Source organism: Dasypus novemcinctus, chromosome 9, assembly GCF_030445035.2.
Source record: "Dasypus novemcinctus isolate mDasNov1 chromosome 9, mDasNov1.1.hap2, whole genome shotgun sequence".
In the NCBI taxonomy this organism is placed as follows: Eukaryota; Metazoa; Chordata; class Mammalia; order Cingulata; family Dasypodidae; genus Dasypus; species Dasypus novemcinctus.
In genome coordinates, this window is record NC_080681.1 from 44,738,988 (window position 1) to 44,811,076 (window position 72,089).

The following is a 72,089-nucleotide window of genomic DNA, read 5'->3' on the forward strand; positions in this document are numbered from 1 at the left end:
GCAGGAATATTATTATTACAGAGCTTAGAAAATTGGAGGTCAGCAAAATTAAAGAACTTACTCAAAGGCACGCTGGTCTCAGGTTAGGACAGAATTTGGAACCAGGTTTAACTTGAATAGGTTTGTGTTCTTTTCACCACATTGTATAATACACTACTTAAAATTTTACTTCCTTATTCATGTCTGAATAAATATATTAATTTAAGCTTATATTTCGTAGACCCTCCTTACCTATATCTGATACCTGGATAATAGCTAATGAATTTGTTTGGAAATGGAATCTTTGGCAGTGAGGTAGCAGTTTTAGTCAAAATATACATTTCCAAACAGTTCTGTCAAAATAGTCCCTATATCATCTCTTTGCAAAGCAGAAAAATATATAGACATGATGCAAAGAATTGGAAGTTAAAACTGGACTTTTTTAAACGCCTCTTTTCATTATTTCCTCCAATCAACTTTGGAAACGTGGGGATTTTGCATGTTTTTTGGTTTGTGTGCTTTAAATTGATGTTGGTGTAAGGTTTATTATATTTAAACTTGGAAATAAAAAATATTGTTAAGCAGCTTGGTGAGTAGACACAAATTTAGGTTTGCAGTTCATTTTCTTCACTTGTACTAAACATGTTTTATAGTATTAATTTTTTGGCCTAATATTTTGGAATAAGGATGCACAAAGAGGCAGTATTGCCTAGTAGTAAAGATTACAGACTCTGAAATCAGAAGTCATGCATTGTATACTCCTAGCGCAACAGTTTGCAAACTTGTGATTTGGGCAAATTACTTTTCTATTCCTGCTTTCTTTTCTGAAAATTTGAATAATAATAGCACCGATGGATAAAGTTTTATGTAACTTAATTGATTTAATGAACTCAATGCACTTATCACAGTGCCTGTCCCATATTAAGTTCACAATAAATGTTAGCAGGATTTGTGACATCACACTGGGGATTCACTGAATAAATGTCTCCGTTAACTCTTATAATTCTATAATTGTTCAAAGTAACTTTGCTCTGAGCATTGAGTTCCAAAGCAATGGCCCTTGACTTTTCTGACTATTTCGAAGCATGGGGCAGATGTGTCAGTTCAATAATGTTGATGCTTGACTTATAAAGTAAATGTCACCAGCTTCCACCCTGAGCATTTACCGAAGGTGAGTGGTCCGAGAGAGAAAAAGGAGTCAGAAATTTTGTCTCCTATTCCCAGCCCATTACTGATTTGCTAGGGCAGAATAAATAAATTAGAAATAAATAAATAAACAAATCACTTGACCTTTCTATATTTCAGTTATGAGAGTGATAAGCATTTGCTTTTTAAAGGCTTTGGAATCATTGGCTGAAAGGTCCTACAGGAGTGACAAGAGTTATTAACTTTCCAGTATTTCAGGTTTACTTATGCATACTCTGAATGTTTGCTTTTCATCTTGGGAATTAAATACTTCTTTAACATTGATATGTGGTAACTGCAGGAATTAGTGAAATTCACCAGCTCCTCAGATAAAATCAGAGGACAAATAAGTCAGTCAGTTAATTATGTGAGAGAATAGATTAGGGGAAGGGAGGACAGCTTCAACGCAAGTCTGACTGTTGTTCCAAGTTCAGGGTTACAACTTTGGAAGGTAAAAGAGGGAGAGTGAAGGTTAAAGAGATAAAAAGGAAACGATTCTCTGTGTTTCCCAGCCAGGCTTTGCTTGTACTCTGCCTAGACTTCTTCTAGACTCTTGCATCCTTTTGCTCGCACAGTGTGTAACCACTTCAGTCAGATTCAAGCTGCTCTGTTTTGTATTTTTTAAGTAATGACTATTGCTTGATATGTCTCAAAAACCTGTTTTATTTCAAAAGCCATATTTTTGGCCTATTAATTTCCTCCTTTATTTATTATTTGTAAACTGATTTTTGAAAGTGCAAAACACATTCTTTACTATATGTACATATGTGTGTGTGTATTTACTTCTTTTTGTTATTATAAGGATATCAGGGAGTTAAATGCTTATTCTCTTATTAATCATTCATTATTACTATTATTCTCTTAATTATTTTTAAATGATGAACATTTGTAAAATTTTGATAAATTATGGGAGTACGTGAAGCGTTACCATTTTTGCTTCTGTTCATAAAACACACACAAAAGAGTTACGGTTTGTTGGCCAAATGAGGTTTGCTATACTCCTCATAAATCTTTTATTTAATGTGTTTTTGTAGGAAATCAATATTACATTGGTGTAAAATATAGATAAAATATAGTTCATAATGCATTTTATAAAATAGACTTTACTAGAAGTACTTTTATGATATATTATAATATGTCAAATTTTTATTTGAATGTGGGATTATATTTTCATGTAATGTGAATGTGTCTTTTCCTTGGAATGTACACCTTCCATCAAATTTGTTTATGCACACACACATATACACAAAAAATATATATGTGTATGTATATACACATATTTTTTTCAATTTTTTTCTTCAACATTGTGGCACCTGTATTTTTGTTATGTAATAATTCTCTAAGGAGACAGTATAAGCAAATCAATAAGCTATAGACACAACAAAGCATTATTCAGGTATTGTATGTCATTAGTATTATTCAAAAGAAATCTTATAGTACTATTTAAATAATTTTAGATAAATTATGTAAATATAATGATTAACAGTCTGCTATGCTCACTATTCAAGACATGAGATGTAGTATTTTCCTAATTACATAGACCAGTGTGGGAGGATATGACTGCACAAGAAGATTAAGCCATTTGTATTTATTCAATGTTGCTTTATAGCATTAACTAGGAAACTCAGTCCTTTACACTGAATGCTGAAAAATTTGATTACGAGAGCAGTAGACTCTGCCAATCTTGGCTTGAGACAAGGAAACCCAACTAATTGTCTATCAGCAGTGATTTAGCTGTATCATCCTTCTATAGTCTTGCTATTGATGGGAACATTTAAAATCTGATGAAAATTACTATATAGTAATCAGCACTTGGAAAACCAACTGGGTAGAAGCTTTCTTTTTTTCCTTCATTTTTAAGGAAGAGGGAAAAAAATCAAATTTTTCAAATCTGAAATACAGGATGGCTGAAAAATATATTTTGAAATCAGATTTTCCAAATACATTGTCAAGGACAGGGGTAAATATTGTTTCTGTTGATGCAGTTGCTTTGCTTTGTTTTGTTTTACAATTTCCATGACCACTATTGATCTTGTATTTTGTAACCTACTTTTAGTGTTGCAGATGGTGGTTAAGTGGTTAGGTTGCATTTAAGGCAGCAAAGACTATTTTTTGAGGGCTGCTCCACTTTCCTCTGTGTCTAGGTTCTGCTGCATAGTGATTAATGGAGACAGTGCTTTAAGAATATTAGATAAATATGCATATAAGAATGTTGAGTATGTTAATTCAGGTATTTTTAAAACACAATTTGTGCAGCAAAAAGCGTACTACTCACAAATATGCATCAAAAATAGTGTATTTTATCTGTTCAAGATGAAGAAAATGATTTTGCATAGTATATAGTATGCAGAACGTAGTATATAATAAATAGGGATGTGTGGATGAGCTCAGGACTAAGTCAATTACACCCTGGTTGCCAAGTTTGATCTCGTAGATACTTAATAATTTGGGACATTTACATTCACTCACTACTCACAGTATCCTTATGATTAGTATGGCATTTCTGGAAGTTGACAGTTCATTGCACAGAAGTAGTCACTTAAATGGTCCTCCATTTTTCCCTGAAGCAAAATTTGCAGTGAGCATATGTAGCAGTCTGTACCCCTGTGTGAATACCAATTGGTGTCATTAGGTGCCTGGAGTCTCGGGTTGCGTTTTCTTTTTTTTTTTTTTTTTCTTGGAGGTATATACTTTATTATTTTTTTTCTTTTGGGTTCCATTTTCAAGCCATGATTTTCAGCTGGAACAAAGTTACATGCACTAGTGGGGCGTCTTCCGTCTTCACTGCAGGTTTCATAGTTTGATCTTTCTAAGTGATTGGTTTTTCCCGGGTGCTTCCTTAGTATTCTCATTTAGGGGAAAGGGTGATACTTAAAGGTTTTTGTTGTTGTTGTTGATTTCCCCTGGACTGGACTTCTATGAATCTCTTACAGATGGGAATAGGAGATCAATAGAAATAGCAATGTGAAAATGTAGCTGGGAACAAAGAAGCACAGAGTAGATTCTAAGATTTTAATCAGCGATTCAAAGGACTAATCAGAATGAATTCTTCTCAGTAACTAAGAACCATAAGCCAATGTACTGAGCACACCTTATGTCATTGGGCAATATGTTTGTATATTCTTCATCCTCAACAGAATGATGACAGCGTAGGTTTAGAGTGAGAAAGTCTGGATTTGAGTCCTTGACTGACTTACTAGATTATAGCTATGACAACTTAGGCAAGTCATTTTCCTTATTTTAACTCCATTTTAAAAATCTCTTATTTCTATGCAGTAATAAATCCTGTATTACTAGAAGATAATGCATCAAGAATATTATCATAACTGATATGCTATTGCCTAGTTCCCGGGAAGCCTCAGTAGAGATTTGTTTGTTATTTTCTTGTATGTTTTAATTAGTTCTATGATTTCCTATGTACCATTATAGGATGCATATTGCTATAAAAAGAATAAGAAGTTAATTTTTGATCAAACAACTTTTTGGTATGTGAAAATACAATTGAAAGATTTAAAATTGGTGAAATTAAATACATTTTTGGCTAATGGAAATGTATCAGCCTAATTGTATATGTCTTTAAACAGATAAGATGAAATACTGTTCCTAAGACCATTACAGAGAATAGCTGTCTGTAACCCTGATGGATATTTTTAAAAGTATGCTTATGTGCCAGAGGACACTCTTCACTCAGCTTATAAGTTTTAAAAGGTCAAATTGCAATTTTCAGTTATTCTTAGAGCAAATAAAGTTGTCAATATATAGTGGAAAACTTTTTCAAGTTGCCATCTCATAGGTGACTGTCAAATTTTCTGTCAATCATTTGCCCAATTCAAAGAGAGCAGAAGAAACCTATTCCTTTTTAACATCTTAAGATTTTATTGTGTATCTTGGAAGACTGATGGAGGATTGTGTATCTGATAATAGTCTTGTTTGAAATTATATATTTAATGCTTCTTCCAAAGGTTTTAGAGCCTCATACAAATTCTGAATTTCTCTGAATCTGTAGTCAACTGTTTCTTTCCATGTCATTGTTCTGGTGAATCAGTATGCATTTTTAATGTGTTACAGAAAATTACTTGACTTTTTATGTTAAGTAAGCTTCCTCTTTTATTATTTCTCTTCATCCTTAAGTTAAGGAGTTAAAGAAAGTGTATGGTCATTTAAATGTTAAACTAAGATTAAATAAGTTTATTGGTTATAAACAGTGGAAATAGAAGAACCTTTGATTGATAGTAAGATAACTGTATTTTAAAATAGGTACATGAGAAAAAATTTTGACAAATAGAATGTTAATTGTGGAACTTAGTTGTAAGTTGTGGAACTTAGTTAATTATTATGACATGAATTGGATATCGCCAGGAGCTGGGATAATTGATGTCAGATGACTGTGGAAACTCCCTTGGATGAACACAGTCCCAGATGAAGTGACTATTGGATAATATAAAAGCAGTTATGATGCATATACTCATCTCCAGATGAAGGCTGATTAATTCCAAAAGTTGACATTAAGTCAGTGGGGGCAAATCTATAAAGATCCTTTTCCAAAAGTTTGAATATAAGCAGGCTATTTTCTATCCTTAAGGCATGAAGAATGGCATTTGTTTGGGTGGATATTTTGCTATTATTTCTTAAAGGGTCCATTGAATCCCACATCCTTCACCTTCCTCTTTCTGTAATTGTTTCATATCCCATGATACAAAGTGTAATTTATTCTTTTGTTTTTTTATTAAACTCTGTACATATGAAAATAGAAGCATATAGGCTTTAGATTCTTTTGTTTCATTACATGACAAATTAGCAGCACTTCCACTAGTCATTTTCAAAGACTCATTTACAAACACTCATTGTATCATTGTTTTCATCATATACTTACAGTTCAAATAGACAAATGGAACAAGGTTATATATCACACTCTCCAACAATTATTTTTATACTCAGAATTGAGGGACCCAGGTGGATCAAGAATTAATATTCTTCCTTTCTGATCTTTTGCTTCAGCATGTACAACATACCAGCTTTTGTATTGTTTCAAGTAGACCTGTTAGCCTGATCAGTCTGACCAGTTTGACAATGCTTCATGAACAATGTAAAAAGTAGCTCAAGTAGTAGTCAGAATTGAAGAAAATGTATATCCATTAGACCATCTTTCATATAAAAAAAGGGAAAATCAACAACCAAAAAGAATATTCTTCATGATCCCAGTTTATTCAAAGTCTCTGCTGTGATTATCCACAATGCATTTAGGTCTTCTAGTTTCTAATACTCAAATGCACTTATGCATTTGCCTTTGATTTATACTTTATTCCACTTTTGAAGATAACATAGCCATTCTTTATGCTGGGGAAGTCATGAACTCACCTAGCAGCCATCTCCCAGCCCTTGCCTACCCCCCATCCTCCTTTTCTGTTCTGTTCTGCAGCTTGGGGGAGACCACACTTTAAACTCAGAAACTAGGAACAAGTTGTAAACCCAGAGACTAGGAACAAGTTGCTTCAGCTCCTTATTAGGGTGGAAACTCTCAGTGGCAGATGCCCCTCTCCCTGGGCTGTATAAATGCACTGCCCCTGGAAAACACAGATTTGTCTTTCCCCTCTGACATGAAGTGGAGTGTGCGAAGCTGCCATCCATGGACCCTTACTTGAGCATTGGCTTTCCCCGGAGCCAGCCGTGGTGGGATCTCTTCTCTTCTTTTGGACCTTTTGTGCAGTCATTTGCTGAAAATTTCTGCTGTGCTTGAGCCTGTGTTCCCATGATGCTCCATGCTGCAACTTGCTCCACAGATTTTGGGGCATTAGCATGGTGCACGGAAAATAATTGAATGGGTTGCTTTTTTTTTTGGCTATTCTCTTTAGTGCTTGTGTGTTCCTTTTGTACAGGAGCATCTTGTGCAGCACAGGACTGTAGGCTTATGGGCCAAACTGAGGGGTCACCCCCACACTACCAGCCTGGTAGAGGTATCCACCCAGAGTTGGGAAGACACAGGGTGCGCTGTCTCCAAGCTCTGAGGGAAAGACAGTGATAAATGGGACTTTGAAAATCCTCCCATGAATGCCAGAGAGCTGATCCATGCCGAGATCAATGAAGTTGGGCTTTCCACCAGGTGTACACTCCCGTGACACAACGCCTCTTATGTCTGTTCTCATTCTGGATCCAGGCATACCCGCACTCAGGCCAACCAGACTGAACTTGAGGTTAGTGTGAGGCACAGTAATTGTTCAGGAGACTATTAAACTGAAGATGGGGACCCAAAGGTGAAAACAAAAGTACAGACTTTTGCAGAGAAGGGGATATGGGATATGAAAGATGGGAATGGACAGAAATCTCCTTCTCTGACTGTCCTGACTATGTGAGGGTCCCACTACCACCCTGATCAACCAGGCCAAATGAAAGTGTCTTGGCCAATTCTCATCCAATCTCATCCTCCAACAAATTCTTAGTCAGTTGCAGTTAAGGGAGAAAGAGGCAGAGGGTTAGGAGAGAGCAGCTGATATAGCCGTAGGTGCTCCACAGCCACCTTCTTTGTCTGACTGGATCCTTCAGTAGTCACACAAGCATATCCCATTCTGGGAGGGACATGCCTAGCATCCATCTCTTAGCCCTTGTCTCCCCCCACCTCTTTTTCTAGTTTGTGCAAATGTTTAAATATAATTCCATTTCTCAGTCCATGGGAGATGTTAGGTCTAATGAAAAGCCCAACCAAACCTTGAAATAGGAAACTAAAAGAAGTTCCAGCTGCTTATGAGGGAACCCTCTGAGGCAGGGCCCCCTTACCCTGGGCTTATAAATACCCCATTCAGGGGGCAGCACAGACTTGTCTCTCCTCTCCAATGTGAAGTGGGCTGTGCAGAGCTGCCATCCCTGGTCCCTGACCTGAGCACTTGGCCTCCCCGAGAAACCAGCAATGATGGAGCGTCTTTCTCTGCTCTTTTGGACTCTTCGTGCTGTGTAAAGAAATAAAGTGGTCATTTGCTGAAAATTTCTGTTGTACATGAGTATTACAGTATAATACTACACATTATACTGCAACTCACTTCCCTCCTTAGAACAATTCTTAGTCCGCTATTGTCTGAAAACTCTGCTTTCTGAATCTGGTTGTTCTCTCTTTGCTTCAGGTCTCAACTTCCAGATATGGTCCAGGTTAGTTTTGGGTGACTATTGTTTTCATTGTATTTGGTTTTACTAGATAATAAAGAGTATTAATTTATCTGCTAGAGCTTGGCAGCTTTTTGTTCTGCACAGGCATTATGGCAGTGGTTTGTCAGAAAAAGAGTGGGTCTTGAGTTTCTGCAAATTATTCCACCACAGCTCTATTTTCAGAATGGTAGAAAATACATATTTACCTATGCATTTGTACATAATTGTATCATCTCATATTTTTGCTCATGTACTTGCACTGCCATAAAGGTACTATGATATTGTTTATCCTTAACTTATGACCATGTACTTCATGACCTTCTTCATCTCTTCATCTCTTTCTTAGGGAAAAAAAGAAATCTTTTGTTGAAAGTTCTAAGAGTTAGCTCCCTCCACCTGGGAACTTCCTATTAAAAAAGCTTTTACATTGCCTACAGGCTGCCAATTAGTCTGCTACCATAACTGTGGCTGTTTTTTACAGAAACATTTTTTGTTATCTACTTTGTTAAATGTTAAAGTGATAAGCATTCAATTTATTAATTTCTAAAACTTTACTCTGATAAATGAAATATATCATAATATTATGAAATTAATATGCTTCAATCCAATATGGTTTATTTCAACACATAATAATACCCACTTACCCAGTTTATTTGGTGGAATGAAGTGACTGTCATAAGTAAATTTTTTGGACAACAAAGGTACTGTTTATATTCCTATTTTTAGTGTTATAAATTTTCATGTAAATGCAATTTAACATATTACATAATATTTTGATAGTTGTAGTAAACAAAATATGGCCAACATAATATATATATATTTTGATGACCTACGCATCATCACTATAAAAATCAAATGTTCTGGTCTATAATATATTATCCTCAGGGCTCCTGACCTGTATTAAATGCCCATAGACAGCTGAGGCTTTGTTCTTTGTTTCAATTTTTTTTTTTTTTTTTTTTTTTGTAATGTTCTTCTATGTCACCTCTCTGTTCTCATTTTGCTAACAATGTTACAGTTAAAAAGAGACAAACTAGAATTGGTTATTTTTTCTGTTTTGGATACAATACTTTACCCTATTTAATCAGCTTTATTTTATTTTATTTAGGTTCTTCTGTTTTGATTGTACAAGAACCATGCTAAACATGCTAAACAACTCACAAAATCCACTCTTCTGTCTAGAAGAGAAGAATGGGTAGCTAATAGATGTGATTTCTAATTTGGTACTAGCAGAAAAGACATGAGTGTAGATGTTTTTTTCCTAAAAACTTAGAAAACGACTCCCCTTACATGGACTGTCCCCTCTAGAATATAAGGCCCCACTAGAATATAAGGCCCTTGAAGACAGAAGCTCTGTCTTTTCAAAGCTTCTAAATATTTGTGGACTCAGTGACTGACAGACAAAATGACAGGAATAAGGCAGTAAAGCATTATTAAGTAGAGTGGCAAATTGGCAAACGTCCTTTTTGCAAAAGTGAGACCTTAGCTCCTCCTCACTTCCTCAAGCAACTGGGAGAGTCCTGAAAATGATTGATAAACATACTTTTCATCTTTTCGTTGAGAAGTAGGAAAATCTAGGTCACTTCCTCCATTTGTGTATGTGTGGAAACCTATATAAAATGGATGATGTATCAATCAACACTAGTTTTTCTATATATGGCATGGTAATATGAGCCATTTGCTTTTGCTTTTTTATTTTTAAACACAACTAGATCTGGTAGTTTGGCAGCATTTTTTTCTTCTCTTTTCTTTCTTTTTTTTTTGCTTTAACAAAGACAGCGCCTTCAAACTCTTTTCATAGCAAGGCTGGAAATCCTGCCAGGTAAAAAAAAAAAATGTTATTGAAAACCTTTCTCCCTTATAGGCCCGTTTTGACAGGAAATCTTTGAGAGGCAACAGCAATGAAGTGCCCAGAGATTTCATCTGTCTTCTTTTGCTTCAGGAAATGCTGAGCACAAGGCTCCCTATTAGGCAAATAGAAGGAGTACCAAATCCCCTTAACAGTCATCTTCGGTCTGCCCTGGGTTGACAGCTTTCTGTGTCCTAGACTGTCAGCAGACCCTGGAACTGAGGATTATATTACTGGGACCAGCATAAAAGTTTCTGACAGTACTTTACAATAAATATTATATTGTCTATGTTTTCAGTTTACTTGACACCATAAATTTTGCATGGGCTAATCAGAATAAAATCTATACTAGGAAAGCATTAATTTGCACTACTTTTGCTTTCTTCTCCATGGTTTTGACGTAAAGTTCCTGCCTAGTGTTTTTTCCCCTGTCATTCTATGTGATTGGTTAAGTTTCAAGAACCATTAGCTGCTGTATTTTAATATCCAATAGAATGGTGGTGGGATTTTGATAGATGCCAAATTTAAATTTCAAATAATCCTTTCAGAAACCAAAATGCCAGTTTGTAGCAATACTACAGAAATCTAAGCAGATGTAGTTTTAAAAATAATTAGGATTACAGAAAATGAGTAAGGATTATAGTGGAAATTAAAAAACAAATTATTTCGTAATTTTATGCACTCAATTTAGATTTATTTTTTTACTTTTTGGTTGCTTTAGAACTCTAATGAATTGCTTAGAAATTTACACAGATAACAGAACAGCCTGACTTTGGAGGTATAAGTCAAATTGTGAATAATTGTAACAAAAATAAGCTAGAAAGTACAATATATTTATGTCATGTCCTGTGTGAGATCATCACAAAAATCTAGTATCAATCAAATAACAGTCTATGTCCAATGAAACAGAAACAGAGGGAAGGGGAAAATATTTTCTAAAACATTCTCCAAAGTAAATTACATGGTAGTGAAAGCAGCCAGTATTTGATGGGAGTTTTCCATCTATTTCAGGAAGGTGGGAGGCTGGTAGAAGCTAATGACTGATGAAATCATTAAAACTGTTAAAACATAAAGTTAAGAAAATTGTTTAAGTTTAAAATGAAAAGACAAGAATGTGGGAAATATAGAGATATGAGTGATCAAAACATTAGGCCCAGTATCCAAGTAATAGGAATTAAAGAATTAAAAAAAAAATTAGAAAGGAATTCAATTATCATATAAATATTTATTAAGACTACTCCAGAGCAGAAGGGAAACAGGAGTCTTTAAATTGGGCCCAAGAGTGCTGACCAGGACACCAAAAAATACAGAGAAGCCTCTGAAAATTTCCAGAAATAAAAAGGGAGGGGAAGGGAGGAAGGGAGGGAGGGAAGAAGGGAAAGGAAAAAATCAGAATAGAACCAAACTTATCATTAGCAACATTGAATGCTATTAAATAATGGAGATATGCTTTTAAAATTATGAGAAAAATATATATTGCACCTAGAAATTGTGTATTTCACCAAAGCATAAGGACAAAAGAAAGACTTTTGACACTCTTGTGTTCCCTGTATAATTTTCAGGAAGTTAATTGAGAAGGTGCTACAGCATAGTGAGGGATAAAATGCAGCTTGAAGTCATGGGATCCAGTAGGAGGTGTGTGAGGAAGTCATGAACACGCTCTGCTGCCATCTCCCAACCCTGGCGCACTCCCCTCCTTTTCTTCTCTTGCTTGATTGGGTACAGATGTTTGAGTATGTTTCCTTTCCACAGCCCAGAGGGAGATGCTAGGTCTGACTGAATGTCCTGACCATACTTTAAACTTGAAACTGAATAAGCAGCTCCAACTGCTTGCCAGGACAGGAACGCTGCACAAAGGTGCTTGATACTTGCTTTTTTCTTAGTGGCAGGCTGCACCCCACTGGGTTGTATGAACACCTTACACTCAGGCAGCTCAAGTGTCCCTCATCTCTGATGTGAAGCAGGGCATGCAGAGCTGCCATCCACTGACTCTGACCCAAACAGTTGGCCTCTCCTGAGAGTCATCCATCATGGGATATCATCCCCTGCTCTCCTGGACCCTTAGTGTTATATAAATTATAAAGTGGTCATATGTTGAGAATCTCTGTTGTGGCTGAGCCTGTACTTCCATGATGCACAAAACAATTTGCTCCATGATTGGGTCCTGATTAGGTGGCTTATGAAGGGAAATCCCAGGATGAGAGTTGTGTAACACGCTTAGATTGAAACAAAAGAATGGAGGACTCCAGGTGTAAGTTCTTCATGGAGAAAGTTCTTCATGTTTTTGGGTGTGTTTAATAATCTGATAGTTCACACATTTAAGGGCATGAAAAACAGAATAAAGGAAAAAGAAATAAACATGTTTGTATAGGTGGGGTAGGCAATTGGATTGGAAACTACAGGAAAATTGAAATACTGGAAAAGAAAGACAATGCACACTTCTTAGCTATGTAATGAACAATATTTACTACTCTACTCACAACACCTAGAACAGTCTTTACCACAAAGAAAAGCTGTTTAAGAATTTGTCAAGAAGGGAGGAAGGAAAAAGTTAATAACTTTAAATTCAATTCATGAGCAAAACCCAATAACCATAAAGTTACTGAATTGAGTGTCAAATTTATCAAACTTAAGGATGTAAAAGTAAATAAACAGATGACAAAACTGAGAGTTGAAGGAAAATTTAGGGACAGTGATATCCTCATTTTAGATTGTGGGGATCAAGAGATTCTCTTTAGTTAATAGAATAATTTAGAAGATTTGGCTCTATAGTTTTAATATATAGTGATAACTAAAAGTACTATTGTACTTTTAAGCTAAATCCTTATACAGCATAGTAGGAATTTGATAGGTAATATTGACAGTTTATAAAATCAAGAACACTACAATTAGCACACTGTGTAAGAAAACAAGTAGACTATTAAAAAATTGTTGAAAGTGGTTGCCTCTAAGGAGCAGAACTGGGGATTATAAACCTTCTGTATTATTACATATGTTTCTACCATATTTAGAGATTAGTTTGATGTTTGAAAATTAGCAGAAGGCACTGTTTTGATTTTCTACATGGATTTCAGAAATGGAAAATCATAGCTGAAATCATTTTTCTATTTTGTCTTTTGAAATTTTTTTTTTTTTTAGTAACTTTGCTATTGTCCAGATTAGAAGTGGCTAAGCATTAGAAAATTATTGTACCAGCTAGGTTTCTTTGATTGTTAACAATCGAAATTGAGTTGAGATGAATAAATATAGAAGGAATTAGAAAAGCACTGGAAAACTCATACATTCAAAGAAAAACATAATATACAAGGTCTGAGGAAGCGCAAGAGTTAAAACCGCTTCGAGTATGTTAGGAATTCACTGAGATTCTGTTTGAACACTACTATTAGAAAAACTTGACTCCACTTCCTTGCCACCCATATATTCATAGTCCCAGGAGAGAAATTCTGATTGACCTAAATTAGGTCAGGTGCTCACCCATTGGCATCAATGAGATGGGGTGGGGAAGAAGGAAATAATGTGACTGATTATGCCTCAAGGCCGCATGTTAAGGGGAGTAAAGTAATGTAATTTAAAATTAAGTTTTGTTACCAAAGGAAGGTGACAGTATTCTATGTAGACAAAAACGATTGTTGCTCATTACATTAACTTTAAATTTTAATTTTATTCCCCAGGGACTTTACCCATGGTAAAGTATACAGAACATTTTCTAAACTACCAACTCTTTTAATCAGCCAAAGGGGTGCCAATGCAAAGTACCAGAAATCTGTTGACTTTTATAAAGGGTATTTATTTGGGATAAAAGCTGACAGTTACAAGACCCTAAAAAGTCCAACTCAAGGATGCTTTCTTACCAAAGTCATTTACCACGTATTGATGCAAGATGGTGGCTGATCTCTGGCTGGTCTCACCTGGGCTTCCTCTTTCTCTTGAGGCTCTGTGGGCCCAGCTTCTTCCCAGTCTTAGTTGTAGGTTGGTATACAGCTTATCTCTCCGGGCTTCCTATGTCAGTCTCGACTCTTTTCCCAATCTCAGCTGTAAACTATTAGCTAAAGGCTCATCTCTCCCTGGGGCTCCAGGATTAAAAATGACAAAGCTTCTCTCTTTCCATGTGTTTTCTTGAGTGAATGCCCATTTATGTCAGTCCACCAAGGGAACAGAGACTCTACCTGAGTCATGCCCTACTGACATGGCCGAATCAAAAGCCCTAAATTGCTTTTTTTCAAGTAAACTTAAATTCTTTGAATTTAATACAAAGTGTACCACACCCAGAGGATTAGATTAGTTTATAAACATAATCTTTCTCTTTTTGGGATTCGCAAACATAATCGCAAACTGTCACACCAACAAAACAAACGAAAAGCATCTACCTAATACAAGGACAGAAAGGAACATTCTTCCAGTTCTGCCTCCAAAATACATCTTTCTTTTATTCATTTCCCTACTTCTCTGGAGTGTACCTTCATATTTAATTTCATTTTGTGAAACAACCCTCTAGTTTCCCCTCTGTTCCCCTTCTCCTCTATAATCCCTTGTTTCCCCTAAAAAAGCATACTTTTCAAACATAGATCACATCATATCACTTCTCTGTTTAATTGCTTTATCATTGGATTTAGAAAAATATCCAAACTCCTTATCAAGGTCTAACAGGACATCTTCACACCATCATACTCAAGTAATAAAAGGCCCACAGCTTTCTTTCCTCCAGTGCACCCTCTCCACCTCAGGGCTCTTGCATTTGCAGGTACATTTGGCTGGAATGCTGTTCTTCAGAGCCTTATATGAGAAGGTCATTTTGGCCTTTATGCATAGAGTGTTCCCCCACCCCTAGGTAGTCTCTTATCATTTGATTCTATATATTTTATTCATAGTACCAGTCGGTATTTGATGCTTCCTCCTTATTTACTTGCTTACTATCTCTCTAGTCCTAGTAATGCCTGCATACTGGAAGAGAACAAAAAACTTGCCATAGAGTCCTTTATATGACAATGAAATTTAGACAGAGAGAAAGTGTCAGAAGCAAGCTGAAAGAAATAAAACCCAGAAGAGAAGGGAGAAACTAGCAAATGCTGCCATTGTGTCTTGCCATGGAATAAAGGAGCCAAGGATCGCTGGTAGCCTGTGTTTTAGGAAGAAAGCATCGTCTTCATGATGCCATGATTTGGACATTTTCTTGGCCTCAGACTGTAAGCTAATAAATTCCAATTGTTTAATCTCTACCTATTTCATTTTATTTGCTTTGAGCAGCCTAGGAAACTAAAACAGATTTTGGTACCAGGAGAGTGGGGTGCTGATTTTACAAATACCAAAAATATGGAAACAGCTTTGGAATTGGGTAATGGAGAAAGACTGGAAGAATTATGAATCTTTTTACTAAAATAAGGCTGAGATTGCTTTGAAGATCCTGTTGGTAGAAATATGGATGCTAAAGATACTTCTGATGAGAACTTAGAAATGATAAATGTGTCATTGGAAACTAGGCGAAAGGTGACCCTTGTTTTGAGGTGGCAGAGAATCTGGCAATATTGAGTTCTGATGTCAGAGAGAATGCAGAATTTGAGAGTGATGAGTTTGACTATTTAGCTGAAGAGATGTCCAAACTAAAAGTGGAAGGAACATCCTGGTTTCTTCTTGCAGCTTATAGTAAAACAGAAGAAGAAAGGGATAAACCGAAAACTGAATTCCTGGGTACAAAGAAACTGGAAGTTGATGTTTTAGAAAATTTTGGGTTTCTAGAAAGCAAATCCCAGAGAGCAGTGATCTGTTTGAGGGCTTAACTGAACAGGGATCCACTCAGCCATTTCAGTAAGCCAGGATTGGAAATGCAGTTTTCCAGAAAAGATTAGTGGAAAATTCTTTTTTTCTGATGGTTTGGACCCTTAGTTGCTACTTGTAAAACTGACAATGATTTTGCAAGATCTGTATGAATGGAACCACTGCCAGCCTTGACTAAAAGGGACAGAAAAGGGACAGACTAAAGGAAAAATCACTTCAAAGGCAGAATCATGGAAGTTGTGGTTTAGAATTAATCTTCTCAGGCTAAGAGAGCAGACCCATCCATGTGTGTGGATAGGGTGAATATGTTTTGGTGGGTCTCCGACCCATATTTCAGGAAGAGTGTTACCACCCCAATTCTACTTAGATGCCTAGGGGATTGCAGTGTCAGCTGCCACCCCAATGCTTCATGGAGGTAAAGCCTAGAGCCTGGCTGACATCCTTATGCTTGAAGAGGGTGGAATCTTAAGAACAGCATGACCAATGTGCAGACACTTTGAAGGGGTGGAGCTGCTGCATCATCAGGCCCGGAGAGCAAAACATGGTTCCATAGATGATTCAAACCTTGAAATCTAATGGAGTGTGCCCTGCAGGATTTTGGAATTGTTTAGGGTCCATGATTGCTGTTTGCCTTCCAATTTCTCCCTATGGGAATGGGAGTGTTTATCCCTGCTTGTCTCTTCTTTGTGTATTGGAAGCAGGTAACCTGTTCTCTAGGTTCCATATGTCCACGGATGGAGGGGGTTTGTGCCCCAGGACAGAACATACCCTTAACTGATTTTGATGAAACTTTGTACTTAGCACTGTTTCAGAAATGACTTAAAGCTTTTGAGGTAATGTGATGAAATGAATACATTTTGCATGTAGAAGGAACATATCTTTTGGGTTCCAGAGAGTGGAGTATGGTGGTTTGAAGCTGTAGGTACCTCCAGAAAAGCATGTTTTTAAAGTTAGTCTATTCCTGTGAGTGTGGACCCCTTTTAAGAAGGAACTATTGATAAGACTACAGTTAAGGTGCAGCCCACATATGATCACTGCCAGTTTCATGCATCTCCACCAGCTTCCTAACTTTGAATGCTAGTTGCAATTTGAGAATTAGTGGCATCTTCCCCTAATCTGTACTCTTCAGTTGTTCTAGTGCTTTTCTTCCCTTTAAGCTTTTATTTGAAAACATTTTCAACTTAAAGGAAAGGTGCAAAAATAATGTCACAAATCCCACATAACTTTTCATCCAGATGCTCATTTAAGTTTCACCAATATCCCTAATAATGTCTTTTATTGCAAATGTATTATCCATTGTGTGGTGGTTTGGAGGTGTATGTACCCCAGAAGAACTGGGTCTTAAACTTAATCCATTCCTGTGGGTGTGAACCCATTGTAAGTAGGACTATTTGATGACATTACCTCAGGTAAGGTGTAGACCAGCCCAGTCAGGATGGGTCTTAATCTTATTGCTGGAGTCCTTTATAAGCAGAATGATATTCAGACTTAGAGTAAGAAAATCCCAGAAAGTGAGAGGCTGAAGTTCAGTGGAACCTAGAATAGAAGGGAGAGGCCAGGAGACTCTGCCATGTGCATTGCCATGTGACAGAAGAACTCAGGACCAAGGATCACCAGAAGCCAGCCCCAGAACTCCACAGTCTTTGGGGAGAAAGCATTGCCTACATGATGCCTTGATTTGGACTTGTTCCCAGCCTCACAAACCTGAGATCATAAATTGCCATTTTTTAAGCTGACCCATTGCATGGTATTTGCTTGAGCAGTCAATTAAAATAGAACACATTGCATCTAGTTATCTCTCTAGTGTCCTTAAGTCTGAGACAGGGCCTCAGTTTTTTCATTTTTATGACCTTGATGTTTTTGAAGATAATAGGGCAGTAATTTTGTAGACTGTTCCTCAATTGGATTTCTCTGACATTTGATCATGTTTAGACCCAGTTTATGCATTTTGGGCAGGAATAGTGCAGAAGTGATGCAGTGCTCTTTTCATTACTTCCTGTCTAGTAGCACACAATGATGCTTTGTACCATTGCTAGTGATGTTGGTGTTGATAAGTAGATTAAGATAGTGAAGCCCATCTTACTTGTTTTTACTTTGTGTTATTATTATTTTACTTTTTAATTAATATGGCCTGTGCATGAACAAACTTATCTAATTCTGTATCCAAGTTTTCCTACTTTCTGGAAAGCCACTTAAGTGATATAGTCTCTATAGGCTTTGAATATTCAGGAAGGACGTAGACTGAATGTGTATTTGAACTCACATCCAGACAGAATGTGGGCAATATGTTAATTCAAGCTTACCTGGTATGTGGGTGGTATGTTAAGCCAAGCTTACCAGGTATCCAAACAAACCCCTAAACTCTGCGAAACTAACAAAGAAAGTCCTTTTTGCACCAAAGCACCACTTGAACCCCACTCCTAAATCCTCTGTATAAAAAGGACCTGGAAATATTGTTTGGGGTTTGGTCTTTGGACAGAAATCTGTGGGGTCCAGCCAGCTGTTAATAAACCATCCTTCTCAGAAAAGTCTTGTGTTTCGGCCCTCAGTACCATGATCATTGTTTTCTCTCTGCTGCTACAACATCTCTGGGAGCTCATTCAGGATCGCTGTGAAGGCCAGAGATGCCAACAGTTGGTTGCCCCTCTTGGACGCCTCTGAGAAGGCTGGGAGATCTCAGACAAACCCCAACCCAGGGCCCCCCTGGACCCCTTTAGTCAAGAAAGAGGTTGTGGACTCTGCTAGAGCCCTCCCAGAAGAAACTGGAGGCACCAGAGGGTTTGAAGGAGGAGACCCTGAGAACAAAGCAAGGAGCTCTGTACACCAGAAGGATAAGACCCCTGGGGGCATAGTGCAGAAAAAGCCTAACTCTGAAAAGTTAGGAGGGGAGCCTGATCAGCTCCCAAGAAGACCATAGTACTCCTGAGGAGAAGGGAGAAAGCTGTCTTCTCTAGGTCCGAGAAAGGAAAGGACAGCGGGTGGCTGTGTGCATGTGACTGTGGAGACTGAGTGAGATACTTCTGCAGGGCAAGAGTGGAGTCCTGATCCGTGGTTCCATGTTGACCTCATCTGGTCAAGGGCAGTAAAGGCACCCTCCAGGGCCCTTTCTCCGAGTCAGGGGTTTATACCGTAAGTTCCCATGAGGGGTGCAGCCAGAGACAAACAAAGCAAAAGGCTGAGTGAGTGCTGTACAGCGCCAACACAGGGTGTAAACTTGGGGAACACACACAGTAGGACCCTGCTAGGTTGTATGCTGAAAAACTTTACCCAGGTGCTCCATGGAGATGTATATGGCATTAAGTTTCAGTCAGGGAAACTTAGAATGCTTTGTGAATTAGAACAGTTGACTTTCAGCATGGGCTGGCCCCAGGAGAGCACCTTTGACCCCTGGATCATCTATAAAGTCCATGACATGGTAACCTGAAAACCAGGGCACCCTGACCTGTTCCCCTACATAGATGCTTGGCAGGAATTGTGAGTCAAAGTCTGCCCTGGTTGAGGAAATGTATGACTGAAGAAGCCAAGATTTGCTTGATATGAAAGCCCAGAAGTGCTGTTCAGGGAATCAGGCTGAACAAACACTTTGCAAAAGGTCCAGAGAAAGTGAGTTCAAAATGTAGTTCTGAACCACCCATTCTAGAAGAGACAGATTAAAATGACTTCCCGCTACCTTATGCAGTTGTTCTTATCATGCCAGTGCTGAGGAGTTGGGATGAGCTGCTTTTTCCAAGCAGGCGACCTCACCATTTTTGCAGCCGTCTCTGCAGCTGTTTCCCTGAGCAGTGCGACCTTGCTGTTTCCGCAGCTTCTCCCACTGCTGCTTTCCCTAAGCAGCGTAGCCTCACCATTTCTGCAGCTGCTTTCCCCAAGCAACACAGCTCCGCCACTCCTGCAACCACTCCCACAGCTACTCCAGTAGCCACTCCCACAGTTGCTTTCTCCAAGTAACACAGCCCTGCCATTCCCACAGCCTCTTTCTCCAAGTGATGCAAACTCTTCCCCCCTGCAACTGCTGTCTCTGCCAATCTCAGCCCCCAGCAGCGTAGTGCCATACTCCCAGGCAAAAGTGCTGACTATCAGTCAAGAAGGAGCCCCTGAAAGATAACATCTCAGACCACTGAGTGCCCCAGGGACAGGTAGAGCAGGGAGGACCTGCTACCTCTCCATGAGACCCAATCTCCAATTCATTATGATGCCGATGGCCAGGTCCAAGGAAAAAACCGAATGTTCATGTACCAACCCTTTACTACTACTGATCTCTTTAACTGGAAAAGTCATACCCTACCATACTCAGATAAACCTCAGGCCATGATGGACCTCTTTCAGTCCATCATACAAACCCACAAACCCACCTGGGCTGACTGCAAAGAATTCCTCATGCCCTTACTCAACTTCGAGAAGAGAACATAAGTCTCATAAGGGGCTCTAACCTGGCTCAAAGAACACCCACCTGAGGGAACCCTAGACAGTGACCAGTATGCCTGCACACAGTTCCCAGGCAAAGTCCTCCCGCTGACATGGGATCCCAATGACATGACCAGACTCAACTGACTAGAAACTTTCCACAGGGCCTTAGTCGAAGGTTTCAGTACTGAGAACTGAAAGAAGTAACCATGGCAAAGACCACCCAAGTCCTACAGACTCTTGATGAAAGCCCTGCTCAATTCTATGAGTGACTTTGTGAGGCATTTTGTGTATACACGCCGTTTAATCCTGACACTCCCGAAAGCCAAACAATGGTCAGGCAGCATTTGTTGCCCAATCACAGGCCAAAATCTGAAGAAAACTACAGAAGTTAGATGGGTTTGTTGGTATGAGCATTTCCCAGCTCATGGAGGAAGCCACCAAGGTTTATATCAATTGTGATGTAGAAATCAGGAGGAGGAAAACCGGAAAATGAAAAAGAAAACAGACCTTTATGCAGCAGCAATAGTCAAAAGAAGCAACCCCGTGTCAGGGAAAGTAAACTGGGATGCCCCTACTCCAAGGAGAGGGACCCATCCCTAGGGTGAAATCGGTGTGTGTGCAAGGAGGAAGGATACTGGAAGCAGGAGTGCGCCAACAGACCGCTTGACCCCAGCACCTCCAAGAAGGCTGCCAAAACATTAGCCAGGAGAGCAAATGGGGAACTACAAACAAAACCCTGGGTTCACAGAAATTTGGAAGGAAAACATGCAAATCAGCTCATCAAACTTGCGGGAATCAGAACAGACTGGGCTCCTATTCTTTTTGCCCCATGGAACCTATGATTGAAGTCCTAATTGGGACCTGTACCATACATATGATGGTTGACAATGGAGCTCAACACCCTGTAATGACCAGACCAGTCGGGCCATTATCAAAAAGACAAGCCACTATGTAGGGGCAACTGTAAAAGCACCCAGCAGTCCTTCCTCCAAGCCAGGACCTTTAACATTGGGGGTAAAGAAGTCATTCACGAGTTCCTGTATCTCCTTGAATTCCCAGTCCCCATTCTGAGTCGGGACCTGCTGTCTAAACTACAAACTCAGATTACCAAACTCAGATTAGCCAATCCACGCTAACGCTCAAACGACCGAAGACTCCAATGGTGGTATTAACCCTCCCTCTGCAGGAAGAATGGAGACTGTTCTGCCTCAGGAAAGCTGGCCAATCTATGGCTGAACAGCTCCCTTTTAAAGAGGTACCTGAAGTTTAGTCAGAAGGCAACCCAACGGGGATGGCACACACCATTCCCCCAATTGTTGTTGAAATTTACAGCCAGTCAAGTAAGCATAAAGCAACATCCCATTTCACTTAAAGCGCAAGAAAGTATCCGGTTACATATTTAGAGCTTGCTGAATGAAGGCATACTAAAGCTGTATCAGTCTCCATGGAATACCCCTCTCTTCCCAGTTAAAAAGGATGATGGGGATTACTGCCCAGTCCAGGACTTGTAAGCAGTCAACTCTGTGGTAGTAACCCTACACCTGGTGGTCCCCAACCCTTACACTCTCCTCCGCTAGATACCCTCATTGGCAGTCTACTTTTCATGCCTGGATCTCAAAGACACCTCATCTGCATTCGAATAGCACCCCGAAGTCAACTGATCTTCACTTTTACATGGGAAAATCCGAGCTCCGGTGAAAAGCAACAGTTCACCTTGATTGGTTCCCTCAGGATTCAAAAATGTGCCCACTATATTTGGACAAGCCCTGACCAGTGATCCCAAGTCCTTTAAACCAGAAAGCCATAATTGTTTCCTCCTCCGATATATAGATGACCTCATCCTTGGAAGTCCCACCTACCAAGACTGTGCTAACGGAACCCATGCCCTCTTACAACATCTGCAATGAAAGCATTATCAGGTGTCTAAAAAGAAAGCGCAAATCTGCCTACCTCAGGTCAAGTGTCTAGGTTAAAAAATAGCACAGGGACTCTGTGAATTAGGACCTGAAAGAAAAGAAGCAATCTGTACCCTCCCTAAGCCCAGCACTCACCAAAAGTTGTGAGAATTCCTCAGAGTGACTGGATTCTGCTGCATTTGGGTCCCCAATTTTGGAGTCCTCATGTGCCCTTTGTATGAAATCACAAAGGGGGAAGATCATGAACCCCTGCTCTGGGCTCTGGGGGAACTCACAGAAAGATGCTTTTCACCACTCTCAAGCAGGCCCTGATGGAAGCACCAAACATCGGGCTTCCAGATCTCAGTAAATCATTCTCCCTCTATGTTCATAATTGCCGGGGCATCACAGTGGGAGTAATCACTCAGTACCTGGGTTCCTGGCAAAGACCTTGTAGCAGTTTGATATGGTTATGAATTCCAAAAATTGATATTGGATTATATTTATAATCTGGTCTGTATCTGGGCATGATTGGGTTATGGTTAGGGCTTTGATTGGGCCATGTCCTTAGGGCATTGAGTTTCCACCCTTTGGTGGGTGGGGACTCACAGGTAAAAGGCAAGGCAAAGGACAGAGTTAAAGGTTTTTGATGTTGGGATTTTGATGTTGAAGTTTGATGTTGAAGCCTTAAGCTGGAGTCCCAGGAAGTAAGCCCAGAGTAAAAGTAGCCAGCCCCAAGATGAGAGGAACCCTGAGCCCAAGAAGAAGCAAGCCCTGGGAAGAAAGAAGCCTTGAACCCAGAGAAAAGCAAGACCCTGAAAAGGAGGAACCCAGGAAGCCTGAACCCTTGCAGCTGTCAGCAGCCATCTTGCTCCAACACACGAAAACAGACTTTGGTGAGAGAGGTAACTTATGCTTTGTGGCCTCATATCTGTAAGCTCCTATCCCAAATAAATACCTTTATAAAAACCAACCAATTTCTGGTATTTTGCATCTGTACCCCTTTGGCTGACTTATATAGACCTGTAGGCTACCTATCCAAACAACTGGATACTGTAGCCCGAGGATGGCCCTCATGCCCACAAGCTGTAGCTTCTGTGGCAATGCTAACACTAGAAGCCATGAAATTAACTCCTGGGCAGCCTATGATTGTTTGGGTGCCACACACGGTAGTCACAATCTTAGAAGCTAAGGGTACACACTGGTTTACTAACAGCTGCTTGGTTAAATAATAAACTCTTTTATGTGAAAATTTGTTCATCCAGCTGGAACTCATAAAGACTCTGAATCCTGCTACTCTGCTACCTGTCAAGCTGGGGGTTCCAACCCATAATTACCGCAAGACATTGCAAGAGGTGTATTTCTGTTGGCTGGACCTACCAAATTCTGACATGGAGTTCTTCATGGATGGGAGTAGCTTTGTTCAGGGCAGTGACCAGTGAGTGGGATATGCTGTAGTAACCTCTGAAACCACAGTAGAAGCACAGTGTCTCCTGGATAATCCGTCACCGCAAAAAGCCCTTGCCCAAGCCCTATAACTTGCGGCTCAAGCTAAGGTTAGACTCCAAATATACCTTCCTTACCCTGCACATGTATGGAGCTTTATACAAACAAAAAGGACTCATTAACTCAGGGGGTAATGGCATTAAATATGACACACAGATTCTGGTGCTACTAGAAGCACTTTGGGAGCCCACCAAAGTGGCCGTGATGTACTGCAAGGGACACCAGGCAGGCCTGTCACTCAGGGAAATCAGAGGGCAGACGCTGAAGCAAAATGAGGTACATAGGAGGGATCCCTATCTGAGAAGCTGGCCACTGCCCTTATTCGCCAACCTCTTAACTATCAAAACTCCCGTATGTGCAATCTGCTCTCATCACCCAGCCTCTGAATCACTGGGAGCCGCAATATACTCAAGCCAAGAGAGAATGGATACTCTCTGAAAGCAAGACACAAGGAGCAGATGGGTGGTAGACATTGCCCGATCACAGAGTAGTCATGCATCAGATATTATCTACAACCATAGCATAGGACTACCATGAAAACACACACTTGGGAAAAACCCATCTTATAAAGATTCTTCTACATCCCAAGCCTAGCCACTATCACCCATGCCATACGCCAGAGGTGTGTGACCTGTGCAAAGAATAACCCTCACCAAGGACCCCGGGAACCCAGGAGTCCAGCGAGTCAGCAACATGCCTCTTGAAGATCTAGTCGTTGATTTCACCAAAATGCCACAGTCCAGAGGCTACAAATACCTCCTAGTCCTCATTTATACCTTTTCTGGCTGGGTGGAAACCTTCCCTACTCAAACTAAGAAGGCTGAAGAAGTGGCCAAAGATCTCCTCAGGGAGATCATTCCTCGATAAGGGCTATCCCTCTCAATAGGCTCCGACAACAACCCACCATCGTTGCCAAAAACACTGAAAAGATTGTCAAAGCACTGTGCATCTGATGGAAACTGCACACCACTTACCATCCTTAAAGCTCAGGGAAAGAAGAGTGAATAGTGAATGAACCATACAATAAAGACTTATATTCACCGATATTTGCCAAGAAACTGGGCTAACATGGGTGCAAGTGCTGTCAAGTGCCCTCCTCAGAGTTTGAGCCAGCCCAAGCTGAAAGCTAAGCCTAACCCCTTACAAAATCCTTTTTGGGAGCCCCCCCCCCCTTAGTCCAAAATATAGAAGGGGACCTCAGAGAAAGAGGAAACATACCAATAGCTCAGAAAATGATTGGCTTAGGAAAAACCCTACAAAACCTGCATCATTTCCTCCAAGAAAAGACCCCCATTAGGTTAAGCAGCTCCATACACCCATACCAACTGGGAGATGCAGTCTGGGTCAAAGATTGGAAATCTTCTCCACTAACCTCTCGATGGTGAGGTCCCTATCTTGTCATTTTATCCACTCCCACTGCAGTTAAAGTAGCTGAAATCACCCCATGGATACACCACAGTCGGTTCAAACGAGCTGCCCCAGAGTCCTGGACCTATATTCTGGACACCCACAACTCAACTAAACTCATCTTTTGAAAGAACAAAATACCGAGCTCTGCTCCAGCCACAACCTGGAAGCTGACTGGTCCATGCACAGCTGAAGGTTGAGGACGGAATACCGAGCTCTGCTCTACTCACACCCTGGAAGATGATTGGCCTATACATAGCCGAAGAGTAGAAATCTGGTTTAATCCCAGTTACAATGTCCCTTCAGTTATTTCCTCTAATTCTAACCCTAACCCTCCATGGGGGGCACCACAGAGTGTGGGCCATGTATTCAACAAGTGTGAACAGCAGCCCATGTCAATACTAAGTTGATATATCAAAGCCATTACACCTGTAAGGGCCATATAACCACTTGCCAATTTCAGGGAATCTCCTTTAGTATCTGTAATGTATCAGCCAAATACCCTGCTTTGACCCCGAACCCCCAGCAGTCTCCCCCCATTGGGAAATAAGGGTAACTAATCAAGAAGGGAAACTGCTCAATTCCACCCCAGTTACTTCCAAATCCCAGAGTGTCTCCCTCTTGTTTGATGCCTGTGCAGCTATAAATTCCAACACATGGGACTTTTGCGAGCACCTCAGCTGGGAGTGAGAATACACACATAACAACAAGTATATATGTTATCCTGAGTGGTAAAATAGTGCAAGGGGTTGTCATGCCTGAGATTGGTACTTCTGTCCCATATGGGGCTGTGTCTCATGGGAACCTGGCAAACATAAGGACAAACTGCTACCCTCACCAAAAGTAAACTCCAACCAATTGTGCCCTTCACAGTGTAATCCCTTAAACGTCACCATTCTACAACCCAACAAGTACAACAAAGGAGTCCAAATGGGCCTCCTCGTCTATAGCAGAGGAATAGATCCAGGTGTCCTCATCTGGGTCAGATATCAGGAATCCTCCCTCATGAGTAAAACTCACTCTGTGTTTTCATCCTTCTGTGAAGAAGTGGGAAAGCCCTTTTCCATTCTACAAGTAGCAAAAAACTCTTTTTAAACCTAACTGAGGTAGTAGGGGTTTGCTTAAATGTCTCCTCATGCTATGTTTGTGGAGGTACTCATATGGGTGATCCAATGGCCCCGGGAAATGAAAGAATACAATTACAGCTGACCATATAATGAAACTGGCCTCCTGGCCATATCCTGAGATGGTATGTGGCCCTTGCAAACTTCTGTCATGGGAAAGATTGTACTTCAAAGGTATGCCTAAACTCCTCTGTATCTTTTGGAAACCTAAAGTGTAAAGGAGGGAAGTTCCAAAATCAAACCACCAATACAACGGAATCTTGGGGAACATGGAATGAATCTGACCTCATTCTCATAAATTGTACTTTCCCCAAATTAATCAGAGTGGAACTCCACTGCCAAGAGGCCCTTTAACTGCCCCAAATTGTCTGTACTGAATCTGTGGGAAAGTCACATTCCAAGAACTTCCCCAAAATTGGTGTGGTACTTATGTGCTTAGTACAATAAAACCCTCCATATTCCTCATTCCCGTAGCAGCAGGGAAAGAGCTGCTCAAAACATAAGAGAAAAGGGCTGTCACTACCTGGGCAAATGATAAATGACCCCCCTGAGTATATAGTCCAGTACTATGGGCCCACAACTTGGGCTGAAGATGGCATGTGGGATTATCAAATCCTTATCTGTAGCTAAACCAAATTATCTGCTTACAAGCCATGGTAGAAATAATAACTAATGAAACTGCCCATGCTCTAACCTTACTAGCCCAATAGCAAACTAAATTCAGAAATGCTATCTATCAAAACCGTCTTGCCCTAGACTATCTCCTGGCAGCTGAAGGGGGAGTCTGCAGAAAGTTCAATCTCTAATTGCTGCCTTGAACTGGACAGCGCTAGAAAGGTTATTGATGAAATTACAAACAAAATGGTAAAAATTGTTCATGTTCTGGTGCAAACCTGGAAGGGCTGGAATTTAAGTAATCCCTTTGGGAATTGGTAGTCAATAGCAGAAAATTTCAAACTTCTAGTGGGAACGATTGCTTTCCTCGTAGGAGGATGCACTATACTCTCTTGCCTTTTCCCCTTCATTGTAAGCAGGATACATGCCCTAATAAGTAGTACAGTGGAAAAACTAACAGCTGCCCATCTCAAGGCTCTATATACATACCAGTCAGTTCAGAGAGACTCCAACAATAGTGATACCAAAAGCTTAACAACCTTAAGCAGGCAACACGGGGGGAATAATATGGCCTGTGCATGAATTTAAGCTTATCTAATTCTGCATCCAAGTTTGCCTAGTTTCTGGAAAGCCACTTAAGTGATACAGACTCTATAGGCTTCGAATATTCAGGAAGGATGTAGAATGAATGTGTATTTGAACTTACATCCAGACAGAATGTGGGCGATCTGTTAATTAAACCTACCTGGTGTTTGGATGGTACGGTATATTAATCCAAGCTTACCTAAACTCTCAGAAATTAACAAAGAAAGTCCTTTTTGCACCAAAGCACCACTTGACCCCCACTCCTAAGTCCTCTGTATGAAAAGGACTTGGAAATATTGCTTGGGGCTTGGTCTTTGGACAAAAGTCCGCTGGGCCCAGTCGGCTGATAATAAACCTTCCTTCTCAGAAAAGTCTCGCGTCCTAGCCCTCAACAGTGCAATCACTGACTTCTTTCTGCTGCTGCAACATAATAAATAAGCATTTTCTTTCTTTTTTTAAAGATTTATTTTTTTATTTATTTCTCTCCCCTTCCTCCTCCTGCCCCTGCCAGTTTTCTGCTCTCTGTGTCCATTCACTGTGTGTTCTTCTGTGTCTGCTTGTATTCTTGTCAGTGGCACTGGGAACCTGTGTCTCTTTTTGTTGCGTTAGCTCTCCGTGTGTGCGGCACCACTCCTGGGCATGCTGCACTTTTTTCGCACTGGGCAGCTCTCCTTAAGGGGCGCACTCCTTGCGTGTGGGGCTCCCTGGTGTGGGGGACACTCCTGTGTGGCATGGCAGTCCTTGTGCTCATCAGCACTGCGCGTGAACCAGCTCATCACACGAGTCAGGAGGTTTGAACCATGGACCTCCCATGGGGTAGGCAGTCGCTCTATCTGTTGAGCCAAATCCGCTTCTCATAAATAAGGATTTTCTGTGGAAATATTTTGAGATTAAATTAATATTATTTTTCTCATCCCACTTTCATCCAATAGTTTTACCATTGTTGCTATTTTTCATCTAAATTAGTACTATGATGATTGAAATGTTTTTTTAATTCAATAATTTCTTCTACATTTATTAGTTGACATTTTACTGTAAGGAAGAGACTTTCTTCTCATGTACTTACCCATGTAAATTCATGGATTATTATTATATACTACAGAGACAGTAATGGTGGCCTGTGGGATTATTATTCAGTGGATTAAAATCCATTATGATTTTTTTCTATTTCAGTACGTCAATTACTTAAATTTGGTCAGTGAAAGCCCCTTAAAGCTGGTTACTTTCTCTCCTTGACTTGCCCTCAAAACTCATTCTTTGAGCATTTTATTACCTATTTACCTACTTCATTACTTCCAGGTTCCTATTTAGTTTTCCAAATTCAGTTCTAGAATGCCATTTCTTCAGGAACCCTGGTTCATTTTAGTGAATAGTTATATTTAGAGACTAGATCTGTGTGCTTTATTTGCTCATTACAACTAACATGTTCCTACATCCAGAATCTCTCACTGAAAAAAGCTGGGAAATATGTGCATGTATGTATACATATGGTTACACAGATTCACACACATATTCAATACATACATGCACCTTTCTGTCTATATTTTCCTATATATAACTCTCTGTATATAAAACCTTCAGTTCATAACAATAGTGCCAATTCCAGTCAAATACCACAGGGTTCATTCTAGCTTTCTTCATTTCTATATCTGTGCCTTCATTCTCCTTCACTGAGAAATCTGCTTCTACTATTTTCAACACATTCGCTTACTTGTACAATTCCCTCAAAGCGGCTAATCACCTCCACCTGCCAGACTGCATTTAGTGCTTTGCTCCAAGTAGTGAAGTCTCACAGGCCACCATTACTGATCGTCTCTGCAGTGTCCCTGACATCATGCTCCAAAATCTTGCCTCAACTGAACCTTGTATAGACTATTATTGGCTTTCACCATATTACTTTAACTCACTACTCCAAGACATCTTCTCACAGGTAAACATTACTTCCCTTGCCTAAAATCTTTCAGAAGAAGAAGGAAAGAGGGCAGTGCATGTTTAAAATCCTAAGCAGGTATCATAAATCCATTTCTGTTTGACATACTTAGATTGGTTTTTGTTTCCTTACCTAAAATCTAATCATTCTATTTTGGCATATAAAAATGACAGTGCACAAAATCTTGAATGTATTTGAGATTTTATTTATCAAATATGTAAAGCTGTTTGTATGTGAAAGTCAATACAAGGGAAAACGTGCTTATGTACCTGTAGTTCATTCAACTGAGTAAGTAACCCCACTCCCAAGGGTCTTAAATATAATTGAACAGCCACCCAATGAACTTCACTGCAATCAAGGAAGGAAACATACATGAAAAATGAAAAGGGAAAATGGAACAAAATGATTTAGTGAACTTACTAACTCCCCTACAAGAAAATAAATCAACGATGGTGACGAATGTTTTGGTCATGTTTCCAATGAGATAAATTTTTTTTCCGGATAATTATTCATTATTCATAGTCATTAGCATCTTCATTAATTATTCATGTGATCCTTAATTATTATCCTTAACAATAAGAGCAGTAAATAGCAGTCCTTGAGGTGCCTGAGGCCCAGGGCCGGGTGCCTCCAGGGAGTTAGACCAGCTAATGCCCCCAGGGCAGTGGTGGGACCACAGACCGCCTGTCCACTGCCCGGCCCTGCCCCTGCCCCTCTCGCGGGGGCCCAGGGGACGGCAAGAAGAGATGGTCCCGAGGGCTGAGGAAGGAGCCGTGCCATCGCATTCCTCTCCCCTTCCTCTCCCCTTCCGCTGCCAGGGCCTCCTGGAGAGGCGCCTCGGAGGGGAGGGACCCGGCGCCCTGAGCCCTGGGTGAGCCACGTGTCCACGCTGGGCTGCCCACTAACTGCCCGGGTCTGAGCGTGTCTGTGCAGGGCCTGGGAGGTGAGGGACCCCAGTTGGCCAGGCAGGGAGAGGCGTCGAGGGGGGCCGTCTTGGGGGAGTTCCGGGGCCCCAGCAGGGAGCTCCTCGCACACCGTGAACTGGGAAATGACATCATTGGAAACATGACCAAAAGGGGGGAATTTTAAATAAAATGAAATGGCCACCTGCATTGGGCATTATTGCTAGGAGGGATCCCTTTCTGAGAAGGAATTTTCCAGGAGACAAAAACAATTGATCTGCAGGGGCTTTCTGAGAAAATGGAATGAACCATACCGGGGTGCAGATACGCAACACCTGGTGATAAAATCAGTTTGGGCCTAGTAGGTACAGCTTATCCGAATGCACAAGTATACCATACTAATCAATGTATATCTGTTCTCCACGTTGTAAGATATGCCTCCCATGTAAAAAGGAAACTTAAGTCAGCCAATCAGAACGTTTCCTCACTTGCTTCCAAATTTCCTCTATATAAGCTCCCCCTTTTTCACCCCTTCAGCGGAGCCTCCTACTTTGTGAATGGATTGCTGCCTGATTCCTAAAATGCTCCAAAAAGCTGTGAGAGCCTTAAAAAAAGTGCCTAAATAAAAGGGAAAAATCATGATTACATTTTAAATCTGAGAAATGGAAAATTTTTGAAATCATAAACTTAATACTGCTGGTTTTATTCACTATCTACCCTAGCAGATTCTCAAATCTCTGTTATGAATTAACAAATATTTATTTTTCACTTATAGTATCTATTTGAAGCTTAGGATTTTGTTCTGCCAAGGTAATTTAAGGTCAAAGTTATGTAGAAAATCTCAGACTATTCTAACTATTAAAGATAGAAAAAATGCCAAACACTAAGTATATCTGTGGAGAAATTTTAAATTACTATTTTACAGAATAACTTTTTCCTTTCTTCTTGAAAAAATGCTGAAGTCTTATTATTATTATTTTCATGGAATAGTGAATAGAAAAAAAGTTTCCACAAGAAAAGGAATGTGACTACATGAAAGAATATATTCATTATCTGCATGTCAGGACAGAATTTTACTAGAATGGAGCACAGCTACACCATGTGTAAAAGAAAGCCTTTTCCCAATTCTGCACTTAAAACTTTCTATCTGTTCCTCTTGTGCCATATGACAGATGAAAGATGTAACCTGAGAAAAAACAAACTTCTGCTTTGAAATATTTCTAAGTGAGGTTTGCTCATCTGAAATACTTGCTCCCAAGGGAAGTGCCCCCACCAGTTTCTCCACATCTTTCTTTCATGATTTTAAAATATTTCAGATTATAAAATGATGAAATTATAAGAAAATCTATGCACCAAGCTGATAGATTCGTTTGAAAAATACATGCCCCAATCCCTTTAAAAATATGAAAATGAAAGAACATCAGGGAAGGTACTGTTGGCTTTCTCAGTTCTAGTATATGAATCAAATTGAAAAGTATGAACTGCTTGATTTTTGTGTGCCACCTATCTCAATTGTATACTTGAAATTTGGTAGTTCACTTACTGCTAAATTGTTTCATGAAAATAATGTAAGATTGAAGCATACAAAAGTCAGGGTCAATCATCATCTGGTCTAATTCTAAAGGTTCAGCAGTTACAGAATGTTAAAATAAATGGGCTAAGGAAATCTCAGTTCTTTAATTCAATTCAGTAATTATTCATTGACAGACTCCTCTTTTCTAGGTACACTGCTAAGTATTAAGATAGCTATACCAATTAACCCTGAAAATATCATGGTCTGTAGCCACAAAACGTTTTCAGCCAATTATTGGAGAAGTTGTTGTAGGGAACTTACCCAAACCAATATACCAAAGTCAGTACCATTTATAAGTGCCGTTACGTTACTTTGCAGTGGCCTGGAAAGTTCTATTTCCGTAACGAGGAACCTCACCTCGTTGCCTCCCCTTCAGAACACCTCTATTTTGGAACTTGGACTGGCTCCTATACATATAGAATATGATGACTCCTGTGAAATAGTTTCAGGACACAGAAAAGGATGTAAAATATTTGTGAGTTAGTAGTGATATTCTAAAATAAAATAAAATAGTATGCTAGAGCACATTTTGCAAAGGGTTCTCAGAGACGATAAGGTTGCTACTGGGAAGGGAAGGAAAAAAAACAGCATTCCGTGGTCATCGAGTTTGGAAAATGCTGGGTTAAAGTTGAACTAGTGTCTGTTCTGTGCAACTTCTCTGAATGTAAGTCATTTCCAAGAAGGCACTATAATATGCTGGGACAGAATTTGCAAGAAGTTATGCTACTAAAATGAGACAGAATAGCAGGCAAAACAATGGCTTAGAGTTAAAATTCATTTAGCTGTTTTGCTTTTCTATACTCTGTTTAAACATCTGATTCAAATGTTGCTTGTAGTTTAGCCAGTAGCAATCCATGTTTTCTGTTAACACATTTGAATATTGGAAACAATTGCATCAAAATGCTTGGTATCTTTTTATCCCTTACAGATGTCCTTACTCCCTGGTAAAGAAACCTTTGGAATGTTGCCATTTTAATTAGGCTTAGCTACCAAAAGCCTTAATCTGCTATTGAGATGTATATTTGCCTGTTTTATTAAGGCTTGGGGGAGGTGCAAAGGGGATTTTCAGTTTATAGAAATTGTGTAATAATACAGATAACTTATTCAAGGTATTTTTACAACTTAGAATGAATTTGAAAGAAGATTGATGATCCTGATGTCATTGCCAAAATAAAGAACCCTTTTATCATATGCTATTTTAATAACCAGATTTTTAAAAATCATTATTAAAGTGATTATTTCTTGGAGCATTGTCAGGCAGCGTAATTTTTCATGCTAAAAAGAGTCTCCCCAGTCATATATCAGAAACTTTTATTAGAATAAATATCACTAGCCTTTAATTAAGGAGAAATCAAATTGAGAAAACAGCTTTCTATGAGGGTTATTAGCCTGCTATAACATATAATGTATCTGTAATTTTTCTTTTAAGTAAATTGCTATAGGAACATTTAAAATTATTTATACTTTTCCTTTGTACAGTCTCTTAAGAATCAATTTTTAATATATTCAGTCTGAATTATTCTCTGTTTACAGAATTTTTTGGTGCTACAATTTTTAATATAGTTATTTAATGATAAAACAACATTAAAGGAGAAATGTGTCTTAAACATGGATATATCACACATTTAAAACAAGTAGGTCTAATGCCTATTTAGTAACATAAACTACCATATTGATATTCAGCTTCAGATTTTTAAAACTATTGTGATTATAATTTAATTATTGTGTTGATATCTTAGTTGAGCAAAAATATGTGATAGTAGAAAAGATCATGGACTATAGAGATAGAATGCCTAGAATTAAACCTGGCATTAAAACTTGCAGGATGTCTCCTTGTAAAATCTCTTAATTTCTGGGCCTCAGTTTCCACATCTGAAAATTTAGGATGATAATAGCACCTACCTTAAAGTGTTGTTTTGAGTATTAAATGAGTTAATGTTCATGAAGTCCTTAGAATAGTGCCTTGCACACAGTATTTGTTAAATACATTTGATTTGCTTCCACAAACCTAAAATTTGTATGAAGAGTGGTTGGTATCACGTTTAAAATTGCAATTCAGTTCATTTCCTGGAACTTTGATGGTTGCTTTTGGCTGTTACACAAAAGTCAGTGTTGTTTTCCTAAGACATCGGAGACAGGAAACTTCAGCTTTTAAAGTGTAACTTCACATGAGTGCTGGATCTAAAAGTATGAAAAATCTCCACAAAATTTTAATGAAGTAGGAATATTGTTTTCTGTCCTACTTCTAAACAGACTAATGAGGTAATAGCTAATTTTCCTCCTACAATATGTTAAAGGACGCAACCCTTAGATAAGTGTTTGTTGGAGATTAAATCATGTCTCCCATAAAAGGCATGTTCAGGTCTCAGCCTCAGGTCCTGGGGACACGACTCCATTGTTCAACAGGACCGTTAGTTAAGGATGTTTTTAGTTAAGGTGTGCCCAAACAATGAGGTGGCTCTTCATCCAATATAGCTGAAGTCCTTATGAACAAAGGAAATCGGACACAAAAAAGAGGAGCGACAGGGAAAAACAGAAACTGGAAGTCACTGGAACCCAGAAGAGAACGGAGGAGGTGCTGCCAAGGAACCCCAAAGATTGCCAGCCATCCAGAAAATACTGGGAGGAAGCAAACCTTTTAGCCTCTGAAATTGTGGGATAATAAATGCCTTTTGTTAAGCCAACCCATAATATGGTATTTGTCATAGCAGTTAGGAAACTAAAAACAATGCTTTGTTGAACAAGCAAAACCTTTTCCACTAATGTATCCGTGAGCAAATACCTGACTAATAACTCAAAAATCTATACAGTTGCTCCCCTGTTTATTTAGCATACCTCAGCACTCTTAGTATAGTGTCTCTTCTGTATTAATTATACACTATATGTTTGGGAATTTTTTTTTTTTTTTTGCTCAAAAATTTAAAAAAAAATAATTTAAATTGAGATTTTTAGTTTGTGATTAAAATAACAACACTGGAAAAGAGGTGTTTAAAATATCATTATTTCCAATCACTGAATTATTTCATCTGTCTAAGAATTCTGGTGTAGGGGCAATTTGTCATTGGTTTTATCTCTACCTGGGTTTGCTGTGTTATCATTTCCAGAGGCTCAAAGTTCTCCTAAACTCTATCAACCTACCCAAGTCGGATCTTATTTTATACCTTCACATTTATTTTGCATCACCTTACTTAAAATCTCTTCCCTGGTACTTGTAGTAGATATATATTGGGATGTCTTTCTAGCCTACAAATTAATAACTGATCCCTTCTGTGGGAACTACCACCATCCAAGTTTGATCACCAACAATTAAACAAATAACAGATGATATCACCCCTGACCACCTATAGCTTATTAGCACAGAGGTGTTCATTTGTTTCAGCTTGGGCCAATAATATAAATATATTTCTTTATTCTTAAGAAGTTAGAACTGAAATGAAGTCTCTTGTGGTAGATATGCCTGTACCACTTCAAGTCAGTACTTTGAGGTGTCACTGTTTCATTTCTCCTATGAAGTTAAGAGAGAGTCCACCACGAAAAAAAGATTGAAGCCAACACTCTGGGAAGAGTAAAGATGAAAATAATAAAGAACAGGAATTACCTTCTATCTCCAATTTCAGTTTTTTGTTTTTTGTTTTTTTTTTGCGATTGTCTCTGTTCAAGTTTTGGGGGATCTGGGTCACAGTCTCACCAATTCCATCAAAACTCACATTTTGTTAGTGGTGGAAATGTCAAAGGAATATTTTGAGAAAGACAGACTCATTGTATTGCTCTAAAATGTTATAAAATGACTATGACTATGTATGACCTGGTACTGTTCAAATGAAAATTTGAGTTTTAACACAGGGCCATAGAATCTCAATAACAATCTTTGTTACCAATGTATTTGGTTTTTACAGGAGAAAACCTATACTTGGGTAGCTATCACCATCAAGATAAGTATCAATAGCTAGAAAATCAGTTGTTTACTCTAAGTCTCAAACAACAGTTTATTCAAATTATAGTGAAAACCATGTAAACAGGTGGCACTATCAAAAGTAGTGCTAACATTATATAGGTCATCCAAGCCTTTTTTATTGCATCTTTGAGCACAGTTTGGGTGGTCAGATTTAGCAAATTAAATACAGGATGCCCAGTTACATTTGCTTTTCAGATAACAAAAATTAATTTTTCATATGGGCTTTTCATGCAGTTTTTGAGGCATACTTATCCTAAAAAGTTATTTGTCATTTATCTGAATTCAAGTTTAACTGGTCATCCTCTATTTAATCTGACAACCCTAAGCACAGTAATAATATATAATCACAGTAAAGGGAAGAAAATTTTTTTCTGTTATAAATTTTAGGTGTTAAAATTTGTCACTAAGCACTTAAATCAGCCAAGATGCAAAATGGTAATTTCTTCCAAAATGTTCTTTCAATGAATTTTATCAATGTGTTAAGTATGGATGTGTGCTGCTTTCTTCTTAATTCTTGTTTATAGAGAAGGGCGGGGAAATGGGAGGACATTCTACAGAAGAAATGCCATATAAAATTTCAGTAAAACTTTCTTTTTCTGGTATTAATAGCAATAAAAGAAGCATTCTTTTAAAGGTAAGCTCATTTTCTTACGTGGCTGAGTAGAATTGTATAAAGTAAAAGGGGAAAAACAGATAAGGGTAGAAAAAAATAAATGACAAAGAATATAAAATGCTTTTTTTTTAAAGAAAGAAATATTTAGAATTTTTAAAGCAATCTGGTCATTTTGACTATTTGTAAAACTAGATTTAATTTATTCCAAGCAAATCTAATCATTTGGGGAAAAAATTGGTAATAGTGGTTGAGAAAAAAAAAGAATTTAATCAAGAAATAGCTACAAAAATTGATACTACTTCTGATTAGGAAAAAACTTGGTTGTACTGAGATGTATAACACAGCCCAAAAGGATTGATCTTATTATCATTTATTATCTAAAATTTTGTTTTCTCATTTCTCTCTTGATTTTTTACTCTCTCCTACCTATTCTGTATTCTTATCACAAAAGAAAATAACATACTAGCATAAAATGTGAAAAATGCTGTATTCAGGGAGGGTTGGCTCAAAGAAAAGGATCTAGTAAAGAAAGAAAGGAAGAAAGCTATTGTAATGACTGAGTTATTGTCATTACTGTGGGACTGTTTGTAGGAAGTGGAGTTGGGTGAGAATGTCATTTGTAAAAGCTTCCTTATTAATAACCAATTCTACTGAGGAATATTAATGAAATAAATATAAAATATGTGTAGCTGGAACTCAAGAATGATGTATATCCACAGTAATATGAAGCAAATATGAACATACGGTATACTACACATATTTTACTAATAAAATATTCTTAACCATAATTGACACCCTTTTCTAAATTGAGGCAGAATCTCCTTAAAAGAAAATTCCAACAATATGATTTGTTTTCACGTGCCTAATGAAATTCTCCTTGTGGTAGCTCTTAGCGAGATCATCCTTTTTACGATTAGAACAGGGAATATAGGTATCTTGCTGACTAAATTGCTCTTTCTGATGTCTGATGTACCCACCCACTATGTCAGGCTCTCCCGTACTAATATATAGGTCCCTTTCAACCAGTAGGTTACACATCAAACTTCAGGTTTGAAGCTCTGGAAGATTCTCTAGGCTCACAGGTTAAAATCTCACCAGGTCCAATGCAACCTTTCATTCTTCCAGAAGGGATAAATCAACCAGCACGCACTTCACTGTGTTAGGGTGTTTCAGATGAGAACTTATAAACTTAGACTCCTTTGCTTTGTAATGACATTAAAGATCTCATGGGGTGTTTGTTCTAAGGTTTGGAGACCGTTCTGAATCCTTAAGTAATTTTTGCTCATACTTGGAAGTCTGCAAAATGGTAGGCTTGAACATTCTTATGTTATTAACATTTTGTCTGCTTTATTAAATTATGAAAATTAAGTTCACCTTTAAAAAGTACTTGTAAAACTAACATTATCTGGAATTAGAGATTATAGTCAACATGGTAGGATTTGTACCTTGTTATTCCATTTTCCTGTATTGTGTCACATAAGAATTTTATATACTCTTCAGCAAATAGCTGAAAATTGGGCCAGTGCCTGTGTTTTTAATAAGCTACAGCCTACTGGTGTGAGACTCAATTCTATAGTCATGACGTATACCACATTTAGGCCTCTGGTGACTTCTTTGTATCCAAGACCCAGAAGACTTTTTGAAGACTTTAATAAAGTCACTCTCATTGCCCTGTGTCTGATGGAGTCTGCCTGGATTACCCCCTGCCCTGCACTATATTATAAGCATTCATCTTTAGATTTCAATACCTCTTTTCGTTGTTGTTTTTTTTTTTTTTTTCTACTTTATTGCTTTTAAACTGCCATTTCCCCCCATTGTTTATGATTAGTTGAGCTGTCTTTCCTGGCAAACAAATAAACGGGGAAAAGTGAAGGGGCAGCTGGTGAATATGCGAATCCATATAAAGGAGTCAAATTCTCTCTTGAAATCAGCACTTAAACATTGCCCCTTGATGATTTGAGTTTAGAGTTCCTTTCAGAAATCTCTCAGAGCTCTATCTGTAATATTTTGTGTCATACGTTTTTTTGCTTCATTTTTCCATGTTTGATTGAAAGCCATTTAGAGGGTTCATTTTCTCTTCATTGTGAAGCATGATCCTCTGGGATTGTTCCATCAGAAAAATTTCCACACCCTGTTTCAAATCCTTGTAGGGAGGGTGTCCAGTTGGAAAAGCCCAAAGAATTGTGGGAAGGTACCAAAAAAAAAAAAAACAACAACAACAAAAAACCAATAAAAAATGCTCCACAGTTATTTTTACAATTTTCATGAAATTATCTGAGGAAATATATTTTGCATGCATAACCAACTTTACTTCACCCTAAAACATGAATAATTCCTTCTGGAAAAACTTTTACAAACCTCAAATAGAGATACTTCTATTCTGTTCATTTAAAAAAAAATACATTTGCAGTGCCGTAGAAACCCTTCCTTTCTTCCTTTCACATATCATCATAATTAATACCATACGCTTCTAGCTTGAGAATTAATTTTTATTTTAATAGAACTTAATATCTTAGGAATAGAGCAGATGCAGGGAGTGGTTCTTATGAGGGGAGATGCCACATTTTTATGTACAAAAATGAATTTCCCCTTTCTTTGTTTACTATGACTTATGTTCTCTACTAGAAATTTTAATATCATCTCATTCATTGCTCAGCTTGCTTGGTCTCCTTTGTCTTATTTTTTCCCCAAATCACTTGCTGATAGAACACAATTTTATGTATAATGTTTTCCTGTTTTAGATTTTATTTTTTTTCCTTTTAAAATAGTACAAATAGTACAAATACTATATCCTTGTCATTTCATTTGAATGTTGGGTTCTAAGTATAAGTAAATAAGATGTAATGGAACATTTTAGAGATCTATAGTCTAGGTAACATCACGCACACACACACACATACATACACACACAGACAAAGATCTCATGTGCCTTATTTATCGGTCTATCTCCTGAGCCCAGATAATGCCAAGTCCATAGCACAAACTCAACAGGTATCCGTTGAACAAATGAAATTACATATGAATATGCTTATATGTATTTCTTTATATATATTTAAAATATTGGATTTTTTTACAAATCAAAAAAAAGTTTTAATAACTTTGGTAAGTTAAAACAAAATACAACAAAATCCCAGGAAATAATTTCAGTGACTAGAGCATTTCTCTGCCCTTCAATTCAGTCTCTCAATGGTTACAGTAGTTTTAAGTTAAACTCTCCAACTAGAAAATACATTTATATCCTCATTTAATAAATAGATATTAAAAATCTTATAATATTAAAACATTACAGTCCACAAAGAACTTGATATATACATTTTCTTATTAATCCTATAAGAAGGTATTAATCTATTTTTAAAGGAGAAATCTAGACTCAGGAAGGCTAAATATTTGAGCTAAAATAGAATAGCTGGTAAGAAGTAATCATTTTAAGAGTTTCCTCTAGTCCTTCCACTTCTGACCCTTTGCTTTGTCCACTGCATTACAATTGCATGTACGGAGTGTCAATCGGAATACCAAGCATGGTCAATTGCTGCTCTTGCCTTCAGTAGAACTGAGCTCCCCATTCTGTGATTTTTTTTTTTTTTCCGTGAGAAGGTGATTTATTGTGCATGCACAACCAAGGAACTGGGGGAATCTTCCCCAAACTAGTACAAAGTAAGAATGGGAGCTAGGGTTTTTAAAGGTAAAGAAAAAGGAAGTATGTGTTTCATACCTGTATATGAAACAGTCCTGTGTTTCTCAAGCATGCCAGACTTGTCCTTAGTTTCAGCAGCTAATTAAACACAGGTTAACAATGTCATCATGATTCTTTTCTCAGCAGACCAGCCAAGGATATCAAGCTTTTTGTCTCTGAGAATAGTTATAGTTTTACTGGTTCCTATTCTGTGTTTTGAGATTTGAGAGCTAGGCATGTTGATGACCATAAATTTAAAATTTTTGAAAAAATATAAATTTTATTTATACAAATTCAATAGTATTTTCCCTGATACTCTGTGTATTCATAACTACATAAAGTAAATAAAATTTATAAGGATGTGTCCATCAAGCCCCATAAGAGTCCCCCCTTAATCCTTCAGGTTGAACCAATATATTAAACAACTAGGATTTTCTAGGTACTAATATGTAAAAAATATTGGCAACCACTGTAGCAGGGGATGTAGGATGTTAAGAAAATTAATATAATTCACATCCAGTACCAATAATTGGCATAGTGGCTACTATGAGAGTTTGGAAGAAAAATAATTATTTCATTCATTTATTCTTCCACTCATTCAACTACTATGTGCCTGTAACTCTTATAGATAAGGCAGTGTGTAAAACTAGACAGATATCTGCCCAAATGGTATTTACACATTTTTTTTTCCAAAAATGTTTTTTTCCCAAAACATCTCTAATGTTCTCCTGCCCTTATCCTTTTGTTACTTCTGCTTTTTTTCAAGAACTATTACAACAATAGCGTATCGATTGGTCTTTATATCAATTCTTCTTATCCATCCCTAATACTTTAAAAAACTTAGATATGCTTAAGTCATTCATCTAACTAAAACATTTCTTCTTTCCTTTATAATAAAGTTAAAATTCTGTATTACAGACTTCAAGGTTCTACAAAATCTAGTTCCCATCAATCTTTTTACCCTCATGTCCATCGTCTTTACCTTCTCACTGTATAATCTGAACTCACTGGCATTTTATCATTCTCAGGTACATTCAGTGGTCATGGTCTTAGTTGTTCTGTTTCATTTCATAGGCATACTATTTTTCACACTTTCGTATTTTGTAAACATCTACCCAGCTTTTAAGACCCATTTCAAATGCAGCTCTTTTAACACTTCTCCATTCCTATTTTTTCCCATACTTTTTAGTGACCCCATAGTTATTACACCCTCTTGCATATAATAAGGCCCTTGCCATAATGGTAGCCCTCTCTCTGATGGTTGGAGAATTAGGGAAAGTTTAATAGAAATATTAGAATATGATCTGTACTTGAATAATAGAGGACACATAAGAGGCAGAGAGAGGGAAAAAGGTGGCTAGAACAATATGGATGAAAAGCCATAAGTGGAGAATCATCAGGCAAGAAGAGAAAACTGTGGGGCCAGAACGCTGACTATAAAATTAAGAGCAGTGAGGGATCAGGTTTGGAAGACTTAGAATGAACACAGTCTTAAGACATTGTTTTGTAGTTAAAAGAAAACTGAAGCAGATCTTCTTGGTGCCCTGCCCATATCCCATCTGCCATTTCTGTGCACACTGCCCTCACTTCCAACTTGTGTTGTTTTTTTGCCTGAAGGCTTTCTTTTGCCATTGGAACATCCTTGTCTGTGTGTATGGGAAAAGAAAGTGAAGCAGGCCAGAGGTAATAGGGATTATTAAAAAGCACCCAACCAATGACTGATGGGTATTGAGGGAGAGGATGAATATTCTCGCTTACTCAACCTTCAGGTGAGATAACTGAGGCACATTGCCCACATTGTTTCCTGGAGCTGTGCAGTGGGATGACACTTGCTGCAGCAATAACTGATTTGAAGCAACACCTTTTGTTAGCTTCTCTCCTTTCTCTATATTGCTTCCCCAGTGCTTCCTGGCATCGTTCTCTTAAATAAACCACTTGAACTTGAACCCTAGTCTCAGGCTCTGTTTCTGAATGATGAAATGAAGACAGTTGATACTGAAAATAGACCTAGGAAGCAGGTTTTTAGCATATAATTCTGGAATTGGATCTTTTGATTGGCCATATGGAGCAAGGCTGCCATTGCCATTGGTGAGTGGGTGGTGATAAGCCCTGTCATATAATATAGCAACAATATTATTAAGACTCACTTGTGGTGAAATGAGGTACAGATAGAAGGGAAAGTACTGGTTTATGCATTTGAGAGAAAAGGCAGAAATAATAATTATGAACACTGTAAATGGTTGGTTTTTGTTGTCCTTAAAGCTCTGAAAGAAGAAAATGACAGATTCAGGTAAAACAAGTTCAGCCTAAAGGAAGATTTGAAAGCCAAAAATACATGGCTTCATTTAAAAAGACCCACGTTCCTGTAGCTGGAGGGAACACTGTTCTGAAAATTATGACCAGGATTTGACTATGAAAGTAGTAGAATTACATAAAACAAACAACAACAACAACAGAGATGAATTCACAGCTCCAGCAAGCTTTCTATGCTAACCCACAGTGCTGCCAGGGACCTTAAGATCTCGTATGGAGATATCTGGGTCAATGCACAGGAAGATCTCAAGCTCCCAGATTTTTATGAATCTATTGCTTGGCAGAAGTGCCCCCCTGCTAGAAGAAAGCAGCTTCCCCTCACCTGGAGGTCATTCAGAGGCCCCCGTTGAGGTGATTGCCTCACCACACGGTACTTGCTACCCGGTTTCCCTTGTTGCCTTTAGACTGAAAACTACAGATAAAGATAAGGACTTATTATCCCAGCGAGGATAACTGGAGCCAGTCCTAATATGCAGCTTGGATGACTCCTTGAAGCTTCAGTAAAAATAATGGCCTACAGTAAAAGAGGTAGATATGCCTGGTTTTCCTTAGCAGAGTATTGAGGAGTCATCTCTCGGAGAGATGCTGCAAGAATGAATTGACAGTGCTAACCCAAGAATCTACCAGTTAATTACGTTCCCCAGGAAGGCTTGGAATACTTTCCCTGCACTAAAATAATAGGAAATATGTGAGGAGGGAGGGGCACCTGCCTCACTGAGAAGCTCAGTGGTGACTCCTTCTAAGGCCCTGAGTAGACTATAAGATGCTGCTGTGTAACTGAGCCCCTACAGTCAATGCGGACTATAGGATTCTGGACCAGCAGAGACCAGGTACCGGCACTTAAGCATCAGAGGCATAGTAGATATAAGCTAAAAGGAAACAAGGCAGTAATAGCTTCCTGAAGGCACTGAAACCTGGGGCAGGACCAGTTACATAATTTGTAAGACCCAGTGAAAAATGAAAATAGGAGACCCCTTGTTTAAAAAATTATTAAAAACTTAAGATTGGGACAGCAAACAAGTCAATCACTCAGGCCCTCTGAGCATGGGACCCTGTTCAACGGCACAGGGCTCTGACCCCAGGGATCTGTGGCCCTGATAATAGAGCATGGCATTCATGTTTCCAAGACAGATGTATGATGGACAGGGATAATTGATTTACATAACTTAAAATATCCTAAGAGGAAGTGAGCAAAAGGCTTGTGGCTTGTGTTAACCAGCACAGTGTAAAAGTCTTAATCCTTTACCTAGCTCTCAGATTTGAGGTAGGATTCAGACCAAAGACCCTTAACTGGGTATACCAGGAATCCAGGAGAGGCTGGGTGTTCTTGAGCAAAGAACCTGCAAAGTCATAAGCTAAGCAGAGAACGATGAAAGGCCAAATACTTTAGGGTTTAGAGCTTTGGAGGAGGGTGAGGGTGATAAAGTACTAAGGGCAAAGGATTGTGTGGAAGGGGAAAAGAATATAATAGTGGTGGTCCAAGGAGTCTGCTGTCTGTATTTGTGGATGGTGCTTCTGACGCATCTCTAGATAGCTAAAGCTCCATTCCAGACAGACCAGCCACTTTTGAATCACCATCATTCTGTGGCCTCTGCAGTTGATATTTCATGTTGCTTAAATATTAAGTGAAAAAAATAGATGGTACAGTCTTCTGGATTTCTTGTTTAGTTTCATAAGGTCATGGAAAGAGATTAGATCACCCTCTCTTCTTCTGCTACCCAAAGAAACCCTGTCAAAGAGAAATGGCTGATAATGCCCTCTGGTTCTGGTTTCTGTCTCCTTTCCAACATCTCTTTTATACCCTCTCCCTCACGCTCAGTGCTCCAGACACATTGAATTTCTTTGATTCCTTGTGTTATTCTTTCTCTCCTTTTCATCTTCAGATATGTGGTTTCCTCCTTTGGAACACATCCCCTCTCTGTCCACTCCATTCCTTCCTTCCATCTACTGGTAGCCCAGCTAACTCCCCCCACTCCTCATTAATTCTCACACATATAAGGCCAGTTCCACAGCCTGGCTTTGGTTAATTTAGGTCTAATTCACCATTCTAGCTCAGGCTCATGTGTTTGGCTCACATTCATTTTGGGATAAAGGACAATAAAATAATTTTTATGAAATGATTTAAATGTTTTCTCCTACTCAAGTAGGTTTAATTACAAAGTTTTATTTTAAACTTGTTTTATCTAATTTTTTACAGCAGCTCTTTTAACCCAAGAAGTCAGGAGAGTTGGGGTGACTGGGATCTTAAGATGTATCATTTTTGGATTATTAAACATCTTTACACTCAAACTGTTAAAGTCCTTGTCCTTTCTGCCAAAATTAAAAATAGATCATAAGTGCAGAAAAGGCACTGCATTGGGGGAAAGTTATTTTCTATTTTTAAAAAATTCACTGGCTAGTAATATTTACAGGTTTTATGGAACTATTTCTTATTAGCTACCTCCAACTCCCTGAATTCTTATGTCATTTTTTCCCAAAGGAAGAAATAAAAGGCTGAGAAAAGATCTGGAACAGAGATTCCCGCCCCCCCCTCCAGTATATTTATTGAAAGTAATGCAAACTCCTGTGGTTGGGGACTAAAGTCTTGAGTTTGTATTTCAACTTAACATCAGAATCTTCTCCATTCCTATTAACTTAGTATAACTAGAGCAGGACAGCAGTGGCCTAAGATGAAAGAAGTATGTGTGTGTCTGTGTGTGTGTATACAAGTCTGTGATAGTGGTTTGGCATATGTGTGCATTTTTAGCAATACTTAAAGGGTGTAAAGGATTACTGCTGAGGCGATATCTTCACATTTTTTTCTGCAACAATTGTACCTTATAGTAATAATTTCTAAAATGTACCTTGCCCCAAATGTGATGGCTGGGAAAACACCTACTCTGGAAATCATTATTCAAGCCTCTGTCAGACCTTTATTCACACAGAAAATGGAGACTAGTTATGTAATGAATGAGAACAAAAATTCATTCAAAGTAAAATTTTCATGTTCTTTTTCTTTTTATTAGGAGGTACTGGGAATTAAACCTGGGACCTCATATGTGCAAAGCAGGCACTCAACCACTGAGCTACACCTGCTCTGCAATAGTCACTATGGGAGCGGATGTGGCTCAAGCAGTTAGTGCCCATCTCCCATATGGGAGGTCCCAGTTGGGTTCCCGTGCCTCTGGAAGAAAGAAAACCAACACAAATGCAAACAACAAGCAAAACAAATGAAAAAAAAAAACAACTCAGGGAAGCCGATGTGTCTCAGTGGTTGAGTGCCAGCTTCCCACATAGGAGGTCTGGGTTCATTTCCAGTATCTCAAAAGAAAAAATAATCAATTTATTTTTTTAACATTTTTTTAGAAGCAAAGTAAATTCTTAAATGAAAGTGGCTACCCATTCCTCCAGTTGACTGCAGGCAAGGAATCGTAGGTGAAAAGTATTCGCCCTTCTGCTCTGGTTACTGAATTAAGGGAATTGGGGCCATTCACTTAACCTATTCTTGCCCCCATTTCCTTCTTCTGGCCTCTGATGACACTGGTAGTGAATTTCCTTGCCATAATGTGACAATTACTGGTTTAACGACTATTAAGCTCTCTGAAGATAAAACGAAAGGAGGAACTGAATATAATAGTAAATAACGGGGGTGGGGGGGGGAATGGGCAACAAAGGGCCTGTGGACAAGATAGGAAAATTTTTTAAAGGTTACTTTGAAAGGAACAGCTCCTTACACTGTCTAATCACTGGAGCCTGATCTTATAACTCAGAGCTTGTCCTAAGCTTTTACAGAGCAGGACAGCAAAGTCTTCCACACCTGCTTCCTGGTGAGGCCGCCATCACAGCCAAGCTCCCATTCGCAGCAGCATCTGAACTTTCCCTGTGAGAGTTGCTTTCATTTCATAGAAGCCTCTGTTAAAAACTGGACTTTCTTTCTTTTCTTTTCTTTCTCTCTCTCTCTCTTTTTTTTGCAAGGATAGAGCACTAAGTTATTTCTTTCCCCTCCAGAGCAAACTTCCCCTCCCTCCTCTCCAGCCTGACTTTTTCTCTGTAGCTCCCTGTAGTTGAAAGGCAGAAATGGAATATAATGGGATATGGCTGAAGGGTTATAATTCTAAGAATTCCAAAACTTTTCATCGAGGGAAAATTTCTAAAGAGAGCTTTTATCCATTGGCAATTTCAACTGAGAACTATTCAGTCTGACTCAGGAGGCTCCTCATAAAGGCTTTAAAATGCCCCCCTCTGCCACTGTCCCTTTGCAAGGGCAGGGACAGAGCTTCTGTGTGGTGTTTCTCAGCCCATTTATGATAGCATTCACCTAAAAGAGGAATAGCCTAGAGCTAACCCTGGAGGAACTGGAAGATTGTTGCCATGCTAAATCTACTATCAGAGCTGTGAGTCCCTCTTGTCTACCCTTTGGGAGAGACTTTAACATTTATTACTAGTCAGGCTCAGCTAGGAAAGTATATAATCTTGAAGGAAGGGTTTATTTTCATCCAGGGTGGCACCATGGCAATGGGAGAGAGGAGACCCTATCACAAATTGGTGCTGATCACACTTTAAAAATACACACACACATTCACACATCTGCATCGCACGCACACACATGAACACTCATGCTTCACCACCTCCTCATTTCCCATGTCATGGTAATCAAGAGACCACTCTCTTGAAGATGCTGTCTTCAGAGGTTCAGTAGGTGTTCTTGGCTCTAGTTCATCCCTCTGCCCTCTTGGCTATAACTTGGATTCTCTGCCAGTCATTATTCAGAATGAATAGGGAAACTTCAGAGCAATATTTCCCATTAGAGCAGGAAAATGTTAATATAAAACAGTAAATGTTAGAAATATCCCCATAGTATCTAGTGAGTTATGCACTCTTCCATTGCCTTAGGAGCGGGGTAAGAGTAATTTATTTCCAAGTAGTTCTGAGCCCAGAGGATTGAACAGTGAAGCCTCCCCAAGTACTTAGAGAAAAAGGGAAATAAGGCTGCCCTGGGAGAATTAAATGACATGAAAATAACACTTAGCAACATGTTTCCTAGTTCCATGGGAGCACACTAGAATATTGCTTAATTAATTAGTGAAATTGACACATCTAGAGGCAGCATACATCATCTAAAGGGAGTAGTTGCTTCAGAGGAAACAAGAAGGGATCAGGAGGTGGCGGACGTGGCCCAGTGGTTAGGGCATCTGCCTACCACATGGGAGGTCCATGGTTCAAACCCCAGTCCTCCTTGACCCGTGTGGAGCTGGCCCACGCACAGTGCTGATGTGCGCAAGGAGTGCCGTGCCACGCAGGGGTGTCCCCCGCGTAGTGTAGCCCCACGCGCAAAGAGTGTGCCCCGTAAGGAGAGCTGCCCAGCGTGAAAGAAAGTACGGCCTGCCCAGGAATGGAGCCACACACACGGAGAGCTGACACAACAAGATGACGCAACAAAAAGAAACACAGATTCCTGTGCCGCTCACAACAACAGAAGCAGACAAAGAAGAGGACGCAGCGAATAGACACAGAGAACAGACAATAGACACAGAGAACAAACAACCGGGGTGCGGGTGAAAGGGGAGAGGAATGAATAAATAAATAAATCTTTAAAAAAAAAAAAAGGGATCAGGAGGGCATGGGCCTGCTGGTCACCAGGCCTCACAAAGTCTACATGATGCCTCCCCTCAAGACTTTTGACCTCTCTATTGTGATCCTGTGATGTCTGAGCAAAGCCTGATTTAATAATTTACCTTACCAAATAACTTCATATCTAAAAAACTGCTTCCCTGAATAGGATATATAAGCACCTTAGTTATCAGGAAGTAATATTCTCTGTTTATATATTAATAACTTGTCCTTGTTGTTCACCTGTCAGTTTCCAGTGAATCTAGTTATTACAAGTTTGTCTCTAAGAATCTAATTATGTCTGTTTTCCCGATAAGAATACTGTTTTCATACCTGCACAAAACCGAGAGCCATGGTGAATTCTTAGAGATAATGCCACTCAGTTAGGAAACTTTAGGTCAGACACTAGCATCCTGCAGATCTTCTTAGATATTCCACCCATGTGAATTTATACTTCAATAATTTCTAGTTTCAATAAGAATGATGAAGGATCTCTAGAAATTGAAATAATTCTCTTGTTTCTCTACTCTATGAAGCAGGCATTTGTTACTTTTTGTAAGGCTGAATATACAGTTTTCTCCTATGGAATGTGCATATATTCTTTTACGAATCTTGCTCCCATTCATGCCAAGAATGATGCTACCTGGTCAATCCCACAATTAAAGGGTATGAGGAACAATCGACTAGTCTTTAACCAAGTATGAGTGATTAAGAGATAAAGCAGTAACTGATTACTTTTTAATTTTTTTCTCTATCATAATACACTTCCTTCAGTTTTCCATTTAATAATATTTCCTATATGCAGTCACTTTGCTAGTCGTTGGAGATACATTGCTGAACAAGGCACACCCTCATAGAATTTAAGGTTTAGTAGGAAAGCTAAGCACTAAAATAAAAATTCCAAAATTCACTCATTAATGGGAATTGCAATAGTGTTAATTTCTGTAAAGAATGAAAATAAAATATTTATGGGAGGGCTGGTCAAGAAGATTCTCTCTGACAAAGCAGCATTTGGACTTAGCCCTAAGGGAGGAGTAGAAACTAGGAAGGAGTATCCAAGCATAGAGAAAAGCATGAACAGAGATCTTGAGGTAAAAAGAGAATGCTACCGTCTATGAACTTAAAGGAGGCCAGAATAGCTGAAATTGAGAACTCTTCAATTTCCTAGTACTTTCAGGAAAACGAAAATAACCTCCTCTAAGTGATCTCCCCACCTTTTCTACCCCCATCATCTCTCTGAACACACAAGCCAGAGTGAGATGTTTAAATGTGAATTAAATCATGTCATTCCTTTGCTCAAAACCCATTAGACAGCAGCCTGTGTGTGCATGACATAGTCATTCCTGTACTGTATTTTATTTTTTCTTCTTAGCAAATACCCATGGAGGGCCTGCCATGGGGTAAGAACTATTCTAGGTAGTGGGCATACAGCAGAGAGCAATCTCCTTGGGAAGGAAGCAAACAGGAGATAACAGGTACCTTCCTAGTGTGTCAGATGTTAGTGGTATGGAGACTACTAATGCAGACAAGAGAAACAAGGAGGCATGAAGGTTGGACTATTTTTACAGGGTCATCTGGATGGCTTTATTGATAAGGTGGAAATTGAGCAGGAACCCAAAGTAAATGAGGGAGCCAGCGACAAACCAAGTTATCTGTGGAAAGAACAGGCAGAGGGAAAAGGAAATGCAGAGGCCCTGAAATAAGAGTGTGATTGAAGTGTTGAAGTAACAAGGCTGCCAGTGGTGGTCAAGTAATCAGGAGGTGAGGAGTCGGGCAAGAGGTCGAGAGATTGTGTGTGTGGGGAGGGGATCAGGTAAACCTCTTAGGCTATTGTAAGGGGGGAGTAAGTAGCTCTTAGTGGGTTTTGAGCAAAGGGGTGACATGATTTTAATTCACATTTGAACATCTCACTCTGGCTTGTGTGTTCAGAGAGATGATGGGGGGGGGGGGGAGAAAAGGAGGTGGAGAGATCACTTAGCAGGCTATTTGTCATTATCCTGAAAGTACTGGGAAATAATTAAAGCATTTTAAATCAGAGAGTAGCACTTTATTAAAATACCCATAGTATATATTCTAATTATAAACCCCAGTCTAACAATTAATTAAAGAACACAAACACCTTGTAAAATTAAGTACTTTGCTATCTTAAGCTACTGTATTAATTAATTACTGCTAAACTTCACTTTGATTTTTCTTTGTTTCCTCTAACTTGTAGTCATTTGGCTTGGATGCATCTTCCAAATCCCTTTAATGATGGAATAAGCTAGATGAATTCTAGCTCTAATTATTCCAAAAAGAAAACATTTGGATGGTGATTTTCTGGTTTCAAGAACTGTCTTGGATTGCTGAGGTGGCTTTAGGTTTCTTTGTGTAACAGGTATCCATAACAGTAGAGTACAAGAAAAATCTGGCTCATCTGTATTTATGAGAATTCTGATGTCACTCATTCAGGGATTTCCTGCTTTCTCCCCTAGACTGTACAAAATTCCCAGAATTATAGTGTTGCTGGAGAATGGGGCAATGTCCATTCCATTCTGGCCACATGTTGTGTGTTTCCCACCCTGATCCCACAGGACAGTTTAATGGAGATGACCTTATTGGTGGCACTTACTTGCTCAGTGACAAAATCAATTATGAGAACACTTCCCTTTGGCAACCATAGTCTTGGCACCTAGAGCTCCATCTTCCATGCTGCTGCCCCTTCATCTGTGATCCTACTAGCTTGCTTGTACTGTGTTCAAGAAAATTGCATCTTGGACATCCTCAGAAATCAGCAAACTGATGTCGCAGTTTCCAGAGAATCTACAATCTGGAAACTCAGGTGGGTTCCTCTGGAACACAATACTTTAGACGTCCCTGAACTAGCCAGGCCTTAGCATCTGGTCTGATTTCAAAGAATGGCAACACAATGATGCTGGATTGTTGTGAATACCTTTCATTTCCATTTTCTACACAATCAATCAGCTAACGAGCATGATGAATGCCCCCTCCCCCCCGTGACCTCTCTATTATTCACAGTGGCTTTGCCGAAATCCTCACCTGCTAGGTGAGGAGTCAGCCAAGTTAAATGCCTCAGGACCATGGGCTCCCTGCCTTTCTTACCATTATGTTGGCAGAGAAGTCATTTCAGGACCCAGTCATCTACCTACTCCCAAATTTGAGAAATTTTTGTTGCATAAATATGTCTCTTGTCTCTTTTTCTCTAGAATTCTCAGACTTCCATGTTAGTATTGACTATGGCCTACCATTCCACACTTCTTCCTCCTCCACACAGCAATACCCCTTCATCTTCTAAAGTCTAACGTTCCATAAAGAAGGAAGGACATCCTTAATCAGGAAAAAAGTCCAAACTAATATCTCAATAATTCACCTTATTACATTAGTAGAAGAGTAAAATGATTCCTGCTCTGTGACATTTCTTCCCTTACATCTCCCCTTCCAAGTAAACTGAAAGAATAGAGAATGTTTTACCTCCCATGTATTCCTGGAGATTTTAGTTTACTTGCTTTACTCATCCCCTGAGTTCTCATTGCCGTTTGAGAGAAAGCTTTTCCTGGCAACTGTTTATATTCATTCGAACATCAACTCTTCTGATTAATGTCTACTCCCATAAATTAATTTTTATACTTAGCTTTGTTAATTGCCAACCATTTTAGATCAGGTTTACCATAAAAGCCTTCTGAAAGTTTATGCTTTTTAATTTCCAGAAGACACATTTTAAAGCATTTCAGCTGACATGTTTTTAGAGAGGAATGTACCAAGACCATGCTCAGAACCAAGTCCAATCAGGAAAAGGAACTGTCCTCCACACCAAGTAGAGATGGATAAAGAAGTCATCATTTGAGATCTGGTGAGGAAGGTTTCATTCATCCAAGGACTGTATTTCAAATATCTACCAGTAACTCTGGCTATAATATTAACTCTTATGCAAGCTGTGTTTTGGTTGGGCTTCTCAGTTTTCATAAGCAAATATCAAGCACACTTCAGCTTGAGTGACTATTAGAATGGCTCTGCCTTCAATTAGTAAAAAAAATATCTAGACTCCATACATTCTGTTCTGTCTGATGTCCTATGTTTATGCTTAAGTGTAAGACATTTATGATGGATGATCTGAAAAACATCAAGTGTTCCTATAATCTTATCTGCCTAACTTCATTCTTGGATCATTTTTGATTCCTATAGAACTGAATCATGAAACTTTGCCCTAGTAATCTGGCAGTTTGGTATTGAGGAATGTTTTTGAGAAAATATTCCCATCCTGTGTTTAATTGCAATTATGTAATTGAGAATGGTGTTTTCTATATTATACACTGTACTTTTATGAAGATCTATTAGGGACTTTTAAAAAAAAACAGATTTCAATAAGAAAAAACATTCGCCTCTCCCTCTTTATTTTAATAAATTTGTGTTGATTCTACTATGTGCTGATCACTGTCAATATGATTAGTCAAGTAAGCATACAATAATGAACAAAAGGAGACAAGTTCCCTACTCGGGTGGAATGTAGCAGTTAGTAGGCGAGAGACGCACGAAACATACTATCCTGTAAATAACAAAACGAAACTGTCATATGTGCCATGAAGAAGAGTTAAATTGTGGCATAAAGGCATGTATTAAGGACTTGACCTATTTATGAGGTCAGAGAAGTGAAGATAGAGATAGGTAGTCATTGTAGGTTTTTTTTTTTTTTAAGATTTATTTATTTATTTATTTTCCCCCCTTCCCCTCCTCCCACCCTGCTGTTTTTGCTGTTTGTGTTGTCTTCTCTTCTCATTTTCTCTCCTCTAGGATTCACCGGCATACGGTCCTGGAGACTCCTCATGTGGAGAGAGGTTCCCTGTCAATTGCGCCACCTCAGTTCTTGCTGAAACCAGTGTCTACTGTGCTTCATCTTGACTCTCCCCTTTTATCTCTTTTGTTGCATCGTCATCTTGCTGCATGACTCACTTGCACAAGTAGTGGCTTACCATGCAGGCACCCATGCAGGCATTTGTGTGGGAACTGGATCACCAAGCGGGCACTTGTGCTCACCACGTGGGCACTTAACCATGCAGGCACTTGCATGGGCTCTGGATCGCTGTGCAGGCACACTTTCTCTTCTTCTTTTTCACCAGGAGGCTCCAGGGATCAAACCCAGGTCCTCCCATATGGTAGGTGGAAGCTCTATCATTTGAGCCACATCCATTTTCCACTATAGGTGTTTTTTTTTTTGTTTTTGTTTTTGTTTTTGTTTTTGTTTATTTAATTCCCCTCCCCTCCCCTGGTTGTCTGTTTTCTGTGTCTTTTTGCTGCGTCTTGTTTCTTGTTTCTTTGTCCGCTTCTGTTGTCGTCAGCGGCACGGGAAGTGTGGGCGGCGCCATTCCTCGGCAGGCTGCTCCCTCCTTCCCGCTGGGCGGCTCTCCTTACGGGCGCACTCCTTGCGCGTGGGGCTCCCCTACGCGGGGGACACCCTGCGTGGCACGGCATTCCTTGCCCGCATCAGCACTGCGCACGGGCCAGCTCCACACGGGTCAAGGAGGCCCGGGGCTTGAACCGCAGGCCTCCCATGTGGTAGACGGACGCCCTAACCACTGGGCCAAAGTCCGTTTCCCCACTATAGATTTTTAAGCAATTGGAAAAGTGTGACGTGTCTAGATCTGAATTCTGAAAAGAGTGTATGGCTATACTGTGAAGGGCATACTGTGTTTCCTTTTATGCTTCTAGGAAGTACATACCCAACTTTCAGCCTATTTTTTCCCAAGTCTATAAGATTTGATGGCATTGAATTTACTTACTAATTTTATCTCTGACACTATATTATTCTTCCTTCTCTTCATTTCCTTTTGCCCCATTTTTCTTACTTAGCAAGTTTCACTTGTTTTTTTATGCACATATCTTTAAAATCCACACCATTTTCTTGGAATGAAGTAAGGTACTACTAATAAATGGAAGTGAATCTGTCTTGTTTGTGAAAATGTTTGCAACACAGTTGAAGAATTAGAAAAACAGGCCCTATAAAACAGAAAAGACAGATAAAGAATAGATCTTCTAGATTAATTCACAGATAAGAGAATTTCATTTTTAAACAGTGTAAAATTGACTCAGTAACTTTAGGCTATCTAGCAAACTGTTGAATGCTTTTTTAAAGAGATATACTTGATATTTCTTCACTATCATTTTTCTCTCTCTCAATTTTGAGCTTCTTGTTCTTTAATTCTCTTATTTGCTAGGTGTTACACAGTAAACTCATTGAGATTTGAGATTTTGCCTTTCATTTATTTACTTTAACTCACCACTTCTCCCCCAGCATATAGTGTAATACAATGGATATGTCTGCTAAATAATTTATAGTGGTGCATACACAAAACATCTGTTACATCTTATAGCTTACATCTGTTGGTGGTGGGACTGGTCACTGGATTTCCAAACATTGGCATGTGAAATTTCTTCTCTGCTTTACTTCTACTATACTTCTTTTTTTAGTAGTTAAGAGAAAAAGAGCATTCTTTTGTAGTGAAAGAGCCAATGTTCCTACATTAAATGCTGATGAACACAACCAATGGATTACACATAAATGTCCAGAAAATGAGCAGATAAGAATGGCACCCCTATTATAAATTTTGATTTTTCATCTTCTGCTTATGTTTTTAATTTCACCCCCTTGGTTTTTAAGTACTAAACATATAGGCAAGTTTTTACTTTTGTAGGTTAGTCTATATGCTACCGTGTCTGATAAGACCATCTTTGAAAAATAAATAAAAGAAGTACTGCAGAGACTGAGGATGAGGTAAAATGATGCTATCTCTCTGGAGCTCCAGGCATTTAACCCCCAGGTCAGGGAAAAAATATTGAGCACCAAGGGAAAGTGGACAGAGAGAATTTAGGGTCTTTATGGAAGGTTTCCTTTGTCCCCTGTGAAAGCAACTTTAACCTTGTAAAAGATCTTCTTTTGTCTTGTTAACCTGGCTTTGAAGATGAATGACCCCTAGAGGGAAACAACTGCAGCAGCAAAATATAGAGGGTAATAAACTCCTATGAGCCTTTTCACCATCTTCAGAGACTGGTTTGGGGCAATAGTAAGGAATATCTACCTAAGAAATAGGCATCAGAAAATAAAACCTGTCCTCCCTCTCTGGTCTTTTAAGATTGAGCTCTATGTTCATTTATTCTTGAGGAAGGGACTTGCTATTGTACTGCCTCAGCTGGAATGCATCTCTTTTTTTCTTCAGTCTTGGAATAGTTTCTTTTTTCCCCCTTTTTTCCTTGCTTCCTCCCTTCCCTCAATTTCTCTTTTATACTTACCTTTTAAGATGTCATCTGGAGAAACGGACTTTGGCCCAGTGGTTAGGGCATCCGTCTACCATATGGGAGGTCCGCGGTTCAAACCCCGGGTCTCCTTGACCCATGTGGAGCTGGCCCATGCGCAGTGCTGATGCGCGCAAGGAGTGCCGTGCCACGCAAGGGTGTCCCCCGCGTGGGGGAGCCCCACGCGCAAGGAGTGCACCCGTGAGGAAAGCCGCCCAGCGGGAAAAGAGAGAGCAGCCTGCCCAGGAATGGCACCACCCACACTTCCCGTGCCGCTGACGACAACAGAAGCGGACAAAGAAACAAGACACAGCAAATTGACACCACGAACAGACAACCGGGGGGGGGGGGGGAATTAAATACATAAATCTTTAAAAAAAAAAAAAAGATGTCATCTGGCACTTCCTTATAATGTAGCAGTTTGGAAAGCTTTTGGATGGTCTACTTTTTCAGTGGTGAAGCTGAGATTGCACCTTGTCTGCTAGGTTCTGTAGATAAATTTGGCTTGGTTATTTATCTGATCTGACCTAGAACAGAAAGGCTTCGCTGTTACTGCTGCTCTCTGGACAATTTCATTAATAATTAGAAATACCAAGTTGAAGCTTAAAAAATCTGATCTTTACTGTTATTAATACATACTCTGTGACAGAATACATCAACATCATGGTACTTGATGGATACATGTTGCTATTTTGAGTTTTATGTGTGGTAATGGTATAGATAGATGTATATACCATATATTTTTATTTTAGCTTCCTGTTTAAATACACATCTATATTACACACACCTATACATAAACTAACAGAATACACCTGAGTAACAAGCACTAGATATAAGAAGTATATCAGAGGGAACACCCAGAAGTATCTTGCCGCTTTCTTGCTACTACCTTCCAGGTGTAAACATTGTCCTGACATCTAGCATCACAAGTTTGTTTTATCTGTTTTTCAACTTTCTGTCATTTAAATTGTACTGTGGGTCCATTTGTACCTGGCTCCTTCTGCTGAATATCAGGTTTGGGAAAGTCACACCTCTTGTTGTGGTAGTTGTAGGTTGTTCTCATTATTGGGTCTCAGAGCTTAACAAAATGTCTTCAGATGAGCAACCTCAGCATCATATGAACTTGTTAGAAATGTAAATTCCTGAGCAAATTCTTGAGCAATCTTCCTGCCTCTCCCTTGGACCTGCTTATTCATAAATTCTGGGCACGGCAACTTTTTCTTTTTTTAGAAAACGCTCCAAATGATTTTTTTTTGTTTTTATTTTTTATTTTTTATTTTTTTAAATTTAAATTTAATTTTATTTATTTATAATATCCTCCCATTGTCTGTTCTCTGTGTCCATTTGTTGTGTGTTCTTCTGTATCCACTTTAATTCTTGTCAGTGGCACTGGGAATCTGTCTCTTTTTGTTGTGTCATCTTGGTGCATCAGCTCTTCGTGTGTGTGGCGCCACTCTTGAGCAGGCTGCACGTTTTTCGCACATGGCAGCTCTCCTTGCCAGGGTGCACTCTTTGCATGTGGGGCTCCCCTACGCAGGGGACACCCCTGTGTGTCACGGTGCTCCTTGTTCGCATCAGCACTGCACATGGGCGAGCTCACCACTTGGGTCGGAGGCCCTGGGTTTGAACCCTGGGCCTCCCATGTGGTAGGTGGATGCGCTATCAGTTGAGCCAAATCCGCTTGCCTCCAAATGATTTTGATACACACTAGTTTTTAGAAACAAGACCACATAGTATTCCATTCTCTGAATTCTGAATCTACTGCCATATATTTATCCATTTTCCTGCTAATGGACATTTGGGCTGTTTCCAGTTCTAGGCTATTACCAGTAGCTATGAAAATTCTAGTACATGTCTTTGATGATCATGAAAATGCATTTCTTATAGGTTTATACCTAGGGGTATAATTTCTAAATTATAAGGTATACTTTGTTCAGCTTTAGTAGATATTATCATAAAGTTGTCCTAGTGACTGCACTAATTTACACTCCCCAGCAGAATATGAGTTGCATGTTCTTAATATCCTCACCAAAAATATACCTGGTATTCATTTTATTTTGAGCAATTCTAATGAGTGCTAGTGGTATCTCATTGATGTTTTATATATAATCCTATAATGACTAATGAACGAGAGCACATTGTTGCATGCCCATTTGCTGTTTGGATATCTTCTCTATTGAAGTGTCCATGCAAATATTTTTCCATTATTCTAGTGAGTAGTCTACTTTTACTTTGTTGATTTTTGGATGTTTTATAGAATATGTGTATGTGTATGGATTGTGTATATATGTGTGTAGAACATGTTCTTATGTATGGACATGTATATATATGTGGTAATTATATATAGAACATATATATATAGATAGGTGTATAAAAGTCTTTTGTCATATAAATGTACTGCAAATATCTCCGTCCACTCTGTGGGAAGTTAGGCAATTATATTTTTTATAACCAATATTTCCACAGCACAACAATGGACTAAAAGACTGACTTGCAACTTAATATATTTTTCAACATACTTGTTTTCTCTCTTAAGGAAGCATAGGGTAGCAGAACTTTGTTGCATTATGTATGCAGCCAAGGTGGTGTTTATAAAACCATGCAAAGAGCTATATAGAATATTTGAAGCAGGTCAATGTCTCCCAGCAAACTCTAGCTATTCTAACATTTAGGCACATGCATTCGCATCTTTGCTGTATCTCATAATCACTGCTCTATCTTGTTTTAAATATGGTTCCTAGGTGACTGGCAAGTAGCCCAGTAACAGACCATGGATGATAAAGGAGGCATAACAAATCTGTAGGGAAAGGAAGAGATTATTCAATAAACAGAACTGGAGCAATCAGTTGGCTATTTGGATAAAATCCATTCAGATTCTGATCTCAAGCCATTTATGGAAATAAGTTCCAAGTGGAACAAAAAGTTCAGTATAAAAATTCTAACCATGAAGATAATATTTGCAAATATTTTTCTGATTTCTTAATGTGAAAGGAAATAGCAAAGACAAAGATACATAGATATCACAATGTGAAAATTCTGAACATCTGAAACCAAACAGAATTAAGCAGTAAAAAACAATTTGACAAAATATTTTCAAGAAATAGGACACCAAGTTCATAATCTTAATATACAAAGATGTGAAACAATGAGGAAAAACATTAAGAACCCAATAGGAAAAATATTCAAAATGAGAAAGGTGTATTGCCTCAGAACATGAGGTAGCTATTAAAATAGTTGTTCTAGTAATGGAAGAACTTGTAACACTAATGTAAAAGCAGTGGTCACCAGAGGTTCTGAGGGGAAGGAGTGGGAAGATTAGGTGCAGCATGGGGCATTTTTGGGACATTTGGAATTATTCTGCATAACATTTCAATGACAGGTACCAGCCATTATATATTTTGTCATAACCTAAAAAATTGTGCAGTGCAAAAGGTAAACCATAATGTAAACTATAGACCATGCTTAGTATTCATCCGTTGTTCAATGTGTGTTCATCCATTGAAACAAATGTACTACACTAATGAAAGATGTTGTTAATAGGGAAAAATATGGGAGGGGAAGGGGTGAGATATATGGGAATCCCCTTGTTTTCAGCATAACACATAATCTAAAGCTTCTGTAAAAATAATCATAAAAAAGACTGAAAGAAAAAACTTAATCGTTTAAAAGTTTTAAAGGAAGGAAATATTCCATATTCACTGACAAAGAAATACAAATTCATCTTTTTAAGAATAGATTTTTCAGCATTGAAGAGCATCTAGATTACAGTTAGACCCAAAATGTAATTTGAATTAAAGATATCCAGTTTCTATTGTAGCAAAATGTAAACTAAAGAGAGAAAGGAGGTGGGCCCCCAAGTGTTGGGAATGAAGAACAAAAGCAGTCATCTCGGCATCTCACAGCCCTGAGGGTGCCTGTTAGGCTGTCAAAAGAAAAACAATAGTAGCAGCAATAATAATAACAAAGGAGGAAGACAAATAGCAAAGACTTTGGGAAAGATCAGCGGTGATGAGTGCTAATTAGAACTGGAAGTGGAGAATAAAGAGCAGCCCCTACTTTGTGAGGTGTTCAAAATGATGCAGGCACTGAGGTTAGGGCCAGGGTGACAGAGATGAATGCAGCCTACCCCTGCCCTCAAGGAGCTTAGACAGGTTAGCAGATAATTTGAATAAAATATTGTTGAAGTGATGACAGCATCTTGAATAGGATTTTATTAAATTTGCCTGGGGCACTTCAACCTAGCGCCCTTGAAAACAGGAGCTGTTTCTGCTGTGGCTGTGTGTTTCCATTCATCCTCATAACCGGTGTTTATGATGATGATCCTGATTCATAAAAAGGAGTGAAATTGAAGTCAGCACATTCTGACAAAGATGGGAGGAAGAACAAGGTGCATTTTAGAAAGATTTGTAGCAGAACTGATTTTAAAAATAATTCCGGCTCTGATAGAGTTAATTAGCAAGGATCTTGCTCTGAGTCAAATAAGAGCTCTGCAGAGCTGAAATTTTACTGCAAACACTTCTTCATCAGACAGGATTGATTGAAACATTAAAATGAGCTTTTATTCCACAACCTTTGGGAGTACAGACCAAAATAAAGAGGTGACTGGGAGAAGTAGGGACCCGTTTAATTTTTACAGTACACAAATTTCTACATGCCAATAACCTTAGGAAAAGGAAAAGTCAAACAAGTAAGGATATTGCAGAAACTACAAAAATCTGATTTTTCAGATAGTACAAAAATTGGCTATTTCTGTGAAAATTACCATAATTTATATTGGTTTTTATTTGACTCATCTAAGTAATTGCATCAAGCCTCTGCTTCATTTTTTTACTCTAATGCTATAATTTATTATAGGTATTAACTGAAGAAATAAGTAAAATATGGTAAAGGTCCTTTGCTTTTTGCAAATAAAATCTGTTTTGACAAAACACTATATTTGGTAACATCACACACACAAGTCATTGCTTTTTTCCTAGAATTAGAAATAGCGTTTTCAAAAGAAATATGAAATACTGATCCAAAAGAAATTTTCTGTCTCAGGTAACTGATTCTCTGGGAAATTTCATGGCAAATAGTCATCCAGTGTTTTTGTAGTAATCATTGCATCGTGAAATTAAAACAGACTCAAGCATTTTAGAAACAATTATCCAGAAGTGAAATTACTTTATATTTTCTTCTAAAACCAAGTTGTGTCACACGTACATTTATGTGAAAAATGGCTGACATTTTAAAAATTCAGTTCAGCAGCAACAATTCATTAAACTTGCTTTCTGATTTCTTTAGTTGGAATACATGATACGCAGGACCGTGCTGCAGGTTTAGATGGGAAGATGTGTATAAAACCCGTTCTGATCAAGAGCAAAGCTGACCCTTCTCGCCACCCACCTTTCTCCTTTTGTGCTTGTGTGTTCTGAACAGGCTTTCGGAGCAGTCCCAAATTGCAATGATGTCCCAAATCGCAGGATTAATGTGTCTACGAACAGACCTCTTATGCCTCCAAAATGAAGTACTCCTTGCTAATTTCTCTTCAAGACACCAGCTTAATTGCATTTTAAACAAATGGGCTGCTTTGCTGGCCAACTTTTAAATGAGATAACAGCAATGTTCACTCTCCAGCAGTGATGAGTGCCTTGCAGTAGATTCAAAACTCTGTTCAATAACAGGTTTAATCTCACACCAGCAGATTTACTGCAGAATAAACCGCCACTGAGCTCATAATTAGTAAAACAAAACAAACAGAAAAAAAAAAATTCAAGCTACTAAATATTATTTTCCAAAGCAGCAGGCAATGTTTTAGTGGAAAATTTCAGTCCTGTTCTTTGTGTGTTTTATTGATTTTATGTATGATATTGGGAATTCATGCTATGATTTAAGATAATGTTCTTTATCGATCACGTAAGCAGTTATTTAGCTATCCGGTAACAAAATGATGCTCCCATTCACAGAATATGTGACACACATAGCTCGGGAGCCTACAGTGCATCTCTCTTTAATGTTTATTTCTTTTTTCCAAAACCATATTCGCTGCTGGAAAACAGCAAAAAGCATTTGTGCTTTAGAAACAATCTTCTCATAATTTTCTTTGTTGCAGCTATTAGTAGCCAATTGTGATTCAGTGAAAACCCCGATCAACAAACAGATGTTACAAAGTATTTTCTCTGCTTGCTGCATTGAAAAAATATTAATGAGGTAATTGGAACTATTAAGGAAAAAGAGAGTGCTTAGGATGTATTTATTGTCTCATGCATGAGGCTATCCCCCCTTCTAAAATTTTTCATTTATATTGCATAATAGTAAGATATAATTATAATGACATACCAAGAGACACATTTTTTTCAGAATTGTATTAAGTATCTGTGCAAAAACCTGTATTACACAATTCTAAAAAGCTCTGTGCAAATAAAGGTGAACAAAAGGTTTTGTGCAAGAGTGAATAAAAGCAACTATAGGTATGCTTTCAGGTATTCCCAAAAATTCAGCTTCATTATATATTCCATTCACAGATTTTAAAATCTTACTGATTTTTTGAGTGAATGTAAATATATGTATATATATTAAAAAGCTATTAACAAATAGCTTCTCCATACTTAATGTAGTATGTTTCTAAAATTTTTCAAACAAAAATAAATTGTCTTTAACACAAGCACTGGCTCACCTCCCATCACTCAAAAACACAGTAATGGGCCTGTGAGGCTAGTTTTATTTCTGGCATTAACCTTTTGATAATGAGTGCTACACCAAATGGAATTTGAGGAATCTAATGTTGCTGCTGTGCAGTCTATTTTTTTAAGACCCCCAAAGCAAGTGAAACCTCAGTGAATTAGTCTATTCACAGACAATAGCGGTCTTAAGAAATAATTAAAAATTACCGATTTACAAGTAAAGCTTTTAATTCTATAGGTTTACCAAGTGATGATTCAAAGGTAAATTACTCATTCTTGTTTTCATTTTAAATTGTTCCAATTAGTACTGAAAAGTAAAAGTTAAAAAGAAAAGAAAGAAGAAGGAAAAAAAGCAAGTATTTCCAGTTCTATATCTGACTAATTATCATGGTATTTCTCTAAGCCACAGACCTGTAGATTTTTGGAAGTGAAAGGCCTCAGGAATGACCCAATTCCCATAATTTACAAAGGAGGAAACTAATGTTCAGAAGCGTGATGTGATAAGCTCAAGGGTACATTTTTCATTTGCCTCATCTATTACATAGGAGCAGTGTTTATTCTTTTATCTCATACCTAATAAGTGCATACTCTGGTCCATCAGATTTCAAAGTCAGTGATCTTAAGTACAAATTTGAATGACCTCATCCAAAATATGGCCACTTCAAATTTTGTGTAGGGCCACATTCATCTTATCATTTTAATTTTAGCCTAAGTGTAACTGCAGCAAGCGTATTTTGTCAGGAACTTTATTTCAACTTTATTGAAATATAATATACATGTAATGAAATATACCCATGAACTTCACATGAATAGAAGCACAATTACTTTGATTTAGCAAATACTTCTACAGACAGTAAGGACTATGAATGTATCAGGTTATGTAAACTTCATAACCACCATGAGGCAGGTACTATTATCCCCATTTTACAGATGATAAAGCAGAAGGAGAGAGAGGTTCAGTAAGTCCAAGGTCACACAGACCAGAGGTGGTGGAGCTGGAATTCTAATCACTATACAATGTGGCATAACAATAGGGGTCATGATATGCCAATAATGATAGTGGCTATGTCTTATTTTCTGCTGTCCTCTTTTCCAAACTCTTAAAGATAGCAGCTCATTTAATCCTCAGAACAAGCTTATGGTGTAGGTAATATTTTTCTCTTGATTTCAGAGATGAGGAAATGGAGGCAAAGTGAGGCACAGACCAGTTATAAAGCCAAGAGCATCACATATATTATGTTTGAATCTCCAGGGTCTGGAAGAATTAGTGGAGTGTGGTAGGTGCTCAGTCCCCATTGTACCAGCAAGAGAAGGAAATGGAGAGGGTCAGAAGGAGAAAGTAAATAACCTCCACACTCAGAAACCCAGGAAACAGATTACCTGGACTTGAAGGCATGTCTATCTGTTTCCGAAGGTCACACGTTTTTCGCTATTATCTTCCCACCCATTTTTTGGCATTCTGCTAGGCACATTTATCCCATGCCCTTCCTCATTTAATCATTTGAACAATCCTATGGAGAAGGTGTTCTTAGGACTTTACATGTTAGATAACCAATATGCATGGGGCATAAACAGTTTCCTCACGGCCACACAGCCAGTGAAGCTCACACTCTTTTGCAAATTCAGGGTAGGAGTTGTGTCTAGAAATGAGAGATTAAAGTAATTTACCAACCAGTGAGTAACCCCATGTATGAGCAATTTTATACACTATTTTATTGAATCCATAGCGCTATCGATTTTTTAAAAAGATTTATTTATTTCTCTCTTTTTCCCCGCACACCCCCCCCCCCCGTCTCCGCCCCGCCCCCCCAGCCCCAGTTGTCTGTTCTCTGTGTCTGTTTGATTTGCTGTGTCTTCTTTGTCCACTTCTGCTGTTGTCAGCGGCACAGGAATCTGTGTTTCTTTTTGTTGCGTCATCTTGCTGCATCAGCTCTCCATGTGTGCGGCGCCACTCTTGGGCAGGCTGCACTTTTTTTCACGCTGGGCAGCTCTCCCCACGGGGCGCACTCCTTGTGCGTGGGGCTCCCCTACGCGGGGAACACCCCTGCGTGGCAGGGCACTCCTTGCGCGCATCAGCTCTGTGCATAGGCCAGCTCCACACGGGTCAAGGAGGCCCGGGGTTTGAACCGCAGACCTCCCATGTGGTAGACGGACGCCCCAACCACTGGGCCAAGTCCACTTCCCAGTGCTATTGATTTTAAGACACTAATTTCTGATCTTTGAAATATGAAAACAATCCATGATTTAGAATCAATGAGCTAGAGTCTGTCATCACCACTCCTTTGATGACCCTGCATGATTATTGTCTCTGTTTTTCAGATGCGGAAACCAGGGCTCAAGGTGAATAAGTGACACATCACCAACCCAGAGGCTGGATATGGGTGGCTCTGAAGCCTGTACAGTCATGAGGTCTGACTGACTGGTCGTTATTTTCAGTGCTACCAGATTGTTTTGCTTGTCTGTGCACTGCTGCTGCACACTGGGGAGACAGGACCTTTTTAGAGAGCTTTCACTCTAAGGGAAGTTTGCCACATTGCAAATCTGAAATACTGTCCTGAAAAAAAAATAATCACCAAGAAATCTTTTGAACTTTTAAACTGTTTTTTAAAATGGATATTGTATCAAACTGCCTACAATTAATTTGTTTATAGTTTCACAAGACCTCACATTTTCTGCTTTTGTGGTTAGCACAGATACACCCTTTCCTTAGTTACAAATGGTTAAATCCAACTCCAGTGGTTGGTCTGTCTTGCATGATTAACTAACTGCTATCTATTTAGGCAAAATCCATTATGCCAATAAGGGAAGTATTGTATTTTGACAACATGTTCCCCTCAATATATTTTTATAGTAGAGCATTGTGAGATTTTAGTAAATACATTTAGTCAAATAATAATATAAAAATGCATGAGTTTACATGTTACGATGTTATTTTTATTACAATTTTAAAACAGTATAAATTTATGGTTCCCTAAAATAATCCATCAGAGGAATTAAGTCCACTAAACCCATCATAATTCTCATTTTGACCTTTTTTTTTTCACTCTCAATTCATGTTTCACCATTACTTTTATGTGTAATGGGAAATGTTTATCTGATTCTTCCTTAGTTAGACAAGACTTCTTTCTGAAATCACAGCAATGATTTTATTCCATTTGTGAAAATCCTCTATAACTTAAATACTAAGCTACTTAATGAACTTTTTTTCATAACTTAAAATTTTCTTGTGAAGAGATATGTGGTTTTGTGATAATAAACTCCTAATAAATAATTGATCAGTTCTCGAGATTTGATTGTTTAGCATTTATAGGATAAACACATGCATGTCTTTGAACCTTATATAAATACAGAATAGTAGTTTTTTATTTTTCTTGTCAGAAAAATTTTAATAGCAACCTCCAATTATCGTTAAACTTTGAAATTTGAAATGTGTGTTGGCACCATCGTCTATGCTTGTTTTTTAAAATTTTTCTTTGTGTCTCTCCCATCTCTCTCTCTCTTACACATACCCTTAGAAAAATCATTAATGAAAATGTTGCTTATGAAACCAAATGAAAGAAGACATGCTCTAGACACCTGAACAAACCTAACAAATTTAGAATTAATATTTCAGATGAGGTTTTTTTTTTCTTTTTTATCCTTCAATGATTTAAAGTTCATTTACATATAGGTAGCTCTTGAAAGTTAGCAAAGTATTTATACAGTCCTTATTTCACTCAGACACCTTCATTTGTCAAGACATAGTAAGAACTAGCAATATTAGTTATCAGGGCCTGGTTCTTGAGTACTTGACCCATGCCACTGAATGAGGCCCTGCTTTGGAGGTGTCACATTTTGTTTAATGCTTTGCTCTTACATTTTGAGGTTCTTAATTTTTTTAACAAAATGCTCTACATTTTCATTTGCAGAAGCCTTGACAAGTAAAGGATAACTTCTTTATGCTCTGCACCGGAAGGATAGCTAAAAAAGAGGAATCAAGAAAGGGAAAGTTAGAGAAATTAAGTAAAGAGAGTTGCTATGTTTTTGTTGCATTCTTTAGTTTGAAATGTAAATTTTCAAAATATTAGACTTATTTATACTCAAATATCATCTACCAAAAATAAACAAGTATTTTTTTTCTTTTAACTGAAAAATCCATGTCTAAAATGGAAGAATTGTCATATATTTAAATTCTTGCAAACTCTGGGTTATATTAACCGTATCCTCTCAATTGTCTTATTTTGAACGTTAGCCAGGAATAATCTTTATAGTACTAGTTTGGGATGCTTGTAGATATAGTTAAAAAAAGGAGGCACATACCTGTAATTATTCTTGGATAAATTGTCTCACAATTGCAACTATGGTATTTCCACTGTAAAATGCCTTCTAAAGGTTACTTGAAAAATGCTAGAATGTATGTGAATGGGTACTTTAATTTGGAGACAAAATTTCTAGTGACAGCATCATATATGAATTCAAAATGAATTAAAACAACTTTGACAGAAACTGTGCCCTGGGAAATGGAGGAAGATGGTGCAAAACAGGCTCTGGAAATGGGGAAGTCACTGATGTTGGAGATATGTGAGGAGCTTGACAAAATTATTTCATAATATTCAAGTGTGGAAATATTTTCTAAATTGATATTTTGAAGAATACTTGAATTTAAAGGACTATACTTAAATTAAGAAATTAAATATCGTAAGTAGCCATTTGATTTCTTAATCTACAAGCCTCAAAGTTCATATATGCAAACTGCTCCCCCTCCCAAATTGTTCAATTCCGAAAATGAGTTACCTTGCATTCAGGTTTGCCATAAATTTAAACATTTGTGGTGATAAACATAAACTCTACAAAATCACATATAAAAAGTGAGTATTCCACTATTTTGTGTTATTTGCTCTTTATACAATGTGATTAGCATAGCTAATTGAAAGTTGAATATATTCAGTCATTCTCAGTTGAAAGGTTTTTTATAGCTATAGAGTGCCAAATTGAATTATTTTCATCTCTCTTGTCCAAATCCTGGGCTGTGAATCTCTCTGGGACGACTCTGTTGAGATTTATTACATGTGCACATCTGTATTCCACTAAAAATCTCTCATTCCTGTTTAAATGAAGAGGAAGCCTGACTGCCTGCATACCTCCCCTCTACTCCCATCTGCCCCTCCCTCTCCTCTAGTGGTTGGAGGCAGTTGTGCTTATAAAGATGAAGTTAAAATCAGAAGGAAGGACCCAGAGAATTTCCTTCTGTCTGAAGTGAATACAAACAAATCCTTTTTACTCTGTATAGAAATTTCTTTTTGCTAATAATTTAATTAAAGGCCACCTATTCTTTTTTTTTAATTGCTTCTATTCTATTTTTTAGTCATAACTTATTTATTGAATATTACATATGCAAGAGCACCAATGGAAGGCAACTAGTACCACAGAGTACAATTTTGAAAATAAGGTCACTATAACAAGAGCAAAATATACATAATATGAGAGGAATGATGTGTTTTTGATCCATAATACATTCCTTATTTTTACAATTAATGTAACTATCTGTTAGAGCAAAATTATATACCCCAAAATAACACTCCAGGATTCTTTTTATTTTACTTTGAGATACATAATATTTATATTTATCTCTCACATCATTTTCTTTTCAACTGCCAGCATCTATTTTTCCCCACTTAAAAAAAATTTGAAATACATCATTCATATATGCACATAGCTAAATAATAAGTGTATAGTAAAAGATGTGAACTTACAAAACAAACATGCATATCATCATACAGGGCTCCCATACATCACCCTACCACCAACACCTTGCATTGCTCTATAACATTTGTTACAAACTATGAAAAAGCTTCATCAAAATATTAATACTATTAACTATAGCTCTTATATTACTTTGGTATATTTTCACCCAACCCATCCAATTATTAATATCCTGTATTAACATTGTATATTTGTTATACTTCTTGAGAGGATGTTCTCATCTTTGTTCCGTTAACCACAGTCCATCTTCCGCCATTGGATTTCCTGTGTTATATAGTCCCATGTTTTGTACAGTTCATTCAAACACTGCCTTCAGTGGCTCTCATTTTCATCAGAGTTATGCTGTCTTCACCTCAGCAAATTTTAGGATGTTTCATTACTCCAAAAGGAAAAGTCCCATACCATCTAATATCTCTCCTACTGTTGCCCCTTAGAAATTGATATATCTTCTTTGCCATTGCTGCAAAAAAATTACACTGTTACTGTTAACTGTCATCTGTAAGTTACATTAGCTGTAATTTTCCCGTGTATCACCATGTTCTCAACATTTGTAAAAGAACATTCTTATATTTATACTCTTAACTGCAGTCTTCACCCACCACTGAAATCAGTTATACATTCTCTATATTATTTTCTAGTCTCTTTCAATTGACATTTACGTCCACACACTACCCCTTTCAGCCCCAATCACATTTATAGATCAGCAGTGTTTGTTAAACTTGCTATGTGTTACCATCAACTCTATTCATTTCTACACTTTTACAATAAACTTTATTAAAATTCTGTATATGTTAAGCTTCAGCTCCCATTCTCAACCCACATTCTAACTAATAACCTATACTCTAAAGTTTACCTCCATGAGTTTATGCATTGCATTTGTTTTATATTAGTGAGATATGCAATATTTGTTCTTTTGTTTGGTTTATTTCACTCAACATAACATCCTCAAAGTTCATCCATTTTGTCATATGCATCCCGATTTTCATTCTTCTTGCACCTTAATAGTATTCCATTGTATGTATATGCCACATTTTGTTTATCTATTCATTGGTTGATAAATACGTGGGCTGGTTCCATATTTTAGCAATTGTGAATAATGGTACTATGAATATCGGTGTGCAAATGTCACTTCATGTCCTTGCTTTTAGTTCTTCTGATTATATTCCTAGTAATGGAATTTCTGGGTCATATGGCAGTTCTATATTAAGCTTCTTTAGATAATGCCAAGCTGTCTTCTACAGAGGCTGCCCCATTCTACATTCCCACCAACAGTGAAGGAGTGCTCCTTTTTCTCCATATCCTTTCCAGTTTTCTGTTTTTAAAAAGATAATGGCCATTTAATAAGATATAAAATGATAGCTCGTAGTTTTGATCTGCTTTTCCCTAATAGTGATGCTGAAGATTTTTTCATGTGCTTTTTGGCCATTTTTATTTTCTCTTTAGAAAAATGTCTATTCAAGTCTTTCACCCATATTTTAATTGGGTTGCTTGTCTTTTTTTAAAAATCAGTTTTATTAGTACATATTAATAAAGCATAAATCCATCCAAATTGTACAGTCAGTGGTATTTGACCTAATCACATATTTGTTCATTCATCACTATAATCATTCTTAGAACACTTTCATTATTCCAATAATAATAATATAATAAACAAAAATTTACAGACAAAACTCATCACCTCTCAATCTCTCTATGCTTTCCCTGCACATAGTTGCTATTCTTTTTCTTTTTCTCTAGGATATTTGTATTTTGTAAAAACTGTCTTGTATATGCAATATCACCCATATTAATGTTTTGCATGAGGTTTTACTATCTTATAGAATTGTATGTTACAGTTTTGGGGTTGCTTGTCTTTTAATTGTTGAACTGTATGATCTTGTTATATAACATGTATATCAAACCTTTGTTTCCAAATATTTTTTCCTGTTGCCTACTGCCAGGATCTTATCACAAAATGTTTTCACATCTACATTTCCTTTCTCCAGTGTGCACACTACTCTTCACTCATTTCAAGTCATCTTCAAGCCTGCTGAGTGAGGGCTCTTTTAGGTGTTTTATTAATATCTTTTAGACCCTTGCTCACAAAACTTCTATGGCTCCTGACTGCCCATGTGTAATATCACTGTTTAAATTTGTCATTTCAGACCCTCCAAAATCTGATCTTTTGACTCTTCCAACTTCATTCGTACTATTAGCATCCTGAACACAAACAAGAAATAGCTGCAGTGTTGTTTTTTTTTTACATATTAATCATATTGCTTTGTTGTAATTATTGTATCCTTCAAATCTAGTCTAGAACAAGGGAGAGTAAACAGCAAAAATATCTTTGAAATATCCTGTTTCTTAGCTCTGTTTTGTTTACACTGGTGCCTCTGGAGTAATCTTGCATTCTGATCTTGACTACTGAAATTCTATCCACACTTTATGGCTGCCCAGCCGGAAGGCCTTTCTCTCCATGATGGTTTTCCTAATCAACCCAGACTCGATTCCCACCTCCTTCCATTGAACCCTGTATTACAATAGCTGTATTTGCAGATCGGCTCTGCGTTGGAGTATTCCTCCAATGCTTAGCCTGTTTCCTTACAAACAGCTCTCACTTCCTGCTTGCTTGAACTCTGATGATCAACCAGAGGCTAAAGGTTAGGGTCTTGTCTCCAGCCTTTTCTGAGCACGTGCCCAGCTTTGTATATGCGTTATAGCCTTTTCAAATACCTAGGACGTGAGGAAGTTATGTGAAGTCTGAATTCCCTCATATATATCCTTTCCCAAACTGTCCTTTTTTTTTTCTTCCAGCATTCAAAATGGGTTTAATAACAGGGCAGGATGTGGGGTTATTTTTTTTGTAGCTGTGGCTTGCCCGTTGGCCTCTAACATGCCTGAACTTCCAGCTTTTGGAGCTGGGTTGGTATGGTTCCCAGGGCCTTGAGAAATGCCTGTCCACTCCAGAGAGCAGGACATGCCTTAAATATTATGAAAAATGGAAGATAATGTTATTGAATGTTAATCAAAATCTTTTGTAATTCTGGGTAATGATGTTAAAAATGAAAGATTAATGCAGGGTAAGCATCATAAGCTTATGGCCTGTACATACACAGGTCCTGCACTTAGAAGGACCCTGTGCTTTGATTTAATGTTCTGGTGTAATATCTTGAAATTCTTAATAATTCTTGAACAAGGACTCCACGTCTTTATTTTGCACTAGACCCAGCAAATTTGGTAAATAGTTCTATGCATTGGAACAAATAGAAATATTTCCTTGGTTGGTACATTGAATTAAACATTAAAATCTTCTCCCTTCTACCCTACTTCCCTTTCCTTCAACATACCTCAAAAAGGTATGAAATAAGATCTTAAAACAGCTAACAGTTTCTTTTATAAGAATGCAGTAGAATTTCCTGAATAAGAGGTTAATACTAGCATTTGCATTGAATACTAGCATAGCAGATGAAATATTTGTCTCGCTTTCCTCATCCTGGTTAAGAATTGTCCATTTTCCACATATGAACCAAGATACATGAATAAGTATGTTTCTTCTATTATGCTCTGTTATTTCTGCTGCTGCTTATTTACTCATTGTGTTTTCATTCTGCTGTTTCTTCCTCTTGGCTAGCTCTGGTTACACTATCCAACTACAATCTCTGGGTTATCTGTGGGAAACATGTCTGCTTAGCCTTTCATTTGACAGTGAACTCTGTTGAGTCTCTACTACATTGGAGAAATAAGACTTCTGAGAGGATGAGATACTTGACTGCAATTTGGCTTCCTATGGTGATATATTGTATAAGATTCTATTTGAGGGATGGTGCAGAGATGGATAATATTCTATAATCTGCATGAGCTCAAAAAAAAAGAAACATAGGGTTGCCTTTCAGGGAACATACTTCTCACTAGTGAGTGTGTTTGAGTCGAGGTCCCTTTGATGTTCTGGAGAAGCAAAGCTGAATTCTAAATGGTGTCTTCCCTCTCGAAGCTCCCATCCAAGGTAGGAGATAGTCATACTGACATGCACATGATATTCATGGATTAAACATACATTATGGACCCACATACAAATAAAATGGGAGACATTCAGCTGAAATAGATAATATTTGAGCTTCCCCTGAGGAGGGACAAGGGCAGTTTTGAAGGAAATTCAAAAGCCAAAGACTGAAATTGCAGTGCCTACTTATAGAAGTGAGTGATCTGTTCTGACTGAGCCTAGGCTTTGTGAGGTTTAGCGTATAGGGACAGATGTGTCATGCAAAGAGTGGGATGCTATTCGGTTGAAAGGTTTTAAGTAGTAAAGAGACTTAATAAATATATGGTAGGCAAGATAATGCCTTCTCCCTAATGCTGTCTAATTCCTAATTCTTGGAAATTTTGAATATGTTAGCTTACTTGGCAAGGGGGAATAAA